Raw genomic sequence first — 72089 nt, forward strand, 5'->3', positions numbered from 1 at the left:
ACCGGTGATCATCGCCCTGGAAGCTTCTATTCTTACACTTAAGCATCAATCATTATCTTAGCTGTGTCCGGGAATTCACTGTAATCAGAATAGACAGCTGCTCTCAGGCCGAGGTGGTCAGAGACATGTGTTTGGATTTTTACAATCTTTTATAACATACATTCTTTAATAGCATGAATTATCCTTACCATATATTACAGAGGGTTTTGATCCAGAGCTTTATTCCTGGCCCACAGGCCTCTGAACCCAGCAACATTTCCAACAGAACTCCCTGAACCGGGTCTTTGCTGTTCCTTTTAACCCCAGGGAGAGAGGGAGGGAAGGGGTAGGGATCCCACCAACCAGGTAGGGGGGAAGTCTCAGGGGACAAATGGCACCTGGATGGCCCAATGTCCTCCAGGGATGAAGGCATCTTTTGATCTCTGCCAATCACTCGACGCCCTTCTGGAAATGCCAAGACAGACAGACAGCACTCAGCAGGGGGCAAGGGTGGAGCCAAGCAGAGATGATTGGCACCTGGGGAAGGACCGGGAAACTGAGGCAAGCTATGACATCACACCGCAACAATTGCCCTTCTCTGGACATGCTCCAGCACCTCAGTGTCTTTCTTGTAGTGAGGATCCCAGAAATGGACATTGAACTTGAGGTGTGGCCTCACCAGTGCTGAGCACAGGGGGACAATCACTGCCCTGGTCCTGCTGGCCGCACTATTGCTGATTCACACCAGGATGCCACTGCCTTTCTGGCCACTGGGCACACACTGTCTCATTATCAGCCACTGTCAAACAGCATCCTCAGGTCCTCTCCTGCCATCAGCTTTCCAGCCACAGCCTGCCCCAGCCCATAACAGTGCCCCAGCCTATAGCCCTCTTCTGACCCAGAGGCAGCACCCAGCACTTGACCTTATTGAATATCATGTAGTTGGCCTCAGCCTAAGTGAATGGATGAATACCATCACATTCTAATTTGTTCTCAGACATGTTTTGTTGTCTTGCAGTATTCAAGGATTGTTATGGTTTATACAAGTTTTCTTTAACTTTTCTTTTCTTAAAACTTTCAGCAAATTTTCCAATTTTTTAAAATGTGCTTTTTAGTTTTTCACATTAGTGGCATGAAAAGGTGTCCTTTTCCATTCAAGTTTTAAGCTGAGACAGTAAATGCAAGGCTGTTAAACTGTGGTGTGTTCCATGGCTGCTCCCTTCATTCATATATGTAGCTAAATTTTGTATAAATAAGAGACAACTGTGATCGTATAGTCCGATGATCTATGTAATACATACCACTAGCAACACCTGAGGCTTTGTATGTTTATTCAAATATCTCTAGGAAGACCTTGATTAATAATTCGCCAGTAGTAGAGTATTCATTATGGTCTTCAATAGGATGTGGGAAATTATTTTCATTGATAACTACCTCTCCTGGCCAAAAAAAAAAAAAAAAATAAAGGGATATTTTATTTATAATTTATAATTTATTTATAATTTGAATTTGTTCACATTGGTTTCCCAAACAAAAATATTTTTATACTGAGTAGGAAAACTCTCTATGAAAGTTGTGCTTTCACTAGTATCAAGAAGATCCCTTCACTCTCTGTTTGACAAGATAAATGGATTGTGGTTTTGGTCCTTCATGTTACAGCCTATTTTCCCAGCTTAAATGTTCCCTATGTCTTTTCCTGATTCTGTCTGATTTCAGTGTCTGTCATGGATGTTGAGAACTGAATGCCATATGCTAGAAACAATCATGGTAAAGCCAAAAGCAGAGGTTATGTAATGTCCCTATTTATGCAGCTAAAACCTGCATGTTTGCCATTTTGTTTGTACTGTTGCACCAACAGGCCATATTGCCTTATAGACCACAATAAATCCAATGTCTTATCTAGCTGCAGAATGAATACAATATACATTGGTCACTCATGAGCATACACCTTATATTTGTGTCTGTCTATGTATGCACAATTTGCTTGAGACAAAGCAGTCAAGATGTCCAGACCACAGAAGTGGATTCTATTATTTGCTACTCTTCCTATCTGTGTATTTTGCAGTGTTAGAGTGAAAATTTGTATTTTTTTTAATGGCTAGTAAGACAAATGTGGAGCACAGCATCAGTATCTCCACAATTCTAGTGGAGATACCATAATATACTTTCTCATGAATAGTGGCTAGAGGTCTGTCATTCTCATAGGAGTTAATGAGATGGTCAAAACCAGACTTTGTATGGTATCCCATCTTGTGCTATTTCTGATAAAACAGATTATTCAATGTGAAATTTTTTAAAATTTTAGGTTTTTTGGAATTTTGTCACTCCACTAAAGCAGAAAAATCTTATTTAAGACATAAAAGCACTCAAAATCATTAAAGTAAATACGTCCTGTGCTTTTTTTCTTTTCACTGTTTCTTCTAATCCTTGTGGGAAAGAGCGGTGGTATCTCTAATCCAAAGTATCTGTGTACATCACCTGGCACACATTAGTAAATCTTTGCTCTGAAATTCTTTAAAAATCATTAAATTAAAAATATGAAGCAACTAGTCAAGGTTTCCCAGATGAGACATATTGAATGACAGCTCATCAAGGATCTGGCAGCTTCGCTATGCACTTACACCCTTGCTTCCCTCAGCATTAGGCTCCCAGTTGTCAGCCTCAGACTGCAGCAGGGAGGTCACTGCTGACCCAGCATTGTCAGCCAGAATGTCTCACAGGCTCCTGCTGTGTCACCTCTGGCAGTTATGTCTCTAGTGTGGTGCTGGCTAGGAATTCTGGGCATCTCCTGGCACTCATCTTCACTCAGCTGTCTGATTTCCAGTTTCCCTTCACTTCCAGGGAGTTGTCGTTTTTTTTGTTGTTGTTACCTACTCTTTTCCAGGCTCCAGCTTTCCTAACTCGAATAGTCTGTGTGCAGAAGCAGAATATGTCATCAGTCTCTTAAGTGGTTTCTGACATCCCTTCCAGAACTGGAAAATTCCATCTGTATTTAAACTAGGTATTATTAGTATTTACAGATCCACCCTGCAACCCTTGCAACTATCAGGCTGCTTCCTGGGAATGCAGAAGTTCTGCTTCCAACATCTACTCACATACACACAGGTATTCAACTGTCTGCTGCCTGGTAGCATTCACAGTGAAGCTATTTTTTTCATCCGTGGCACAAGCACGGATTTTTGTGATTCAGATGTTCTGTCGTGACTCACAGGCTCTTTTGATATGCAAGTATGAAGCTTTAAATAGCACACCATGACAGAAAGATAGTGCAGTCAAAGTGGATTGTCTGCTTTGAGAATCTTGGTCCCTGGTAAGACACACTCATTCACACACTATCAGTGTTAAAACACAGTAATTTGGGGTTTTTTTCTATTAGATACAACAGGGAGGGGAAAAAAAAACCCACCACGACTAAGCCTTTTAAAAGGCAGTTAATTTATGCAAATCAAATAGGCTCCTTTTTCTCAGTCTTCCACACAGAGCTACAGAAAAACAGCTGGGGCCTACCACAGTTCCTCAGTGAGTCCTTCACTGTCTAGAAGAGGAGTTTTATCCCATTGCTCTGTCAAGTAAGAGAGAAATGGATGTCTGGACAACTAGGTAAGTACCAGCCAAAACTATTCTTTCTGCTCTGGATGTATCATTTGAGGAAAAGAACTTCTACTCTGTGACTCTGCACAAGTTTTGCCGTGTGCCAACCCTACAGCTTCCAAGGCAAATACAGGTAGGAACACCTGCTGCATTGAGGGAAAAGAGAAGAGAAGAGAAGAGAAGAGAAGAGAAGAGAAGAGAAGAGAAGAGAAGAGAAGAGAAGAGGAAAGATGTAATATGTAATGTAAAGCAATTAATGCTTAGATGGAAAATGTATAAAATAAAAAAATTGTTAAACAAATTCAACATCCAAGGAGCCTCTGACCACAGACACCCTGGAGACAGATTACCACACCAAAGTTGCGAAACTCCTGGTGGCAGCAGGAATGAATGCCTTATTAAAAAGTAAAAGACGTGGCTGGTATGGAGATGGGCTTCCCCTGGAACCACCCAATGCAGAAGATTTTATTTTCCATGACCAAAATACGGTCCTCAAAACCCACAGCCAAAGAGACAGCATTGAGCCTGGGATCAGTGCTGGGTGAACCTGGATCCGACCTCTATCACACCGGATCTCCCTCTGCTCACAAATGCCATTTCCAGAGGGGCTCTTTTATACCGTTTTCTATGCCTGAGGCAGAGGTGCCCCAATTTCTTTTGTAACCCTGCATATGCATGAGAGTTCCTTTCACTGTGCAGGGCTGGACAATCGCTGTTTCCTGGGTGGTGGCGGGTGCTGATCATGGCAGGGGAAGTCGTGTATTCAGATGTATGTTCCTGACGACTTTGGTTACCTAGACTGATGATACTTATCAAGTACTAATCGTCCTTGGGTGTTCCGGGGGGTTCCAGGGGAAACCCATCTCCGCACCAGCCACGTTTTTTTATTTGTAAACGAGACATTCATTCCTGCTGCCACCAGGGGTTTCGCAACTTCGGTGTGGTGATCTGTCTCCAGGTTGTCTGTGGTCAGAGGCTTGTTGGATGTTTAATTTATTCTACAATTTTTATTTTATACATTTTCCATCTAAGCATGCATTACTTTATATTACATATTGCATGTTACATAGTTGTCTATACTTTTGGCAGTATAGTACAGCAGAAATACAAGATTTTGTGTACATTAAAATCTTATTTTATTACTGGTAGGGACCCATTTCCCCATTTCTCTCTCTAGGGGGAAGGAATGTTTATATTGTACAACAAATTTGTACAGTGAAGGAGTTGATCAGAAAAGCCAGATTGTAGCTCATTTTCCGGGCAATTTAATTAAACTAGTTTTGGGAGAAGATACCTTTTCTAATACCCCATAATGGTTGAAGACTAAGCAACTGATTAGTTGAAGGTTGTATTAATACTAAAAGCAACTCAGTGTGCCTTAAACAAAAATAGCAGCACCCACCAGAATTCGTTAACTCCTCACTGCCGAATAACTTCATTCACTTCCCACATGCAAACACCCACTTTGTTCATAACTCATTCTTTTAAATCATGCTCAGATGCACCTGATTAAAGATAGTCTTGAGGGTTTTTTTAAGACTGGTTACATATTATATGCCTTTGCAGTGAAAGCATGCCTGCTAAGACAATATCTATTTCACAAGGGCTACAGATAATCTTGTATGTGCAAGTTAATCATTGCTTCTGGGCCTGCTTTTCTCCCTTTTTTCTGACTTAAGCTTCGGAATTTTTATGTTCCACTTAGCAGCAGCTCTTTTTGTTGTGACTGTCCAATCTCCATCGGGTACTTGCTTGCACAGTACCACAGTACTTGCCAAAAAAGAGATTTTTCATCACTTTCTGCTTAACAGATCTCTAACTGAGGTATAAAAAATTTCAGAGAGGCGGCTTCAATGTGGAGGATGTGAAACAGCTTATTATACTAGCCCTGAAACTTATGCCCTCAAAGTATCTTCTTAAAGGGCTTGTGAGATTTCTACTTGAAAATTTGGAAGTTAATTTTACCTCAAGAAGAGATCTCGAGGACAGTGTGAGGAGACAAAACTGAGGTCAGCCTGTCTCTTGTTATGAGGTGGCCTCCACAAGTAGTTGTTCTTTCAGATTGTTCTTACAGGTAATAAGTTGTTCTTTCATAATTATAATGGCTGCAGCTATTTCTACCATGTCAAGATCTAGCTTCAGGTTATATACCTGTTCTCTAAGCCATTTCAAAGGCCCCAGTTACAACAGACTGTGGTTGGAAGAATTTGGATGAAGAATCTGGGAATTCAGTAACAGAAGGACAAGAAAGGAAGGGAGAAAATAAAAATGTATTAACTTATTTCACATCTATTCTGGTTCCAGCCAGGACAGCGTTCATTATTTGCAGTAGCCAGGAGGAGCATGGCCAGAACCCAGAAGTCATTCTATACTACCTCAATTCATTACCAGGAGTAGGGGAAGGGAGTCTCTTCCAGGGAGGAGGGCTCCCTCCTGGTCACAGTTGTAGGTGGGCATTTTACATGTGAATCACCCTCCTTTGTACATTCTGTCATTAATACTGTGGCTGTTCCTGTTCATTTTCTTGTCTTATTGTTTTTCCAGTAAATAGTTCTTATCTCAACCTGTGGTCTTTGCCTTTTGTGCCCCCAGCTCCCCTGTCCAGCACACGCACTGGAGCGGGGAGGAGGGAGCGAGCAGTGCATGGTTTTGGTGGGAGCACCGTACTGGAGAATGCCATTCCTAAACAATAACACATCAAACTAATTTCCTTATTTCCCACTGGAAGTTCCATAAGAGGAGGTTGCAATAAGACTTCCATCTGCTATGAACTCAAATTACACATCACTGCAGCTGCAGTAGTAAGGGGAGAGTAAGACTGCATTTGTAAGATTTGTGACGAGTACTGTGAACAGCATAATAAAGAGGGGCCCAATAAACAAGCTGACGGTTTTATTCTGGAAAAAATTAGTCCATTTTTCTTAATGAGAGTGAAGGGAATTTTTCCTTTGTATTATTCCCTTCTTTATGTCTTGGGACACTGAGTAAAGCTGTTTCTTCATTATTTCTAACCTTACTTCTACAGGTGCTTTGGGAAATATTTGAGAAATTGTTTAGTTTTATATTTGAAAGACAGGTCTTGAAAGATTAGTTGCTGCTTTCTGCATTAGGGAAGCTCTGTAGAATTACTGAATGTATCCTGTATGTCCCCATACTATTCTGCTTCAGAATAACATCATTTCCAGTGTGGGTTTCTTTATTTTATTTATGAGTGAACTATTTGGGAAGTGTGTGATTAAATTTTATTTCTGTTTTTAATAATGGGGAAGTCCTTCTCTCATGTCTCATATCAGCTCATAAAAATACATAAATTTCATATCCAAACTGAATTTCTCTTTCAAGATTCTAAGTGTTGTATTTATACTGAGCCTGACAGTCAGAAGCCACCTTGCATCATAGATAGGTCCTTAATGGAGCTGAGCTGACTCCCACTAGTTGAAAATCAGGCATCATATTTCCAGTCTGTCATCCTGAAAACTCAGTGAACACTCAAGGATGAATGCATATTCAGGACTCTAAAATATTATTACAGGTCTTTCCTTTTGGATCTTTCTCTTATCAAACAAATGTGTTTTATTGAATCATGTATTTTCAGCTCTTGTGCAATAGGAGAAATAAGGGAAAGCAAATTGCATTTTATTTTCTGAATCTATTTAGAAACGAGAGTGGCTACGGCTGCTACTAGAATGGTACATATTGGCTACTCCATAAAATGATCATTCATTGTATTCAGGAAAACATATTGAGGGATAGAAAGCAGCAGAAGTGATGTTCTGCAGATTATATCCCTAAGAATTTGTTCATTATGTACATATTTCAACATCCCACACAATACAGCCACCACACAAAAGGATAAAATGCAGCAAAAGTATAATCATTTTCCTGTTGAATAAATACAATGTCAGATGATCTTCCATCTAGTCTTGGGAGTTACAAGAATTTAGCGCTGGCTCCCACTTTCCAACCTCTAAAAAAGCAATCATTTCACAGCTGAGGTAAACATCATGTAGCTCAATGTGTGTTTAGTTCAGCTGAATGTTTATTCATGCTCATTTATTTCTGCAAATGTAAATTCTTTGGATTAAGAGTTTTACTGCAGAGAATCTTTCTCCAGCAGCAGCAAATAGCCTTGGAAAATTCTCCTTGACTGCTCCCCATCACTATCTTCTCTCTCAGATGCCCAGATGCAGGCTCCAGGGTGTCTCCCTCCTTGATTTTACCCCAGACTGATGGCCAGCCAGCAGGCAAATTGATTTTACCCCACCAGATGGCCAGGTGGCTTTTGCCCATTTTGGAAGGCAGCTCTGACACTTCACTTTCTGCATTTATTGGGGCTCTCCCTGGTATCTACAGCCTGGGAGAGCTGATGGAAACTGGTTGTACAAGGACAACATCTATCTCCCTCAGCACCCTGGGCGCAGCAGGCCAGGTCCCAGGACGTGTGTGGGTGCCAAGTGCTCCTGCATGAGCCCTGACCTGACCATTAAGCTTGCAGGGAGCTCCTCTCCTCCTTTGTCGCAGACATTTCTCCACAGAAATCCTTCTTTCAGATTTCTGCATCTTCGGGAGGCCAGAGGCCCCCGAAGAGAAGGTAAACAATTATTATCAGCTGCTGTGGAATGCAATAGGATTCACCTTGATTGGCTCATTTTCTATATTTATAATTAAGGGCCAATCATCAGTGCAAGATAGGGGACTGAGTCCCTGGACACAACTTTGTTATAGATTCTTTTCTATCTCTTCCTAGCTTAGCTAGCTGCTCTGCAAACCTCTCTCTATATTCTTTTTAGTATAACTATAATGTATTATATCATATATTAATAAATTCAGCCTTCTGACTCAAGAAACAAGATTAACTGTCTCTCTCTCACCAGCCGCGCCCACTCAGGTGCGGTAATACTCCTTCACTGAGGGCAGAGGCCTGGCACACTTTGGTGGTGACAACAAGCAGGGTGGTGAGGACCTGCCTTACCCATGCCTGCTGCTGCTGAATCACCTACCCCAAACTACAATGGTCAGCCTCCTGTGACTAATGTAGTAGTAAAAACATCCACTGCCCCTGACACTTCTTGCAAGCTGGTAGAATTTTGGCTTCCCTTATTCTGCCTCTACATGCCTTGGCAGTCTTTATTTATTCCTTCTCTGCATCCTCCCCCTGTCCCCGACCTGTGTTTGCATTTTTTTGTTGAAGATGTGTCACAACTTGCTTGCTTCATCAAGCTGGCCTCCTGATATGGTGGATGGACCATTCTTGCCCATGGAGAATGTTGTTCCTGAAGGCCAAAAAGCTTTGCTGGAATTCTTTCCATTTCAGAGACATCTCCTATGAGATCCCACCTATAAGTTCTCTGAAAAAGGCAAAGTTTTTGCACTTGAAGTCCTAGGTCTGCTCTCTAATGTTCTCCGGCCACGTCTCCCAAGTCCAGAACAGAAAATTTAGGAATCAGGAGAATAAAATCCCTAGGTCCACCATAGGAGAGGATCCATTTCAAGACTAGCTAAGGAATCTGAGTGTGTACAAGTCCCTGGAACCCAATGAGATTCCTCCATAGGTCCTGAGGGAGATGGCAGATGAAGTGGCTAAGCCACTGTCCATAAATTTTGAAAATCATGGCAGTCAGGTGAAGTCCCTGATGACTGGAAAAAAGGCAATACACCATGTATTTTTTAAAATAGTAAAAAAGACACAGGGAACTAAAGATCAATCAGTCTCACTTTAGTGCCAGACAAGACCTTTAAACGAATTCTGCTGGAAACTTTGCTAAGGCACATGGAAAACAAAGAGGAGATTGGTAACAGGCAATATGCCTTTACAAAGGGGAAATCATGCCTGATGAATTTGGTGATCCATCTAGGATGAGGCTACAGCACTGGATAGAGATAGAGCAACCCCTTAACTTTCTGTGATCACCTTCCCATATATGGAAAAAGTATTGTCTTTGTGTTCAACAGGTTTGTTATCCACAAAGACCCCCTGGTCTTCTCTGCAGAGCTGCTCTCCAGCAGGTCAGCCCCTGACCTGTGCTGGTGCTTGGGGTTATTCCTCACCAGGGGCAGCACCCTACACTTGCCCTTGTTTAACCTCATCGGGGTTCCCTCCACCCAATCTGCAGCCCGAGAAGGTCCTGCTGAAGGCCAGCACAGCCCTCAGGTGGAGCAGCCACTGCCCCCAGTGTGGGACCATCAGCAAACTCGCTGAGGGTGCGTTAGGTGACAGGTGACTTCATCTAGGTGACAGAATCACAAACTATGCTCAGTTGGAAAGGACACACAAGGATCGTTGCGTCCAGTTCTTGGCCCTGCACAGCACCATTCCAAGAAACCACACCAGGAGCCTTGGAGTCCTGGCCAAATGCTTCTTCAGCTCTCTCAGACTTGCTGCTGTGATCCCTTCACTGCAGAGCCTGTTCCAGTGCCCAGCCACCCTCTGGGTGAAGAACTTTTCCTAACATCCAGCCTAAACCTTTCCTGACACAACTTCATCCCAGTCTCTTGGGTCACTGGTCGCTGCAGAGGAGAGATCAGTGTCTGCCCCTCTGCTTCCTCTCATGAAGATGGTGAAGGCAGTGATGAAGTCTCCCCTCAGTCTCCTTCTCTAGAAGCTGAATTGACCAAGGTATCTCAGCCACTCCTTACAAGGCTTCCCCTCAAGGCCCTTCACCATCTTCGTGGTCCTCCTTTGGACCCTCTCTAACAGCTTCATATATCTTTTTTACAAATTCTTATTCCATTAAATACCTTTGAGAAGTGACATCTCCCTCCGTCCTTACTGTCAAGCATTTCAGGAATAAGCATGGTCCTAAAGCACTTGGTAGTTGGCTTTTTCAGGGTAGAAATGGCAGTAATGGTATCTTTTCTGATTTCCACAGTGCCTCATAGCAACGAACAGGGGCTCAGACCTGTCACACTTACTCTTATTACTGAATTTGCAAGACCTTGGGTCTGAAGCTTGTCACTCTTGTTCTGGCTGAATTTTTGTTGATCTATAGCTTCCTTTTTATTGTCTCAGCTGTGAAAGCGAGTCCTCTAATTGAGCAAGAGCTGGTGATGAATCTGTTTTACTTGTGTATAGTACAAACCACTCTTTTTTTTTACAGATAACAGTAACAAACAGCCATTCTATGAAGAATGGGATAGTTATACCTCTGACACAATGGCATAAGGCAGAGAAACCCAGGTCTGGTGCAATAGCAGAGGCCTTGAGAAGCAGAGATGCACAGTATGGTGCAGAGGAGTACAGGCAGGGGTGGCAGAAAGTGGGGAACAAGATTGGCACTGGAGAAAGACTCTGCATCTATAAACAACCCTTCTGTGATCAGTTAAAGAAATGCAGACCCAGAGCTGGCCAGAACTGGAATAAAAGATAACCAAGAGAACCAATAAATGTGCCATATGTAGAGAGCCCCATACATAGTACATTTGGATGTAGTATGATGCTACATACCACTGAAGAAAAAGGAAGATGTAAAAGAAACATGTACAAGTGGCCTCAAGTGGGTGCTGGAGAGAGAAAGAAGAAACCAGTGATATCAGTATCTTTTTCCTCCTGAACGATTCATGAGGCTGACAGCTTCTGACACTGCCCTTTCTAGGGGCCCAAATCTGTTGACTTCAAGATGCAGGGGAGCAGTGGGAAGATGAACTCTAGGAAAGGGGGGATAAAAAGTATAGAATGAGGGTACTTCAATTTTAATTTTAATATTACCAAGACTTTGCCATATAGAAGGGATTTGACTGAAATTTTATTAGATCATATTCTGTAATGATTAGATCTAAATCACAAAATCATATAATTATTAAGATTAGAAAAGACCTTCAAGATCACTGAGCCCAGCCTTGAGTGAACACCACCATGTCAACTAGACCACAGCAGTAAGTGCCATGTCCAGTCATTTCTCAAACACTTTCACTGAGCAGCCTGTTCAGAGCTTGACAACCCCTTTAGTAAAAAAATTCTTCCTGTTGCCCAGCCTGAGCCTTCCCTGGTTCAACTTGAGGCTATTTCCTCTTGTTCTGTTGTCCAATGCCTGGGAGAAGAGACCAACCCCACCAGGCTACCTCGTTTCATGTAGCTGTAGAGAGTGATGAGGTCCCTCTGAACAGCCTTTTCTCCAGACTAAACAACCTCAGCTCTCTCAGCCACTCCTCATATGACTTACTCTCTAGACCCTTCCCCAGCCTCATTGCCCTAAAAAAATTTTATTTTTTAAAAAAGCCACTGGCAAACTGGTGCATGCAGCTTCTCATTTGGATGTGTCTTCACACACTGGGCACTTGATTACCCTACATTATCTACAAATGGACTTTGAGCTTACTTGGAGCTTCCAGCAGTGGAGCACAGCTACCACACCCCTTTGACCAATGAACAATGGTCTGTTGGGGAGGCTCTTCTGGTTAACCAAGCACACATCATTAAGAGGAACACATATGGAATGTTAGGAAGAGAGGGAGATCAGTCAGATCAATCTGTGCAATCAGTGGCATATCAGATCCCACAGCCAGGTTACCATCCCTCATATCCAGCAGACGATTAAAGATTCATGAGTTAGTCTTTTAGGATTTCCATCATCCTAACAATACACTTCTAACTTTACTTGTACATAAGCTATGATCCCTCCATCCCACAAGCAGGATTTTGGGTACAATGCTGCAAGAGCTGCCAGGCCGTAGGGAAAGCAGCCAGCCCAGAGGGACAGGGTGCTGTCTGCTGCAGGGGTGCAGAAGGGCCCAGAGACTTTGCTGAAGGCTGTGCTATGGTGGTGGTGGTGGTGTGGTCCATGCCAAGGTGACTGACAGTGGTGAGAGGGAAAAATCACCAGACATCAGCAGCCTACTCTCTGTGGTAAAGGAAATTTTGATCTTTTCTAGTCTTTGAAAGCACAGTCAGAAAAAGCTTGTCCTACTAAATCGGGTAGTTTACCATACAAGGCTGAGATATAGATACAGTCTAATTAATCTGAAAATGGTACAGTTAGACTTCATGAACAGCTTATCTGTTCTGCTAAAACCAGTTTTTGAAACTAGAGTTTTTGAAAGTCATCTGCAAGGCCAAATTGTGATAATGTAGCCATTGTTCTCACAATAGCATTTACATTCTCTGAGGTCTGTGAAGGATTTGAATATTAGCATGCATAACACTGTAAAATTGATTTATCAGGGCAGCTAACATGTGCTTGTAAAAGACATTATTTGTGAGAAAAATTTGTGCCTCAGGTGTCCCCTGAGTAGTGTCTGTCTTGTGTCCCTAGTGTATTAAAGCATAAAGGCCATTGTGAAGACATAAACAGCAGTGCATTTTGGTGGTGTTGCAGCTGTTTTTGTTAGGCATCTGCGAATTGCTGTGATGGGAGTGGGCTAACCTCAAAACTTCCATTTTAACTGTATTTACTTATGTTCAAAGAATAGGCAAATGCTTACCAACTAAAAATTAATCATCATTAGTCAGGCCTTATGTATATCATACCACATGTCTGATACACCTTTCTGGCTCTTGGTTCACAGGGCTGACTGGCTTTAGGTCTCTGAGGTCAGGATGGCCAGGCTCAGGACCGCTGTGATAAAAGAAAAGAGAAAAAAATTTGGTAGGTTTGGCCCAAACTATTATTTCCTCCTTTTGTAGATCAAAACCAGTCTATTGTGGTCCTTCCAGACTTGTGTTAGTGATTTTCTAGAAGGATGTTACCTGTTAGGTGACTGCTGTCTGATTCCTTCTAACAGTTGCACACTGGATATCACTGTCTTAGTTGTACTGTTTTTATGCAACAGTACCTAACAAACCTTACAAACAGTCTGTCTTTTGATATGTGTGGCTGCTGCACATGTGTTCTGCTGTTCCTACAGAAGAACAACTTTTGGGGGAGTAGTTGTTAGTGTGAGGATGATGGCTCACTGGTCAGGAACCGCCGTGCAGCCCCAGATGAAGGGAGGTGGTGCCCCTTGCTGGGCAGGGCCTGCTCGGGTGCTTGGTGGCGGCAGTGTTAAGGCTGGATAGGGCAAGACAAGGGACTCCCTTCACCACCAGCAGCCCCCATTCTGTCTCCCCCTGGGCACTGACTCCCTCCTGTGTCACAGACATCTTTTGTGGAAAATCCTTTCTTTAGGATTTTTCCCCCTTCTGGGAAGCTGAGGCCTCAGAAGAAGAATGTGAACAATGGTTATCTGCTGCTGTGGAATGCAACAGGTGCACCTGTGATTGGCCCATGTTCCATGTTTACAATTAAGGGCCAATCAAAGACCAAGCTCTCTCTGAGAGAATCAGAGAGAGCTCCTTTGTTGATTCATTCCTTTTTTCTATTCTTAGCTTAGCAGCTTCTGAACCTTTCTCTCTATTCCTATTAGCATAGTCATAATGGATTATATATCATAAATTAATAAATCCAGCCTTCTGATCATGGAGTCAAGATTCTCGTCTATCTCTTCACCCCTGAGGTAGCCTGGTAACACTCCTGGGCTTTCCAAGCTGGACTTCCCAGCACAGTGGTGATCCTGGAGAGGCTTCTCAGGCGGGGTACAAACCTGACCCTGTGCCACCCGTGTGAGCGGCACAGGGCACAACAGTAAATTTCCTGTGTCAAGGAGTCAGCACAGACCGGGCTCCCTGGGCACAGAGGTGTTTTTGAGTCTTATCTTTCATATGGAGAGTGTCCTTTGGACTTGTTTGGTCAGCTTTTTTTTTTTTCCACTTTGTAATCAGACCTGCATGCACATATGAGATTAGAGATTACCTGCTGTGTGGTACAAGAACAGCAGTTTGGAGTTAGGCTGAATGGCAAGAAGCTTTTCTATTGGCATCACTTTATGAAGTAATGAAGTTATTTTGGCAAGGTAATTCTTTTTGGGGGTTTAAGAAGGGAATAAAGCTGTGAAAGGTGACAATCTCAGAATATGTGCAGAAGTTAAGCTTTTCCAGTCACCATGGTTACTTGCTTCTAAGCCAGAAACAGGGAGGGAATATATAATTTATATCTTTAAACTGACCTGCCTTATTGAAACTACATTGTGTTCTGAGTTGGACCCACTTCAGTAAAAACTGTTCAAAGAAACAGGCCTGCATTTGATGTGAAATACCATGGACATTAGTCAGAGTGATTAATTACTGCACTCTGCAAATAGCAGTTGTAAAAAATTAACTGACCAAGTCAGAGTCAAAGTGGGTTTGTTGGGTCTTTTTTCAAGATTGCACAAAAATAGATTTGATATTTTTCAGAAGGTGAATTAAGACTCCAGTTGTTTGCCAGCACAAGGCCACAAGGACTATTTAAGCTCTTAAAGCAAGTGTTTTACCGTACATGGAATATTTTCTAGACCTTCTGCATTGATGTTTTTGATCTTGTAGCTGTTTTTGCATCAGGAAATAAATTGCTAGTAAGGAAGGCAGTGTCTGAAAAATATGATTAGGAAAATGTTGTTGAAAACAGTATTTCTGTTTATTAATTTCTATCTACTGGCTAAAAAAGGACAAGATTTCTCTTTTCTTGTCCATTTGGTTAAACTCTCATCCACTCACTCCTAATTAGGAGGGAAAAGATCTGGTAGTTCTGGGAGAGGAAGGTGTCCCTGCCCATGCTAGAGGGGTTGCAACTAGATGATTTTAAGGTCTTTCCAACCCAAATAATTTAAGGTTTTGATGTTACTTCATGTACAACAGAAAGAGCTTTCATAAAGATTTTTTCCAATGTAACCTCCAACTCCTAAAACATTATATTACTTCTCTTTACAAAACATATTTTGTTGCATATCCATGCTCTTCACTTTGTTCCATGTATGATTTACTTACATGATGGCCTGTGCCTTTTACTGCAGAGCCTTTTGCAATTCAGGAAACACTGTAGATCAAATTGAGATATTCCTCAGAACAAAGCTACTTTCAGCTTTTAATAGAGACCTAGTCACTACCTTATCCATTTCAAAAAGCACTAGGGATATGCCTACTTAGATTAGGTGTCAAGAACCTCTAGACTTTTTCTGTGATAACAAATACTAATTTTACCTAATTTAATTCAATATTAGTACTGTTACTAAATGAGAACAGTATTGTGAAAGCGATAGCTTTCAACTGTGTTTTCATTTCATGCTGTTGATTTGGTCTTTAATTATAAATGTTCACACTGTAAACCATGGTTAAGCCATCAGTTATGACCAGACATATGTCTGTGACCAGACATTTGATTTTGACACTTTTATGATTAAGATTATGTAAAGGAAGAGTTCTTGACACCGGAATACTGCTGGTGCAGCTAATCCAGTCACCACATTTATTTCAGCCAAGGCAAGTGATTCATAGCTGAATTGTGAACAAAAATGAACTTTTTGCCTAAAAAGTAAAACAATAAAAATACCTAATTTGTTTTAAGCAAATCTTAGACTTTGCCTATAATGGTTCAATTGCAAATATCTTTCAGCAGAGAAGAGCACTGATGCCCACCCACAATGTGATGCTATAAATTTAGAAACACTCTTCTGCTGTTACCATAGAAATCATTTAAGTTTGCAACAAAAATTATGGGGAAATTTAGGGAAGATTCAACAGATGCTGTTAAATTTCATCTATTTTGTTTTTAATGCACAAAATACCCTGAGAGTCAAAAACACAGTCAAGTTAGCAGAGAAGGGATGTTTGAAATCTTTAGCTCTACCTGAGAAAAATCTAGAAAAACAGAAGAACTCATGGTAGCTGTCTTATCCAACTCCTCTGTGTCCACTTGTCTTAGACCATTGGAAGATGAATCCTTCAGCTCCCAAGATTTGGGTCAGAAAATTCACTTTTGGGATAAACAGAAATTACACCTATTTGTTGGGCTGAAAAAAATTTTACCCCCAAATCTACCTTATCTGAGACTTAAGACCTCCTTAGGTACAATGGCCTTTCCAGCAAGAGAAATTCACATCAGAAATAAACACTGCTATAACAGCTTTTCAAAACAGCTTCTGTGTGACCAATTTGGATAAACAAGCATCTGTGGATATGCTTGTGAATCATCTCATTATAGTGAGACTCCATGTGAACCGCAAGGTCTTCTCAGCAGGAGCAAGATCTGATCTGCGTGCCTGCAATGCAGAAGGCTTCATATTCAAAGTCACCTTTAGCACAGTAGAGATTGGAAAATGCCTGATCCAGACATCATTAGGTTTAGTACTGAGATTCCCACTGACTTCTGTACAGTCTGGATTTGATGCAGTGCTTACACAGGACCAGGCTCTTTTCTGCTTCTCAGCCCACACAGCCAGAGAGGGGCTGGGGAAAGGACACTGGCAGGAGGGCTGAGCCCCACTGACCAAAGGACATTCCACACCACCAGACAGCATGCTAGGTATATGAAGGGGAGGCAGAAAGAGGAAGTGAGGGACCTTTGGAGTGGTGGCACTTGTCTTCCAAGTCACCATCAACTGTAATGGGGTCTGCTGGAGAGGAATAAACACCTGCCTGCCCATGGGAAGCAGTAAACTAATTCCTTGGTTTTCTTGTCTTTTGCTTTACCTTTCTCTTCACCTTTTTGCTGTATGTTTTACACTGTCTTTATCTCTACCCACACTCTTTCTTTTTTACTCTGATTTTCTCCCTTATCCCACCAGAAAGTGAGGAGGAAAGAGGAGAAGTGGGAAGAGCAGAATGAGCCAGTGGTTGTTTGGAGCTTAGTTACTGGTGTTAAACCCTTTAAACTCTTCTTCTTTCTTACAAAAATGTAAATCCATACCACTGCACTGTACCAACTACTAGGAAGAAAACTGACATCAATCCAGCCAAAAAACCAGGACACCTGAGATAAATTAACAACTTGCTATGTCTCAGAAAGTCCTCCAGTACTTCAGAAAGATACCTGGTGCAGTACTGTTCTGTAAAGCTGCTCTATTGTAATGTAGACCTTAATACTAAATAAAGCAACATGTTGGCATGGATTTGAATGGTCTCATGCACATAATTGTCTGCTAGAGATCACCAGTCAAAGTCTGAAATTAATTGTGGAAGAAATAAGAAGGAGCTCTGAAAACCTCTGAGGAGGAGTGGCCCATAAATAGTTTTCAGGTCTCTATTCCCAAGCACTTATGATTGTACTTTGTCCCTCTCATGACCACTCTTCTCCAGGACACACACACACACACACACATACACACACACTCAAGAAGTGAAGGGATTGAGGAACCTCCAAAAGAGAAAAAGACAAACCACAAATTCAAATGCTGCTGCTGCTCTCAAACTCAAGTGATTCCAAATAACCGTATCCTAAATATTTAGCACTTTTTTGTATACTTTGTTGACAGTCTTCAGTTGCTGACTGATGAAGAAGACATTAATTCTTTTTAAAGTACAGATTCAGATCTTTCTTTCAAGGAAAGAACTGCTTATCATGCATTATACTCCATAGTGAACACTGTAACTTATTTTAGTGAGAGGCAAACATTTTATTATATTGATATGTATGGATCCCCAGGTGTATGCTGATCTAGCTTCTTACAAATTTGTTCAGTGTGTGTCAGCAAAGGTCAGCACTGAATGTTTTACAATAATTTATGGTTTTAGTGCTCACAGCTGAGTTTGCTGTGACACTGAAACAATTCAGAAAGCACATGCAGTACACAAATGTATTGGGTCTGGCTGACATGGAGCTGACTTTCTACAGCAGCCCACAAATGTTACTCATGGGAAAGCCCTGCTCTTCTGGTAGCAACTCAACAGCTCCTAGAAGTGGAAAGTATATTTCTCTTTTTGATTTGCAGTGCCCCAACACCCATTGTTTACTTTATATTTTACTTTCAGGATTATGATCAGGATTAGGGTTGGGTCTCAAGTTGTAATTATCTCACAACTCTCCTTAGATTTCTTCTACCTTTTCCCATGCTGCAGAGAACAAAGCTAAGAAGCAACAGTGTGAGCATTTGGGTCTCAGTTATGGCTAGCCCACCATGGTGAATGAGCAGGTGATTTTTGAGAAGGAATTCATAACAGGAAGGCAGACTAACTCTTTTCCTTTTCTACCTACACTTTTTTTTCCCCCTAACTAAAGAGAAAATGAAAAATTGTGTTGGTTCTGACGCACACCTTCATGTCCTCTCAATGAGCAACTCAGGGTTGCTCCTGAGAAGCTGCTGTGGAAAATGAGAGTTTTTGGTTAAATGTGATGTGCTGGCAGTACGTTTTCATTTTTAGGTTTCTTTCTCTCTCAACAACTCTACACCAGGTTCTCCAAGATTTCTGGGGAAATTAATGAGCTGAGCTTAATCTTACTATGTGTAATCCTTTGATTTGTGTAATTTATTGTGTTTATGCAGTGTTCACTTGTTTGGTTGGTTGGTGTGGATTTTATTTTTATTTGCATGTGTATGTTCTAATTAATTAAATATTCACATTATAAGAGGCCAACATACAGTATGAGGTCGCCAGCTCTGACTTTTGGAAACTCAGCACTTGCCTACTTGTGCTACTGCAGCTGCATGTGGGTTAACCAGGCTGCCAGGCTGGGAAGTATACCCTTTTAAGCTTTCCCTACAAACAAACGCCACATTAAAAGCAGGATTTCCGGCTCAGGTGTCTGCCCTTGGTCCCGAGCTCCTCCCCTCAAAGCTTGCTGGAAGTGTGGATGGTCTGGGTCGCAGCTCAGCGCGCAGACCGAGGCGGGCCGCATCCCTGTGAGATAACATCCCTGTGAGATAACAGATAAGAGGAATGGAAACAAGGCTCCCCGAGATGCCCAGCCTGGCGCACCACCGAGCAGTGCCAAGCTAACTTGCGAGCAAACTTTTTCACTTTGTTACAGTGACACCTGGTGTTGCAAGGTAGCTTATTCGAGGGAGAAGCGTGAGGACGTCGGTAAAAGCAGCAACACAAAGCTTGTATTTTGGCACTGACAAACAAATGTTCCAATTTGCAAACACAGGGTTTTTTCAGCTCCGCTTTCTTCCTTCCGCATTTACTAATGGGGAAAACAATAAAAAAAGGAGTCACTGTGACTTCATGCATCTACTTTAGATGATTTATGTATGCATTATACTCTGGAGCAACAACTGTCACACAGTTTTGGGAACCTTCTCTTTGGGAACAACGAGACAGCAAAGTAGTAATATAAATATAAATATAAATATAAATATAAATATAAATATAAATATAAATATAAATATAAATATAAATATAAATATAAATATAACTCGAACCCAATTCTTCATTGAAGTATGTCAAACATGAAGCCCACAGGGCTATCTTGATGTCAAAGCAATTAGGAAGGCCTACTTAACTACCAGTATAGTTTACTCAAGGTCAGTAAATCAAGCTCCCTTCTAACATAATTTACCTTCGAGAAGGAGTACAACATTCTGTCCTAGTTAGGCAGGATGGGGTAACCAGGTAGAGTTACCCTCTACCTGGGGTAGAGTTAATTTTCTTTACTCTGGCTGTCATGGGGCTGTTTTGGGCCTGTGCTGAACAGAGGGTTCATTGTACAGAGATGGTTGTTATTTCTGAGCACAGGTTACACACAGCCAAGGCCTTTTCTGCTCTTTGTGCTGCCACAATGGTAGGGTAGGAGTGCAAGGGAGAATTGGACGAAACAGAGCCAGAACAGGTGACCCAAACTGACAAAAGGGACATTCCAGATCATCATCCTCAGTATATAAAGTGGAGGGAAGAAGGAGAAAGGGGGGACATTTGGAGTGATGGTGTTCTTCTTCCCAAGTCACCATCATGTGTCATGGGGCCCTGCTCTCTGGAGATGGCTGAACGCCTGCCTGCCTGTGCAAAGCAATCAATTAATTCCTTACTTGGCTTTGCTTGTATGTGTGAGTTTTGCTTTCCCATCAAACTGCCTGTATCTCAGCCCACGAAAGAGTTCTCTAGCCTTTCCCCCTTTGATTCTCTCCCCTGTCCTGCAGGTGGGGCAGTGAGTAAGCACTAGCTGGGGCTTGACTGCTGGCTCGGGTTGAGCCACAACACATTCCCCAGGTGCAGACTAACAAAACTCAGAGCTACTAAAGCAGTAGCACTGTGAAGAAAAGATCTATACTCAACAGAGTCACTAATGGTGAAAGCACCTGAACTCCTCAAAAAAACCCAAACATAAAACCCAAACAAAAGCTCACTAAAAAGTGTATCAAATTACAAAGGTAAAGTAGTGATAACTGTGTTTTGTCACTGTGAAGGTCTAGTGTTCAGTTCTATGAGTGGGATTCTTAATCCAAATCAGTCTTTTAAAGGCAAGTACAGGCTGTGTGAACTTCTGTACTTCCATACTCACAAGTTGCTTCCTGGCACACCTTCTTCCCCTTCTTCCTACCTTCCCTCCACCCTCTGCCTCTAAATGGCATTTTGGACAAACTTGGCTGAACAACCCTGCTTGGCACTGTCAGATATTTGACAGAGGCCCTTCTCTCCATTTAAAGACTAAAGCATGTGCATTACCCTTCCTTTAGAACCACATACTCTGTTCTCATTAATGGCACACTTTAGTGGCAAGGGACAAGAATGCCCAACAGGACTCATTCTGAGTGTCCTGGGTAAGTGCTCCAGCATGGAACAGGTGATATTGTTGTTATTGTTTTGTTCATTTTTGTTTTGATTTTTTTGTTTTATTTTTGAGTTTCATTTCACTTGGGGGAGGACTCTTTGGTGTTTTTTTTTTTTTGCTTTGTTTTGGTTCTTTTGTGAGGGGGGTGTAGGGGTGTTCACAAGCTGCTAATGCAATTTTTTGAAGTAACATGGCCAGCCAGTACCTGTACTTGGTCTCCGTAGACCTTAGGTGCAGTCATGAGATGAGGATGAGAAAGAAGCAACTAGTTAGGTGTGGTGATCCAAAATGCAATTCTTTCTTGAAGGGAGAGTTCATAATGCCAGAATTACTAATACCCAAATGCTCCTCAAGCACAGGAAATAAAGAAAAACGTCCTGCTGAACCACAGTGGAAACCATAGCTCTGAGGTTCTGGTCCCTGCATAGTTTTGGGATGGCTTAAACCTTGGGATGGCTTAAATTTCCTAAAATGGAAAGATTATAGCAATACAGCTTCAGTCTTTCTAGCTATTTTCTAGGCAAATTCCTTGTGATCTTTTAAAAGCATAAGATCAGTTTTATAACATAACAATTGCATTATGACTTTTCTCTGAGTAATGCAGGTACAACCTTGCTTCATTCTGGAAGGTTGCATCACTAACTTAATGTTAGAAAGAGTAAGCTGCTACTGAAGAGTTATTTTCTGTGGAGAATGAGATATTAGCCATTTCCAGAGAGACTTTTAAAATCTTTGTCATGTAGGTAATAGTAAATCTGCTGTTGCTTAAAAGAATAGAAGTTGTCTTCTTTATGGGTCCTATTTTTCCTTGGATACGGAAGCTTTGGGATTATTCTGCATTTCTCTAATACTATAAAAATATTGTAGCACTTTTTAATCTTTTCCCCCCAAGACCCATGGCTTTATTTCACTTCACATTCACCTCATAAGTGTATTTTTTATTGGGTTTGCATGACATGGTTTGGGTAGTGTGGGTGCAACAGGGTTGGTCTTTCTGAGAAGCTGATCTACCATCTTCCCTTGTGTCTGATGAAGCCCACACAGTCCATCTCCAAGGTGGACCCATAAGGTAGACCAGTTTGTTTTACAGTTGTGGCATCAATCCTGTTCCTTCTACTTACTGGGAATAACCTGGAGTAATACATTGTTGCTGACAGTCAGAGGCTGTACAGCTCGGATGCAGCTAGAAACTTCCACAGTGCAGCGGCTCTGGAAAAAGTATACTAAATAACCCTAAAAGGAACATAATAGTCAGGAGGAAAAAAACATCTAGCTGTTACACATGTAGCTTTAAAACTACATATTATTCAACAAATGTTACAAGTTTCACTGCTGATACATTTAGTAATAATTACCCCATGGATACTTTTCATAGATAGTTTTGACACACTGTGTCACATTTGCTCACATAAGATCAGGGAAACTGCAAGTCAAGTGCAAGAGGAAGAAGAGATATTACTATCTTGAGGCCCAAAAATGCAAAATGTCCTTAAAAGAGAGACTTCAAGTGAGTGCTGTCATTCAGTAACAGGCATAAACCTTTTATTGTTTTTTTGTATAAAGACATGGTATTCTCTGTTGCAGTTTAAAAGCAATTATTAAACTATTAAGTGCTGTTTTCAAAGCACTTATAAGAATATGTCTGATCCCTTCAATTTAAGTTTCTGAAGTTATGACAGAGGCAAATGTAAGAAGAGATTCTTCAGATAAAATCTCTCCTTGCAGGAGCCTTTGGCTCTTGTTTTCATGTCCTCAAATTATTATTGATGACTGAATTATGAGTATTACCCCCATTATTACAAATAGATGTTTTCTTATTGGCTTAAGAAAAAAAGAGATAATTTTAATGTGACTTCATCTTAACTATTTTTAGGGGCTCCAGCAGGAAAGTTTGCTATTTGAAATAAGCCAAATATTTTATTTTTAGTCTGTTACGGATAATTTGTCTGCAAATGTGTTATCAAGCCACGGAAAGATCTCACTTCAACAGTTTCAAATTTTAGGAATCTACTTTACAAACTCACTGTATGTTATGGGTATGTATACAGAGTTCATGGATTGTTTTTCACCAAGAGTTTTGAATTGTATTAGTTTTCAGATGAAATGTAGGCAGGAAATTAATGCAGCAGTTTGCGTGAGCAGCTCCCTAAACATCTGATAAAAAAAAACATCTCTCCCTGCCACTTACAAAGCTTTCCTCATTAACTCTGTAAGTCAGGCTGATGCTTCCAATAATCACTTAGTTTTGCATTTTCTACCAGCATACATTTACTTATGAGAACTCCTAAACAAAGAAAACATACATAATTATAGGGCTAGAGGTTTACAAGGTTGCTCACATTTGATGACCTGCAATATTTTCTTCTATTTTCCTTGCTAATGCTGTGATTTACATCTCCACATCCAAGTACATGCCCATTACAGGGAGAAAGCAAGCTGTACTTTTCTTAATTAACCGGTAGTTCCATAAACCTTCAGAGGCTGGTATTATTACAGTATTTTGGAGGAATACAGATTAACAAGTAGCCAAGACAAGAATAGAAGAGCTCAGCCCATGCAAAACTGGAAGTAAAATCATGGGGCAATGTTTTTTGCATTACCTGATCCTGCAAAACATTTGATGATAGGATGTCTCAGAGATGCCTGTGAACTTTGACAAAGAAGATTGTTAAGGAATTATTCTAGAATGTAGCATTGTGTCCACATCAGATTCTCAGCATTCTGCAATAAATCCAGGTTGTCTCAAGAAGTCCTTATACATAGGAATTTGGTTCCCAGAAATGTGTGCAAGTCAAGCATGTTGAATTCTGGCAGCTCCAGCTATGATGAGCATTTCCCCTTGTGGAGTAAGAATCATCTGGCTTGCCTGCCTCACACATACCGGCAGTCCACAACCTCATTAATTACTTCAGTGTTGAGTCATGGCAAATGACACTCCTAAGGGCAACCTGGTAACAGGAACTCGGCTGTCAGCGACATCACTGCATCACTAGTGATGCATCAAGTATTCTTCAGATGACTAATTAACATCTATCATTTTCTTCTTCAGTAATGTACTTGGTGAGGCACTGCAAGGTCCACACAAATCCTGGAGCCTCTGATCAGTCACACTGTTTAAACTGCATCTCAGTATCCTGCAGGCACTGAGGTATTTTTCATTTCCTCTCATGTTTATAGAAACAAATTCATTATTATTTGTGAAAGAATAGGCAGAAAGGTTTCAAAATCTCATTTAAAAACTAAAAATCATTCCATCTAGATGACTACCCCAAAGATATAAAAAATCTTTGATGACTTTTGATCACCTTTTAAAAAATATTCTCATTCCTATATGATTATACTGAAGATCAGTATTTAAAGGGGCCCACTCCCACATTATCCTCTGTTCAATAAGTTCCTCAAAAAGAGACAAAACCAAACTCCTGATACCCAGAACTCTTATAGCATGAGTTATAATAGTTTAATGCAGTTCCAAATATATCCTAATCTTCAGTAAAATGCAAACTCCTTTTCCCTTGCAAAGCTGCCATTTTACAAGCTGACTCACCACCATGACAACCACCATGTTAAATGGTGTGCAGAAATTATTTCCAGCAGTATATCCTTCAGCCACAGCTACAACCAAAGACAGAAGGCTTGCCAGAACCAAAACTGTCTGCAGACAGGCTGGACTAAGACCAGCCAGCCAACACTGCAGCTGTGCTCACCCACAGCACAGTTTCATCAGCTATAGTACCAGCTCTGAACAGAGCATCAGGAATGTGACATGAAGACTTCACAGGACTTTCCCATTGTACAAACATTTTTGCACTGTGTTGCAACACATTGTTTATCTCTGTCACTCTGCTCGCTCCTGGTACTGACAGGTTTTGTCACCACTATGAGAAGAGAATTCTTCCCCTTATTTTCTCATTATACAGCTTCTGCCAGTTCCATCACATGCTTTCCTATCATTCCAGGATTTCCTCTCACCTTTAACAAAGAACACGACCATTATGAATTTTTCCAACTGGATGAACATTTCCCACATGTATGGCACTTTCTAAAGCCAAATTCACTTTTGGTTCTCCCTTCAGAGAGACCCTTTCTGAAGCTAAATCCAGATTACTTATTAACTTCCTTCCATGCACCCTCCTATCTGGTCATCTGCAGTGTGTGCATGGGATATTCCTTGTTTACTCTGCCATTGTTGACGTCAATGGGCAGGACAACAGATGTGACACTAAGTCAGATGTCATTGCTGTGCTGCTGGGAGGACTTATCTGTCAGTGAAACCTCTAGATAACCTTTAGATCCAACACTTCTGAACACACCTGACAACTCCTTTTCTGCCACTGAACACTTGGTGTTTTCCAGCTTGACAGGAAAGACATCGGGTGCTTATCTGCACCCAAAGAATCAAGTTTCAGTATTTCCTTCATTCCAAGGCAGGGATGGGCAACAACCTCAGAGTTGAACTTCCTCACAGAGCATTTGAAAAATGTAGTTTGAGAATCAAATTTTTCCATGCTCACTACAGCAAATCAGGCAAAGCAGCAAAGCAATGTGGCATAGCATATTGTCTTAGGTTAATGTGTATATATACTGTTAGTTAAATGTAAAGAGTAGGAAGACAAAAGAAATCAAGCCATCCTAAATCCTGTAAAGACAGTTACTGCAACTTCAGTTAAGTTCTTTGTACAGCTTAATCAACACTGGAATAGAAACTGGGAAGGGAGTAACTTTATATGCATCACTCCACTATGCAAGTCTTTTCATATCAGAGAAAACAACATCAGATCCAGATGAATCTCTGAATTCTGAAAATGAAATGAAAGTGTGATGAGAAATTCTAAAGCCTTCAGGTTTCTTCTTTACAAAATATTGGTAGCAAAAAGGTCAGAAATCTGTAATGCACACTTACACATGGTAAATAAGCTTTAACTGTTCAGGCACTGTACTGGTGATGGCATTTATAAACTTGTTTCTTTTTTGTGGGGAAAAAAAAAAATGAACAAAATTTTTGGCCTAGGGTAAGACCCCATTTGGAAACTCATTGACAGCATGCTGCAAGTTCTGCCTTCAGAAAACCACTACAGCTGCTTTAGGTCTTCCTATCTGTGTTTACTCTAGACTTTCAGGCAGGTTTCCAGGTGGCAATAACACTTCTGATGGTCACATAATACTGAATTTCAAACAATTACAAAGAGACTTTATTCCATAAAAACAGGAAGTTGTTATATGTATGAAATAAATAACTATGCTTACAGATAGAAAATGGAATATTTTCTGAATATTTTCAAAGAAATTCTGTTCCTAATACATAAAAATGTGTATTAATACAAATCCCCACATGCATCATCATCATACACAATGCCAAAATTAACATACAAGGACCTTAGATGTCTAATCAGGGTTTGGAGCAGTTTAAGGGCAAGCACTGATTTACCACATTTGATGGCATATAAACTCTTGCATAAACACAGCCTTTTAGCTCTCTGTTTTTTCAAAATTCATACTTTTAAATTGTTCTTCAAGCGCATCAGAATCATCACTGTCTGCACTACTGAAATTTGTACCAAAATCCAGCTCATCCTTCAATTTAGTGCTCTCTTGGCCATCTTTTGAAGTCTCACTCTCAGTTCTGTCTTGTCCTTTATCAATCCTGTAGAAAGCAAGAGGGATATTATCAGCACCCACTTCTGGAATTTCAACAAGAATGGGATGGAGGACAGAATATCTTCCTGGCATTCCATCCCAATGTAGGATGGAAGATGGCAGGAGATGGGAAGAAGGAGGAGGGGCAACAAAAGTCCCTAAAGTTACTTCACACTAAATAGGACGGATATAAAACACAGTAAAGTATGCATAAAATAGTATTTAGTACAGAGGAGACTGCAAAGAAAGAAAAGTAAATATTTGAACAGCTTGACCAAGCAAGCAACTGCTGGATTGTTGTCACAAACTACTAAATTAATGTTTCATGTGTCATGCTCAATAGAGAGCACCAGTAAAAAAAGCTGAAAGACTGCTAAATGTACTGTGGTAACTGTGCTTAATATCAGTCCTTGTTTAGTTCTTCTGTTCACTAGTAACTGAATCATCAAGTGGCAGACAAAATGCAAACAGTAAAGCGGCTTGTGCATATTTTATGATGCTCTACACCAAAACCCATTTTGAAGTGCTTTGTTAAGAAGAAATACAATTTACCCATTGGTGCTAAAATGTCTTATCCAACTAGGACTTTTGTTGTCTCAGCCTCACTAACATCAATAAGCATTTTACCTGCAGTTGCATCTGAAGAAAGTGAGTAAAATGACTCCTACTGATTCATGTTGGGATAATTGAGAATATGGCATAAATTACGACAGCTTCTTGGCAGTTTCCAAACTAGGCTTATTACAAGGGGAATTATCAGAACAGGACTGAAACTATGTACTCTATGAGCTACTTACGGAATCACTATTTCTTCTTGTTTCCCACACTTAGCACAAATTTCTAGTTTACCAGCACATGGTCGACAAATAATATGATAAGGATCTTTTACAGTCTTCTGGAGGCATTTCACACTGTGAAGAGAAAGGAAATATGATTAAAAAAATAGTTTGGACATTTACTAAACATTCTGTGTTCAAATACAATATACAAAAGAGGAACAAACACTCACAAAAGAGGAACAACACATCTTCGGCTGAATTCAAATTAAACACTCAATGTTTTATCAAGTAGCATAATCAAAATCATTGCCATTCACCCCTCTCCCTTACTTTCCTCAGGAAGAATTAATAAAACAAGTATTGAGAAAGAAACATTAAATAAAGAATTTTATATTTAAGTTGACAGAATAAACATTTCCATTCATTTCAGTAGGCAGTTTTTACTTTAAAATTGCAGAACTTCCAGTTTAAGGATAAAAGCAGCATATGGCATAAAAAGTACATGGACTTTACAAATAAAAAGCTTCCCAGACATGTCTTACTAAACAGAGGCAATACCAATGCAAGGCAGATCTATATATTTTTTTGAAAATAGTTTGACTTCTAATAATTAAACACTCAGAAGTAAAGTAGGGAATACTCGTGGTTATACTAAGACTCATAATTTTAAAGATGTTACAAAACTAAAAATAATTGAGGTATTAATTGAGGTACAGGGAAGTCCTCCGTCCCCATCTTTTGCAATATAAAGATTCTTTTTTTTTTTAATTGTCACATTTTTAATGTCTATTATGCTTTCACTTCACCCAGAAGCTTCATATGTTGAAAAGTTTCCTAGTCTTGTCCTTTCAGAACAATGGCTCACCCAGCCATTGTGCTGCTGGCATAGAAATCATGACCTGTAAAATCAGAATGCTCTGAGAAACAACTTCTTCATTCAAAAATATGAGAGAGAACATCACATATTCTTTTATAAGCTGCTGTTCTAAAATGTCACTTCAGAACATTTAGAACAGTTCTTCAAAACAGTTGTTTAAACAGTTCTTTAAACAGTTGTTTAGAACAATTAAGAAGCTGTTCAATGCTTCCCTAATTTACAGGGGGTTTTTGCCTCCTCTCTTCCCTTTGGGAAAAAAAAAACCAAAACAGGATGCACAAATAACATAGTTATTTGAGAAAAAAGTGGAAAACCCAACTTCATCTGTGGTGCACAGAACATAGAATTCTTACTTTTTATTCAGCAAGCCTTCTACCTAATCATTTATTCTTTACATGAAAGGGTGAAACTGGTTAGTAATACCAAAATACAAGCTACTGTGACAAACCTGGCTGTACTGTGTGCACAGCCCAGCTGTGGTTTCTCTGAGTTCTGTGTTTCATTGCTGAAACACTGGCTGTGTCTGCTACTGCAGGAGGTAAGGACTTCTGCAACAGAGCAAATAAGAAGGAAGCAGAGAGCATCTCCTTCAGAAAACTAAAATAATTATGTGTTTGTGATAGGTTAAAGTATTTATCATCTTTGCCATGGAGTTACACAAAAACAAGCAATACAGAACTCTATGCAAACAATGCCAACATTTGCTACTTAGGATTATAGTTTCTTACAGAAAAGGAGAAAACATGCTAAGAGGTAATGAAATGCATGTATTGCAAACATTAGCAAAGTACAGAAGTCAAGAGATGTGCAGATCCCTCTAATAGAGATGTGAAACAAGACCTTAGAAAATTGTGTTACAACATGGTCAGTAAGACTTTTTGTTCAGGAAGACACTGACAGTCTTGGAAACCTACAGGTCCACAGTTCAACCAGTTTTAACAGCAAAGAGGGAAGCAGTTGCTCTTCCTCTGTGTCTCCTTTTCAGAAGTTTGCAACAAAAGACTTAAGAATTAGAAAATTAACATTGTATAATACCAGCTTCTTCTTCTGAGTTTCCAAAGCCAGAATATTTTCCAAAAGCTCACAAACTACATGACCAACGATTAACAAAAAAATATATTTACTCACCATTTTTTAGGTTTTGTCAGTAGCTTGTACTTTCTGAATTTTACTCGCCACTCCAAGATACCTTTGCAATGCTGACACACTCCATCATGAAGCTTAGCATTTATTTTCTGAATAAGTAAAAAAAAATACATTGATGACTTCCTGCTGTAAAGAGTAAAATCTTGCTTAGAAAGCATTTTACCCATCTTATAATTGATACAGTACTATAAACATGTTTGCTTGGTATTAACATTAAGCTTTTCATATACATTTGTCTACAGATTTTCTTCAACGGAAAGGATACCTTGAAATTAAAGAATAGATGATGATGATGATGATTATTTTAATTATCTTAATACTCGTACTTCTTTCTGTTATTGTAGTGCTGAGAATTGATTACTGTAGGTATTTAATTCTTTTCATCTCTAGAAATTTTACAAAATGGATAAAAGAAGAAATAAGCCCTGAAATACACAGCTTTTGTCCAAAGAAGACAACTTACAAGATGTAGCATTTAACTTATAGCTCAAGCTATCAATATACTACATAGTTTAAATAGTCTCAGGATTTTTCCTCAGATAACAACAAAGTGGAATCCACACACTACTTGCAGTCAAATTATTCAATCTCTCTCTAATCCTAGCCTTCCTTTATGAAAAATATTTTTGCTTTCTGCATCTAAGATAATGTTTTTTTAAATGGTAACTTAAACCATGGTATATTTTCAAGACAATGAAAAATTTACCTTAATATCTCCTACAACATTTTGTGTTTAGCTTTCTCAGAAATATAAAATGTCAACTGGCTAGTAGTATTTGCACAAGAGAAGTTATTCTGAGATGGGAAATGGTACCAAATCACACTTTTACCTTAAATAACAAGCTATGTCGTTGTAAGCTCAATCCAATTTTATTTCTTCTCTATTTAAGAATGCCAGCACTAATGTTGTCTATCATATGGGTGTTCAAGATTTATGAGAAATTCAAAACTAGAAATTTCAGGGTTAAAAATCTCATATAATAAAAATTGTATTTTTTAAGATAGTTTAAAAATGGCTACCACATCAACATTGCATTATTAAAATTGTTTAAACCACATCTACTTCTTAGCGTACCTAAAAGGAGCAATTCTGCATTAATCTGGACTTCAATTGATGTTACTCTTTCACAAATAAACTGAAAAAAAAATATTCTATGAATACAGCATCTTCTGAAGTAACTTCCTGCTTTTATGACTCACAAGAGTTTCTTACTACTCCACAAAGCTCTACTTCAATACATAAGACCAAAAAAACAAGGCAAGCTTTAAAAACTCAGTATCTTATTCTATTAAAAAAAATTTATATGGCAGAGGAGACGCTACTTTCAAGTGAAACTATACTCTGCGACTTATGTTCCATTGTCTCCTTTTTCATTAAACTTGCTCATTCGATATGAGTTTTCCTGTGGTGTGGTTAACTGAATGTGTGGTGCTTTCTGGCTGCTTCAGTTAAAAGAAAATTATTTTCTAAATGATCAAATACAGACTTGGCATATTAAGAAAATAATCAAACAAGGTTTTGCATACTGCTTGAATTTTGAATACAGAAAGTTGTGGTTCTGCTGCATTATGGATATACTTTCCAAAAAATACCAACAAACACTTAATGTGCAAAATTTCTGAGAGAAGAAAATCATCATTAAGTTCCCAGTAGATAATTGTTAAAGGCAATTTAATATCTCACAATTTAGTATCTTGCAATTCAAACTGCTGTGAGCAGTGCCTGTGTTCAGTCTTTCAAAATTCATGCAGTTCAAAGACAAGCCTTGTTTTCAGCACTTGACCAGCATGAAGCAAGGCTCCAGGCACCATGGCCCACAAGGTGCAAACTAGCATGAACTTCCCAGTGCTCCCCCTCACTCCCCGGACTTGCATTGACTGCAGGAGGCCAGTAAGATACACTGTAATTTGTTTTTCCAGGTAGGGATACATTTATTGTTACCAGCTGGTTTTAGTTTTGCTAAGGCAGAATCCAGTGAAAGTCAAAAGACTGCATAAGCTTAAGCTGAAGGGAGATGGCTGTTCTTCCAAAGAAGCAGTTAGCTTCCTGGATGAAAATGATGTATATTCCCTTAACACATCCTGACATCACAGCTGGGGCTGGGGTTGGGAGCTGTGCCATGGAGTGATCCAGGGGCAGGCTCAGCAAAGCCTAAAGCTCCTGGAACGCAAGAGCCTGTGTTCAGGACTGCACACCCTGAAGAATGATCAGAAACTACTTCAGAAACCTCTCATCTGAAGCAAATCCAAAGTTCATCAAACAGGCAGCCTATTAAAAACTCTGCTTAATATCTGCTATGGAACAAGGAAATACACAGTCATTGTTCATGGAGCTTTATAAAGCTCTTCCCCACCCCAACACTCTCATCATCTGGCTCCAGAATACACAACAACCACATAGGGATGAGTTTCTTTTTTCTTCTTTTTCCAATCAAACTGAAACACAGACCATCCCAAAAGCTGAAGATGCCAAAGATGAAGGGACACTACAACAGGGCACAGGCAATCCAAGAGGTTCCTCACGTACACTGATGACAACTGCCTTCTCCAAGTGAGAGAGGAGCCAACAAGCAGAGGTGCTGTGCTGGACCCTGTTCTCACCAACGAGGAGGAGCTGGTGAATGTGAAGCTGGAGGGCAGCCTGGGCTGCAGCGACCATGAAGCAGTGGATTTTAAGGACCTTGGGGCAGCGAGGAGCTCAGGAAGAAGATCACTACCCTGTACCACAAGAGAACAGACTTTGGCATCTTCAAGGATCTCCTTAGTAGAATGCCATGGGATAGAACTGTGGAGGGAAGAGTGGCTCAAAAGAGCTAGATGATACTGAACAGTTGTCTCCTTCAGGTTCAATTGCAATGCATCCCGACAAAGAGCAAATCAAGACAGAAAACTGAGATGCCTGCATGGGTGGACAAAGAGCTCCTAGAGAAACTTAAACAGCTAGCTCACAGAGGGTGCAAGCAAGGGAAAGTAGGCTGGGAGGAATACACACAAATCGAGCCAAGAAGCCAAGGAGATGGTTAGGAAAGCTAAAGTACAGGCAGAAATAAATCTAGTAAAGGATGTCAAGGATAAGAAAAAAAAGGTTCTTTAAGTATGTCAGTAATCAAAGATAGACTTGGGAAAATGTGGGTCCTCTCAGGAGGGATACAGGAGGCAGAAAACCTGTTTTCCCCGGACATGTAGAAGGCATTAGCACAGTCGAACTGAGTGTACCCTCAGCAAGTTTGCCAATGACACCAACCTGTATGATGTGATCAGCACACTGGAGGGAAGAGATGCCATACAGAGGGACCTAGACAGGTCTGAGAGGTGAACCTGTACAAATCTCATGATGTTCAACAAGGCCAAGTGCAAGGTCCTGCACATGGACTGTGGCAATCTCAAGCACAAATACAAGGTGGGTGGAGAATGGACAGGAGTACTCTGAGGAAAAGGGCTTTGTGAGTGTTGGTGGATGAGAAGCTCAACATGAGTTGGCAGCTTGAAGCCCATAAATCTGGCCAGTAGTGCAAGGGAGGGGATTCTGCCCCTTCACACTGCTCTTGTGAGACACCACAGAAGCATTCAGATCTGGATGATGAGATAACATAAGAAAGACATGGACTTATCAGAGCAAGTTCAAAGGAGGGCCACTAAGTAGACCACCCTTGCTAGCAGAAGGACTAGAGGGGGTTTGCAACTAGATGATCTTTAAGGCCCCTTTCAACCCAAACCATTACATGATTCTGTCATCACATTTATGTGCATCAAAAATCACTTTAACTATCCTGATCCAGGCATAAAGATGCCTGGAAGCTTCAGCGTGGTAATAGCACAAATTTTACGCAGCTATTCAAGTTGCATCTGCTCAGAAGGTCACCAATTGGAAGAAAGACAACAGCTTTAAGTTCTAACTTCCTCCTTCTGAGGGGCACACATAGAGCATCTTCCCCTTCTTCAGCAATTTCCTGTATTTTTTACTCAATTTTGATGCCTCAAGTATGAGGCGTTGTAATTAATCATTGGCTCAGTACATCTGAATACAAGAGCCACTAAGACTTTACAACTCCACCAGGCAGTTGGTTTAGAAAGTCAATAGAGAATGATGGATTGATGTAAAGAAAGCAGTTAGAGAGTTTAACTTGTGTTTGTCTTTTAGATTTATTTTGCTCAGAAAAAAAGGCCTGGTATTTATGTGCAACCATTACTAAAATAAATTGTTAATTTACTGTGGTTTTTTACACTTCATTCAGCATCTCCCCTGACCAAAACAACCCATAACACACCACTTTCAAAAGCAATGCTGACTTGAAGAAGTAAAGAAAGATGTCCCTAATTAAAAATTTGAATAGTCTGTTTTTTCAGATTTTTGAAAATGTTAAAAAAGCATGTGAGAGAAGTTCTCATAATAAACCTGAAGACAAATTTTCTTGTTTCTCAGTTCCCGGTCAGAATGGGGAAGTCAAATAAACTCCTCTGGTGCTTACTTTTCCTATTAATATTTACTTTTAAAATATATTTTGTATATTGTTTCAACTTTCACAAACACACATTTTTTTCCTTTTGCCCATTTAATAGCTTGCTTTTCCTTGAGGGTATTAAAAAACCCAACAGACCACACAAAACCCTGAAAAAAGCTAGTAAATTTCATTATTCTTTTCAAACTTTTCTACCCAGCTTTTATGCAGGTAGTCAGGCCTCACACACAAATAGGAGGTAGCACTTGAAATTAATTTCTTGGTGTAAAATTAATTTATTGGTGTGAAAACTACTCCAACATGTTAGATTATGTTTATGTTGCAGCAGTTTCTCTGGGGTTTTCTTTATGCTTATTTCCTTGTTTTAGTCAATAGCTCTCTCTTTTCTTTAGCACAGTTTGCTCCAAGGAAAAGTGCAACTCATCCAGTGCTTGTGGTACATCTATGCATTCCCCAGGGAAATTACAGTCATGCAATACAGACATACCTGAGCAGCCTTAAGGTATGATGCCACAAAATGCTCCATGTGCACACTATAAGCACATTCAGTTGTATATTAACGAATCAACATCCTCCGATCACATAACCTAACATTAAATCACCTAACAACCTGCCAAAAGCAGTTCAGAACGTATTAAAGTAAACGAATGCACCTACACCTACTAACACAAAATAATCCCTAGCTAAAACTAGCATTAAAGCGCTCCCAGGTAGGATGTAATGACAGGGCTTCAAAGAAGCTTCACCATCTGTTTGTAAGCTTCTAATTATGTGTGAACCTATGGGTATTTTGATTTCCTCTACTGAAAGCAGATTCCTTCTACTGAGCACATATCAGTGGTCCATTCTGCTGTAACTGAGTGTAATGTTAATGCCACCCATAAACTTCTTTGTAAGAAAGACAGGTGGCACTGCTTCAACCAGCAAGGCTGAATGCAGCACAAGGGTGAATGCAGGATTTCTGAACAAATGAACTTATAAAAAAAAAAAAAAAACACAACAAAACTCCACAGGACCTCCAGCGCATGACTACTAAGCAGTTAAAGTAGGTCACTGCAGACAGACAAATGTGAAACTGAGCCACCAGATGCCAGTTTTCATGGTTCCAGTACACATTACACAGGCTAAAATTGTCCCCCACAGAGCTTCAGTTGCTCCCATATTGTATCAGCATTACTTGAAAATCCTTTTTCTACAGATGTTTTCTCATCAAGTATTTCAAAACTTAAGGAACATACGCATATAGCATTTAAGAGAGCACTGGAAGGACTCTCATCATCTCCCCCAGAAAGAATGGAAAATACACAAAGACACATACATACACACCAGACACACCTCCAGCACCTACCCACACATTCTGTCTCTCACTCTCAGCCCCACCTCCAGAGTTGGGTTAGAGTCCAAAACAGATATTATATTTGCTCCTATTCTCCCTACATGAAAGGCTACAACCCAAGACGGAATGTACTTCTGAACCCAGAGTAAAAGGAGTGGCCAGACAGTAGACTTCAGCATGCCAAGCTACTCTATGCTGCAGCAAGAACATTATCTAAAAAACTGCAATATGGTTATCTAACAACTCCAGTCAGCCACTGGTTTATCTCTATCTCCCTTCTGTGTTTCAAAATAAGATTACTGACTCAGCATTTAAGCTCTACATTCAGCTGTTCTCTACCTAGTCCTTTCCCACAGTCTAAACCAGTGTTTCAACTAAAACAAGTGATTTATCCATGCACCTGGCTGAAAAAGTAACTGACATTAATACTGTGGTAAAGCTGAGGTTCAAAGGTAATAAACCCTGAAATTTAGGGAAATATGAATTATCATCTTAATTAAAAGAATGAAATGGAGAAACAAATCAGTCGTTTGAGTGTAAATAGGAATCACTTTGTGGTTTACCATCTTACTACAATGGAATTCTAAATGTTCTCATTAAATGATATTTGCTTTCATTTCTAGAACTACTGCAGTTTTCATTATGACTTTTGTAATATACTTTACATAAAACGTATATTCATATAACATAATGTATATTCCTCAGCTTGGTGCTGCAAAGAGCTATTCTGGAATATACCATGTAATGCAAACGCCAATAAACAAATTCCAAGATCCAGTAACTAACAAGACAGTGTCTTACCCTGTCCTGGCTATTCCTTCTTCAGGTCATCCTAAGATGCACACTTTTCCAGCACTGTTGTAGCTGTTTCCCAAATACAGTAGAGAGGCAGTGCACTTTGTTGCAAGGATGTTTCACCTCAACAAGCCTCAAGAGCAATTCTGTAGTAATGCTGCAGTAAAGACTCATCATTAGAGGAAAGACAGGTGGATCTTCTAGCATGTTCTCAAGTAATCAGGTCTGTGGCCTCTAAGATTAGAAAATGGATGACACAGTCAGTGTCGGACAAAAAGCACAAAACATTTCAAAACACCAAAACAAAACAACTGGATAATGACTGCCAGCAGAGAAAAGTCAAAATCCTATTAGATCAATTTCCTCTACAGATCCTGCTTCACTGAAAGAAATAGCAATAACACCATAATTAACTACAACTCCACCCACTGTACAACCTGAAGGTATTCTAGTAAATATTCAACATTGCTAATGCAGTGTACAATTGCAGCAGGATCCAAATTTTAAGCTGATAAGCATTTTGCAGCCTTTCAAGATAGCATTGCATTGGACAGAAGACAGAAGAAGCCTGTACAACAGAAGACAGGCTAAGCACAACCCCCCCCCCCCACATTATGTTTAACAGTGATTTTCAGGAGATCCATTTTCTTTGAGAAGCTTTAAGCATTCTTTTGATCGACTGAATAGAAAGAAGTATGCTCCACTCCTTTATCAGTCCCTATGACAGACTTTCTATGATTTCTTCCTTTTTCCTCATCACACCTTGAATATCCATGACATATCTGATCATCCTGGACTGCAAAAGACAGAGATGCAAAACCGTCATCATTCAGCATAGTCCATATCTAAACTATGACATTAATCACCACTTAATCTTTGCTAGTCTAACTTCTTTAAAACAGCAAAATGGGGCTAGCATGATTATACTGACCCCTGTGTATCCCTGTCCTGGTTCTGGCCAAGTCAGGGTTAATTTTTCTAGGACACTAAGGTTATTCCATAGCACCTCACATTATTTTGCAGGGGGCACATAGCATGGTGTGGTCTGGTACTGCAAGGGGTCCCACATAGTGAATGCCTGTGTGTGAATCATCTCTTCTACACTTGCCTACAGTGACAACTGTCTGAAATGTCTTGTGACTGTTTTCTTATTTCATTTGCTGTTTCCAGTAAATTGTCCTTATCTGAACCTGTGATCCCTGCCTTTTGTGCCTCCAATTCTCTTCTCCAGGGCTATGCAGGGAGATAGGTAGGGGGAGAGGTGAGTGGGTGGTGCATGGTTTAGAGTGTTTCAGTTACAACACTAAACTGGGGAATATAATTCCTAAAACACAGCAGTACCTTAGGACTTGAATTTGCACATGACAGGATGCCCTAAGAAAAATAAACGTATCCTTTCCCCTTACCAAACATTACCTAACCCCAGAATATGATGCACATTCTTCAGGATGCTACTTCCACACACTCAGCCCTCTCCATGAACCAGCACGAACAGAGAGAAAATAAATAATTTGCTTTAAATGGAAAGAAAAAAAAAAGACAAGTAGATGTCCACATCTAACCTTGGCCACATTAAAAAAAAAATATTTTCTTGAGTGCATGACATTGTGTAGCCAGTTCTATAGGATATCAATTATTTTCAAAGGGAAGAAAAACAGTCATGTGTGTATTAAAGTGATTACTTCAGTTACAAAACAGATACCAGAATTCAGTTTCTCTTGGAAAACTTTTTTGATAGACCGGCTCTCTACAACATTTCTGTGTGTGTGTGTGTGTTTGTACCAGACAGAAAATACTCTCCTATCAGAGGTCATGCACTGACTCATACAATAAATAATACTGTCACTGCTTAGAATCCCAGGAAAGCAGCCTGCAAGTTCAACTTGCAGAACTGGTCCTAAAAAAAACTATCTCAAAAACCAACCAAAACAAACTCACAAAAAACCCAAATCTCCCTCTTTGGCATCAGGGCTTTAACTTACTGCTTTGTTTCCCTCCTCCTAGCTCTTTTTAACAACCCAGGCAGGGTCAGTTAAAGGGATATTGATATGACAGCAATAGCACCAGATAAACTCTCCTAGATTGTTCATCCTCCATGTTCTTCAGCCCCTTCCACATATTATGTTACCAAAACTAAAAGCACAGAGTGCATTTCAAGAATATATTGTAGACCGTTTCCCTTTCCCTGCTTAGTACCAAAAAAAGACAAAACAGTCTTCTGGAACAACAGCGTGAAGATGATACTTTTGTAGCAAAAGTGCTGACAAGACAAGCTGAACACACCTTTCTATCTAACTTCTTTTAAACAAAGAAATTAAAGCACACATGAAAGTTATCTCAAACCGAAGCTGAGTATTTATGTGGGATGGGGGAAAGTTGTCCAAACGCAGCTCTCAAAACATTAAGATTTCTGAGTTATGACCACATAGTCACACACTTTGAGAAAACAAAAAAAAAAGAAGTCATATGGAAAACGCCTTTCAAGAAGTCATATGGATAACACGCCATTGAACATTTAATTGCTGCACTCACTGCACAAATCTATGCGCTTTATTTCAGTCTTCCTCTTATAATTCTTTGGCTTAAGAAGGTCCTTTCATGTCATAAGTATGATTCAAGTCTCACACTACCCATTTGCCTACAGTGACAACTGTCTGAAACGTCTTGTTACGATTCTCTCCTAGCAGCACTGTGCCTGGTGCGGGCGGAGCCGGGCCAGAGGTATCTCCATCCCTGAAACGGTCCCTCGGCATCCAGCGCCTCGTGACTTCCTCTGCGATCCCGAAGCCCATCAGGACCTGGCACCAGACCTCACAGGGACAGGGCATGGCTTCAGAGGCCGTGCGGGGACCTGCCCACGCTTTCGGCAAGACGCCCTTCCCAGCGCTCCGGCCTCAAGGGCTGCATCGCCTGCAGAGGGGCGGCTTCTGGAGCCGGGACGGGCCCGTGTGTCCCGGCCTGGCCCCGGCCCGGCCCCGTCCCCGCCTGCCTTGCACCAGGCCCGCCCCCGCCTACCTTGCACCGGGCGCTGGTGTCGTACTTGTCGTTCTTGAAGGCGCGCGCGTTCTGGTGGCGCTGGGGCCGCGTGCGGGACACGTTCCCCCGCTCCGAGCTCATCGCGGGCCGGCGCCGCGTGCCCCGGAACCGCTCCCCGGCCCGCCCGCACTGGGCGGCGTCGCCGCGGCTGCGCCCCCATTGGCGCTGCGGCCCGCGAGGTCCCGCCCCGGCCACCCCCGCGCCGGTGCAGTGTGCGGGCGAGGCGAGGCCGGCGCCGCTCCGGAGGCTCCGCGGGGCGGGCTCGGCGCTGCCAGGGCCGCGCGTTCTCCAGCCGGGGCCGGGGCGCTGACGGCCGCCTCCCGCCGCGCCGTTACTCAGCACAGTCGGTGTCCCCACGGCCCGCCGACCCGGCAGTCGGGAGAGAGCGGGGCCGCCGAGCGGAGCGCCAGGTGCAGGTAGGGACTGTCCTCCCCCGGCGTTGGGGGGGATGGACGGTGTGCGGGTGACCCGCTGCCGCGGCGTGAGGGCGAGTTGTTTCCCCCTCGCGGCTCCGTCCGTGTCTCTTGCCCGGCTCGGACCCGCGGCCCGTCCGCGCCGCCTGGCGCAGGCGTGTGGCGGCCCCTGGGGCGAGCGGAAGGGCCCGCGGCCGCCACCGGCGTTTCCTCGGAGAGGCGGGCGGCGCGGCTTCGGTCTGCGGCACGAACCGGGCGGAGTGCTGCCGACCCCGCGTGCCTCCTGCCCGCGTCCCTGTGTCGCTGGGCTCGGGGGTCTCTGGGGGTGTCGCCTGCCTCGGGGTGCCCGGGTGCTGTCCGGTGCTCCCGTCTCCGTGGTCTTGCCCTGGACTCCGTTGTAGGAAACGGGCGCCCTGACTTGTGACGCGCGTGTTGAAGTCTGGCTTTTCGGGCTCTGAACTTTGAGTCACTGCTTTGAGTCACTGCTGAGGACTTCGGCGGAGCCCTTTTCAGATTCGGACACCTGAGGAGTTAATTTAGTTCCCGCCAGCCTGGTTAAATTTATTCCTTCAGCTTCTGCTGTAGAGGGTGGAAGTGACGCTGGCCTCAACATTGCTCTCAGGTATTATTAATATAAAAATTTAAAGTATTTGGTCAGCAATTAACTAGGAAAGTTCATGGTTGCGGAAATCAGAGTAGAAGTACCTGGGCGCAGAGCGGCGGTGAGGGCGGAGCTCGGTGCTGGTGGCCGGCCGGCCTGAGCCGGGACACCGGGCCGGGACACCGCGGGTCTTCAGCGCCAGCCGCCGGCGGGTGCCTTCAGCAGGGCAGCTCCGGGGGCAGAGGCTTGCTTAGAGCATGCAAGGCATTATGTAATCGGCTTAATCCCGCAGTTGTCTATCTGGAGCCTTTAGAGGTTTCGTTTGTTCTTCGGTTGATGAAGAATGTCTGGATTTTTCAGTTAATGTTTCCTGGATTCCCTTTCTTTTTTCAGCTGAGGCCTTAGGTTTTGATATACACAAAGTAACCAGCAGAGGATAAATAAATGATATGTGTTAAAATAGATAGAATTTGTAAGACTAGAAGGAGTGTTTATTTGTTTAGAATCAAATTAACCAAAGTAAAGTTTCGGTTTGATCAGGCTTCTCTGTTTTCATGTAGCCTACTTTGTCCTTTGAAAATTATCTTAAACACTTACTTCACAGTATTTCTTAATATAGCTTTTTCATAATTGAACATACTTTGTGTTGTTTTCTGGACTTACTGCATATTCTTTCTTAATATTCTCTTAATCCTTTTATGTGGTACTGAATCAGACACTAATGATTTCTTTTTCTCTGAACATTTTGTTGCTTTAACTGTTGGACTAGTTAAAGGATGTTCATATCGTTCTGTTCCATTTCTAATATTACACAGGTGTTGAAATAAATGTCGGTACTTCAGTAGTAGCTTGAACTCAAGTTCTTATTGCATTGTGCTCGATGGAAGTGTGAGGAAAAATGCTTTAGAATTTCTTGTTTCAGCAGTAGATAATGAACAATAAAGATGAAAAAAACCCCTAATCAAACAACAAACCCTCAACCAAAATACACACATATACAAAAAAAAAACAAACAACCAAACCAAAACAAACCACCAAACAAAAAAACCAGACAAATAAAAAAAGCCCCCAACAATTTGAATATCTTGCCCGTTATGGTTTGAACAACACTTAAAGTTCCAAACCAGCAGCTATATTTATGAGTTTGACTTTGTTCTTGTGAATAGTACCCATGAAGTCGGCAATTTAATTTAAATAAACAGTTAGAATAATTTCTATTTAATGTAAATATAAGATTTCTAGATAAGTGTTTGCAAGGTTGGACTGGTTTTGAGACTAATACATAGCGAAGTATTCAAAGATGTGAATAATAGGTTCCACTGTCTTGTTATTATGTACAAAGAGATAGGAGGACAGGAATAAATTCTCATGTGAAAAAATTACATTTGTGTTATCCTAGGAAGCACAAGATAAATACTTGAGGTGTTCTTTAAGATTAAATAGACATTTTCCCACTTCTGTCAGCCTTTATGAAAAGGCTAATTGCCACAGAATGAATTGAAATCACTGCCTGTGGGCAATTTTACATTTGCAATTTTATATGTTAAATCTTTATTCATAAGAGAGTTAAAGAAATAAAATTGATAAAATGCTCTTGCTTTCTTTTTAAAAGCTATCCCAGAAGGGATAAGTAATATAGTTTGGGTCTGTTTTATTTCTTAGCCTCTATTGCTGCAATAGAAAAGCTTTTTGCAGTTTCTTCTATAGAATTTTCATACTTACTTACTAAAAATGCAGTATAATTTTAAAGGGGGTGTATATTTCTTTATTGATTCTTTTTGTTGTTAGTATATTTTACCAGCTGTAGGAACTGTGTTTGCAGAACAGCCCTGGCATTTTTATTACTACTGAAATGTCAAGTAGAAGGTGAGATAGTTGTGTTGTTGGGGTGTGTTGCTCTCAGCATCTGATTATGCTGTAATGAGCACAGAGATTTACATCATACATGCTCAGAAGGTGTTAGACTATACCTTAGGTATTCACAGCATATCTTAGTCAAATGAGTCCCATTAAAGTTACTCATCTGTACTTGTGGAACCATATGCTTAAATTAATCTAGTCAGAGTAGGTTTTGCCTCAGCTTCACTAAGAATCTAGATAAAGCACACATCCAGCTTATTCACACTCTCATGTGAATACAATCCATCACAGTGAAAGACAAACCAGTTCCAGTATAATAGAAACATTGTTTGTATTTAGTTGGAGCTATTCTCCTGTGGAAGTTCAGTAGGTGTTTTGTATCAAATTGGTTCAGTTAGTGACCTGCTGGTTGTCTTGGGTCTTCTGAATGAAGAAAGTAGCATGTGTTTGTTTTAAAGAAGAGAGTTGTTATTAGCCATGATTTAGTTGGAGAATGAATCAGAATCTTTTGTTTCAGTTGGCATATTTTCCATTGGATTAAAAGATCAATACATAAAGCCTGCATTAGTCTAGCACAGGGGAGGAATAATGCTTCATCTGCTGTCTTCAGCATGTCATTTGCCATATCTGGTGACAACCCATTTTCTGCACATTTACACTATGTTGGGGACATTACCACCACATCAGCTAATTCACTGTGGTTTACTGCTGTACTGCCCTGTGTGTGAATCCTGCAGGCCAGTTTCCAGTCTTCTGAAATTACTTGGGTAAATAGCAAATATTTTATGAGTGAGATCACATTTGTAGTGTTTCTGGGCTGTTTATACTTTCAAATAATGTAAACTCCTGTTCTAATTCTTTCTGACAAGGGGATTTGGAAGAAATAAGAAATTCTGTAGTTCTCATTACATGCTGGTAAGAGTGCAGTCTGCTGTTCCTGGGCAAAACAAACTATTTGTATCTCACTTTTGGAGGTACAAATTCTTTTAAATTTTTCCCAAAAAATAATAGTCATCCCCTTAGAATAAAATATAATATCTAACTTCACCTTCAACGTTTCTGTACAGGTGGGAAAACTCACTCAGAATAGATCCATTTAATAGTTTCTGATAGAAATACAAGTGATTTTGAGTATTGTGTTATAAGTACTTGGAAAAAAAGCATGTTGAGACTGGACTGTGAAGATGAACTCCTTAAGTCGAGGTGAAAGAAGTTGCTTCTTTGGTGCTCATAATTACAAAAGAAGTGAGGAAGGAACAAATAGACACCACCACCACCCCACAAAACAGTAGGATTTTTACTTTGCATAAGACAATCTAAACATTTTGCTAATAGTTTGACTTCCTCCATAGACTCCTTCCACTTATCCTGACTTGTGGGTATAACTGAAACTTAATGTTCACATTATCTCATCTGACAGAGGTGAGTTATTCCATATTTGAGTGACTAATTGTTCTGAAACACAATATTATTGTTACTTCAGCTATCAGGAATATGATCCTTTATCCAGGATCTTCTTTAAGAGCCTATCTGCCTTCTTAAGGGAGCTGATCAGTACTTCCTGCCATGTCCTCTAAATTGGAAGTGTTGATCTCCCATGTCTAAACCTCTGTGGTTTCCCTCTGTTTTGAAGAAAACTAGAGACCTGGGTGAAAAACCTTAGCTGCGGCAGCCTCTTTTTTTTGTGATATTCCATGAATGCTTGTGTGTTTGTCAGACTGTCTCACTGTGCCTGGTTTTGCTGCTCTAAAAGTATGCTCCATGTAACATTGTTTGCAGTATGCTTTCATACTGTACCACCAGGAAGAGACCATTCACGCATCCAAAAATACAGATAGTTGTTCTGTGACACATGTTAAAGTGTTTTTGCAGCACTGTCCTTGAAGTTTCTTTAAAAAGAAATTTATACATGAAAACTATACTTCTGTACAAATTTAAGGACTAAATTTGAAATAGCTAAATATTGTTAGGTGTCACAGTTAGCAGTAAGATTTTAGTGTTGGATGACCCAAATACTTCTGGATCAGCATGGTACTGTAGACAACTGAAATCTGCTTGTTTTGTAGCTTGAGTCAAAGTCAATATGTGAAATTGTAAGTGTTCATGTTCACAGGGAACTGTCAGGACATGAACTTGGGACATGTAGGTAGATTTGGTATGAAAAAGTTGTTTAAGTTAAGATAAAATGTCAGATGCCTTAACTCAAGGAAAGTAGAGTAAATGGTTATCTTTGGTGTGCTGGTTTCCAGCGCAGTACTTGTCAAATTTCATTGCTCTTCTTATCTCTGAGAAAAAGTATTGCTGCAACAGAAGATTTCCCCCCACTCCCTTAACACTGGTATAAATTAAGAGAGACACAAGGTCTATTTTAAGGGCAACTCTATCTTTACCTATCTTGCTTTAGGTATAGGTGTGTTTATCTTCTTTTCCCCTCCCCCTCACCACTATTAAAACTAATGCTTTGAATTGGTGCTATAGATTATGCTGGTTTAACAAATATTTGTGATAGAGGATTTAGTTAGGGAGATGTTTCTTGAAGCATGACAAAAAAACCCCACCAATTGTGTCATTTATACAGTCCCAATTCCTATGGGCAATACAGCTAAGAACTTCTTTGAAGGTTTTCAAAATATTTATGTCGGCAAGTATGAGGAGGGAAGATGAGTTTATGGCTACTTTTTTGTGTACCAAAGCTCTAGAGTGTTTGCTAACCCAGAAGCATCATCTTGTTTTGTCTTCTACGTTTTGACCTTCATGCACCCTTCATATTTCTGATAGTGCTTGCAGGAGCCCATAGCCAGTGATTGCAATATATTTTCTTTGTATTTAGGAGATGCTGTAGTGACTTTTAGCTGCAGAAATCTGCATAACCTTAGTATGCTGCAACTCTGCAACATACTTTAATTATTCTTTTATCACGTATGTATTTGTCAATGGGAAGAACGTTTTTCTTAATGTCTTAAGATGAGGAACTTCATTTCCGCCAAAGAAAGTCGAAAACAAATGCTTGTTCCTTCTCTGGGTAATGATGTTTTACTTTTGATATCTGGCAGTGCTTTAGAGTTATCACTCCCCTTTACTAATATACCCATTGTGAAATAACTAATAATATAAAATTGAATATTATACAGAAATATACATATATGGATTTAAGTCTTTGTTGTGTTAAATGTTCAGAAGTTATGCATTATTTCCTAGAGATATTGTGTTCACTTTTTTTTTTGTAAGTTGGGTTTTTTAATGTCAGATTGTACCTGGAAACTGATACTATTCTCTCTTCCCATTTCAGACTAGAAGATGAATAATCTTTCCTTTAGTGAACTGTGTTGCCTGTTCTGTTGTCCACCATGCCCAGGGAAAATTGCCTCTAAGCTGGCATTCTTACCTCCTGATCCCACATACACACTGATGTGTGATGAGAGTGGCAGTCGCTGGACTTTGCATCTCTCAGAGCGAGCAGACTGGCAATATTCTTCCAGGGAAAAAGATGCCATTGAGTGCTTCATGACTAGAACATGTAAAGGCAACAGGATTGCCTGTATGTTCGTGCGTTGCTCACCTAATGCCAAGTACACTTTGCTCTTCTCACATGGAAATGCTGTTGACCTGGGTCAGATGAGCAGCTTTTATATAGGACTGGGTTCACGGATTAATTGCAACATATTCTCCTATGATTATTCTGGATATGGCGCAAGTTCTGGGAAGCCTACGGAGAAGAATCTCTATGCTGACATTGATGCTGCTTGGGTGGCTCTTAGAACAAGGTAAGACATTAGTTGCCATTTTTCTTTTACAGCATTCTTGTCAAATGGTTTTATTTCACATGCATTGGTAGTTGAAACAGCAGTGGTGTGATTTAGAATTAGTGGATTCATATCCAGGCTGACTGGTGGTGCCTGATGTTGAAGGCATTGTCAGTATTAAGCAGGATCAGTATATATTACATACCTACTGGAAAAATTGAAATGGAATTAAATTTAATAAGCTGTGGTCTAGTCTTGAACAAGTAGAGTATCTTCCTTTTTGTCATAGTTTGGAATCTTCTCAGCTGCAAAATTTAAAAAATTGAGAAAAGCCTATAATAATTGATACCCCAGTGATTAACCCACTATTGTGAGAAAAAATGCAGGTTGTTTCTTCAGATAATTTCCATCACCTACTTTTTCTGTAGGGAGGGGCAGAGTAAAAGCTGGTACAAGAGAACTTGGTGAGACTCTTATTTCTGTGTGGTGTTGATATCACCTTTGTTTCAGCGTTCTGACTAGCAGCTACAGCATTTCCAAAGAGACAAAACATCTTTTTGCTTCATATAGAAAGCTAGCTTCACAAAACATAATGTGTGAGAGAGTTTGTAACAGACCTGTGTAAATACCTTATGGTGGGAACAAAAAAAGAGGAATTTTGAGCAGTGATGTTAACTCAAGCAGAATAAAAATGGACAAGAAAAAAATACAAATGGAAAGATGTTATTTCAGTGATTTCTGTGTTCTAAGCCTCTGGTTTTGTGGGACATAAAATAGCAAAATGAAAGACTGTGAATGTATTCACTGATATAAGTGAGAATCCTACAGAATCCTGCACCAAATATGTGCAGCTTCTCTAATTTGAGAGCAGTTTTCACTATAATTTTTTCCATTTAGCTCAATAGTCTTCTCATGGTTACAAATACCCATACAAATGGGTACAAATTTACAAATAAATACTACTTTTAAAATAGTATTCTATCATAAGAATAACTGCCCACCAGAAAATCCCAGTACACTGTGTATTTCATATCAAAAAGGTATAAAAACCTGAAATGTGTTGTTGCAGCTCAGTCATTGCAACTTGAGCATCCTGTTTAATAATTATAGTATCAGGGATTTGACTTAGTGTAAGGGCATGTGGTCTTTAAATCCTGGATCCTGGTTATTGTCACAGTGAGTTTAGAACTTCATCAATGTAGTATTAATGAGCAGATTACCCCTCTTCAGTGCTTTAAATACACATTTAGTCTTGCACTCATTTTACGTTACAACAATAGTATGATTTCAAAGAAGCATATGTTATCCATGTATTAAATAGGGAAAAAGCTTATTATCATAAACCTCATTCAACTGCAGGAGACAGGTTTTCAGCTTCTTCTATTCAAAAACATGCATACTAGGTTGTTGGATTACCTTTTGGTGTTTATTTTTATTGCAATGGAAAGTTGAGATATGGCTGTTCCATAAGCCAAAAGCTGCAACAGGTGCACTGTTGACCATGGTTTGTAGCTGGTAGGTGATTAGCTGTAACATTTACCAAAAACATAATGTGGTTTGTGAGCAATTTGGAAGACAGTCTGAACTATTTAAATGTGAGAGAAAATGGAAGAGAACTAGATGGTGAAACATAATACTTTATGTCAGTTTACAGGCTCTGTTTTATAAACTAATTTGTAATTATTGTTTCTTCTTCCTCATAATGAATGTCTGAATATAAAATCTGCAAAGAAATGTGATTACAATTTGAATTCTCGCCACTATTCTTAAGCAATGAAGTGTATTTTCTCTAAACAAATAAGATTGTTCATAATTGATAGGACACAGGCTAATGGCTTTAAAGTGAAAGAAGGTAGATTGAGATTAGATATAAGAAATAAATTCTTTTCTGTGAGGGTGATAAAGCACGGGAACAAATTGCCAGAGAAGTTATCACAAGAAGAACCAGTTGTCCAGAGAAATTTTGGTCAACTTCCCCATCCCAGGAAGTGTTCAAGTCGTGGTTGAATGGAACTTTCAGCAGATTGATCTAGTGGAAAGTATCCCTGCCCATGGCAGGGAAAGTGGAATTAAAGGGTGTTTAAAGGTCCCTTACCCCAACTATTCTGTGATTGTAATGTTTTATATAAGTATGCTCATTTGTCAGCAGACATTGTTGGGGAGACCTCTAAATATATCTTTTATAAGATATTCTTATGTTTAAGAATGACCTCACCTTGGTCCCTTTTTTTTGTCTGCCTTTTTTTTATTATTGTTTCACGTCCTGTAGCAATTAGGCAATTCTGTAGAGTGTATGAAGTTTCAGTTGGTTTACTCAACTTCATGTGTGTGAATTTCACACACATGAACTGAATTTGGTCTACTGCTGAAAAAGAGGTTGGTATTACCAGTTACACCTGTAGTACTTAAAATAGCTTTCCAATTGGCTGACGTGGTCTCATCCTTGTATCTGAATGCTGGATGTATCAGGGGGAAGTTCAGCACTTGACTCTGGATATACTAGCTCACAGTTTGGTTATCTAGCTATGGTGTTCTCTTGAGCCCTGAGACAGTGCTCAGCTGTGTTAAAATACTCAATGTATATCTGAAGCTACTTTCATAGCGTAGCTTCTTCTGTCAGTTTCACATTGGTACAGTCTTTAACGTTTATAACTAATTCTGCAAAAACAAAGTAATTCAATGGTTTGTTTGCAGGATAAATGTGAGTATAGCTGTGACTCCTTGGAAATTCTTGTTGATGAAATGAGATAAGAAAGGATCAGAAAGTTTTAAACTCTGTCTCCCAGTTTGTGATGTGATGAAGAAAAGAATGGAGAAGTTACCTTCAGAGATTGATCACAGCCATAGCTCCCTGCACTCCCTGTTCTGAGAAATGAAATCATAGAACCCAACACAAAAGGGTGTTTCTGGGGTAATTGAAATTCTGATGCAGACTTAATTCTACAGTCAACAAAACCACTTGTGGTAAAGACTTGCTAGTCTTTATTTAAGATACTAGTGAGAAAACTTAAGATACAAATCTTGTGTCTTGGGAAGGCAATCCACATACTCACCTGTAAATCAGCTCAGCTGTCCAGTGGGGACTGGACACCTGGGGTGAAATAGTCTGGAACTCATGCTGAGGGTGATGATGAGATTTTGCTGCGAATATTAATATTCGTGGAAGTGAATACACAAAACTAGTTTGGCAGCCTATCAGAACAGGTAAACAGCAGATGTAGATGCTGAGTTGTGTCCCTATTCTTTACCTCCTTTGAAGATGTTAATAGGAAGCAGTCACTACCTATGTGGATGATGGCCATGAGAGAAGGTGGTGTGATTCACTGCCTTCATCAATTTTGGAAAAGTTGTACATTGTTGCATATTCATGTGCATGGGACTGTATAAAAGCTGCAAGTAAGGAGATTCTTTTTCCAGCTGTCATAACTACCAAGTGTTGAAATGCCAAGAGTCACTTTGTGATACGCCTATTTTCTGCTGTTCTGGTCTCTGAAGGCCTTTGATGACACCCTAGCAAGGGTGGAAAGGTTTAACCAGCCCCAGGCAAATGCAGGGCAAGTGGCACTCATTCAGAAACCTCTGAAGATGTGCCAGGTTGCCTCATGACCAGATTTACCTGTAAGAAGCAAAACAGCCCTTTCATTGTTGCTTATCATGGACTGCATAATAATTGAAAAATTAAAGGGTAAATCTCACCATCAGACAATGTGTCAAAGTGGACAGAATGTCCATAAATTGAACAGCCAGATATAGGAATAATACTGTCTCTTCAGATGTTGACCAAAATTGTTCATTTCACAATTCATAAACTACTTTTTTTGGTTTTTTTCATTCAGAAGTAGAAGGGGGGGGAGTTCAGCTAGAAGTTGAGGTACTCTAGTTTTATACATTTGGAGGGAAATTGAGGGTATCTTTAAATTGATAGGGAAAAATAGCTCAATTATTGTGGAAGAGAAATCTTGACAAATCTTGATGTATTGGTAGCATTTTAAAGTTTAGAAAGGCCAAACTGTGAGAGAGGCAAAGAAGGTGCAGTTTGTTGATATAATGTGGACAATGGGTTTGCCTCTCATAAAACTTAGTTCCTTTTTTCTTCTTCCTTTGTAAAATACTGTATGCGCAAGGAAGGGGATGCCTGCATCATTTGAGGAAGCGCTGTGTGCTCCTGAATTTTATATGTGGCCTAAAATGTTGAGAGTTACAGGTGTGGATGAGGTTCATGCCCTTCGTGTTCTGCAACTTGCAGCTGTAATTTCATGTGTTATGTCCATGATGACAGAAGATTCTGAATGTACATTGAAAATTCCCTCAGTATGTTCCCCCTTGTTCCATGTGCCCCAAGTGCTGTGTCAGGTTTCTAAATGTATGTGTTGCAATAGCTTTGCAAACTGTAGCTTCTGTAGAGCATCTAGTGTAAGCCTAAAGAGGTACTATGGAAAATTTACTCTTCTAAGCTTGATCTTATCAATACTTATTTCATTATTGTAAAGCAATCAAGTCTTCTAGATTAAGAGCAGTAGTTCAGAAGTAAATATAAATTACTTTGTCTCCCTTATGTATATCTGGAACAAAATGGCAGGTATTTTTAAGAGCCTGACACTGCAGCATGGTAATTTCTGCTAGTATTTGTTTCTTAAAGGTAACTGAAATTAAAATCCAAAAACAAAGGATAAAACCCAAAGAAACAAAAAAATTCTACCTACATTGTCACAGCTAGACATGCATTTTGTAGTTTTCTTATTGCATCATGATAATATGGTAAATATCCAGTGAAAATATAAAATAAGGTTAATATCCAATGTTATTGATGTACATCCAATTGAAGTGTTTAGGGGTTGGACAGAACTTTGAGCAACTTGATTCAGTGAAATATTAATATTACCTCCGTATGGCAAGGGTGTGGACTATACTACATTCCAACCTAAACTGCTCTGTGATTCCATGAAGAGAAAAAGAGAATGGAGAGGCAGAGAAAAGGTGGACCACCAGTAAGATAAGTGTTTAGTAAAGTGCAGGAAAGGTCTTGCTACAAATACAGAAATATCAAAGAAATGGTGAAAAGAGTTTCTGCTAAATCACATGAAGTTCATCACCAAGGGGAAAAAAGAATATTTCATTATTGTTTAGCAGTTCTTTTCCTACCAGAAGCTGAAAAGATCAGGCCAAAAGTGTTCAGGATTGCCTCTTTTACAGAGACCATCTACATCTGGTCAGCATATATAGGGCCACAGAAAAGAATACTGGCTTCATTAGTGTTATCTTGGGCCCTGGTTCCAGGCACTGGAACAGTCTGGCACAGTTACAACTCCTTATTGGCTTGCACCTTCCTCACCCAGCAGTGGCATGCTGTTTCCTGCCTGTCCCTGAACACAGGCAGCACAAAGGAGCACTAAAGCTATTGCTCTACTACTCCCAGACAAGGTTTATTTAGTTCCTTTTATTAACTGTTAAAGCCTAATGAGGGGGAATGCATTGCTGAAGCTGCAAATAGGAAAGTGGTTCGTTCTGTTCAGCTATAGTTTAGCTTTGTAGTGACATTAACCTGTGCCTTCAGTGTGGTGACGAGGCCGAAATTCGTAAATGCTCAGACACTGTGAGGATGTCAGGAAGCTTACATGAACACAGGTTCTGTGTCAAAACCGCTCTTTAGATTCCATCTGCTTTCCAGGCAGGTAACCTTTAACTGTGTGAGCATAAAGGATGAATTGGATGTTGAAAGGAATTGAAATTTCAGCTGCTCTGGGAAAGAGAAAGATGTTGCAGTTAGCCTATAAACTGCAGAAAATATCAAGTTTTGTACCAGGTTCTGCCCAGAATGCCTTGTCCATGAAGAATAGTGCTTTCTTGGCAAAACCAGCATGCTGGTACATCTGTGCATAGCTACTTTTAAGGTTTTCTTCCAAGGTCCTTTTTGGTGATTATGGCTTTAAAAAAGCCTAAAAACACCCTTCATTACCTTCACCCCCACACTGAAGGTCTGTCTATGCTGACACAGGTTATCTAAGATTACTTGAGTCAACAACAGTGTTTACATTAGTCCTATTATCAACATAATGAGCTTTCAAAGACAGCAAGTCTTTACAGCATGTCTTTGACCTCTTGTAACCAGAGGAACCAGTTGAAGCATATGGCTCTGTAAATGTCATGTTCACCTTCCTCAGGATGGCCTGTACTTACAAGGCACTGATTAAGAGAACAGTGTTACTGCGACTTTTTCTCTTGATCTGACACTCCTCTTTTGGGAGACCAGGTATGGTCATCTGATTATTTGACACAAAACTTCTTGGAGTTTAACAGACTATGAGTCTGTCAAAAGTAAATTTTATGAGTAGGAAACTTAGAAACATTTACCTTTTCAATATTTTTTCTGTTGTAGATTGTAAAGTGATACTTTTGAGAAATAGCAACAGAGGGACAGTTCATCTCTTTGTTTTTTCTAAATATTTCAGAAGCCTATTACATTGGGTTTGCATGGTCAAGCTTTGGTAGCAGGGGCCTACAGGGATGCCTTCTCTGAGAAGCTGCCAGAGGCTTCCTCCATTTCTGGCAGAGCCAAGCTCTGTTGGCTCCAAAGATGGCTGTGCCGCTGGCCAAGGCTGGGCCGATTAGAAGTTATGGTAGTGCCTCTGGGATAGCATATTTAAGAAGAAGAGGAGAAAAAGAAATCCTTGCACAGTTGTAATTTCAGCCAGAGAAGAGCAAAAGGAGAACATGTGATGGGAACAGTACTGCAGACACCAGGGTCAGTGGGAAGGACGGGCAGGAGGTGCTCCAGGCACCAGAGGAGCCCCACACCAGAGCAGGGGATGCCTGAAGGGAGGCTGTGACCCCATGGGAGACGTGTGGAGAGAGGAGCACGCGCTGGAGCAGCCTGTCCCTGAGGGACTGCACCCCAGGGGTGCATGGGTGAAGGGAGGTTGTGACCCCATGGAAGAGGGACCCACCCTGCAGCAGTTTGAGGGGAACTGTTGCCTGTGGGACAGACATCAGACAACAGAGAAGTTTGTGGAGAACCTATGAGGGGGATGCTGTGGTGAACTGGGGAAGGACTCCTCACCCTGAACAGTGAGAGAAACAACATGGGATGAACTGAGCCTAACTCCCATTCCCTGTGTCCCTGTGCTGCTGGGGGAGAGGGAGAGCTGGGAAGGAGGGAGGCATGAGGGGAAGGTATTTTTAAAGTCTGTTTTACTTCTCATTATCCTGCTATGATTTTGTTAGTAATAAGTTCAATTAATATCTCTACATCTAGAGATGACATTTGATGAACCATCTCTCCCAGTCCTTACCTCAGCCCATGATCTCGTCATTAAATTTTCTCTCCCTGTCCAGCTGTGAAGCGGAGAGAAAGAGCTGCTTTGGTGGGTGCCTGGCACCTAGCCAGGATCAGCCCGCTAAACCTTTTCAAGAGGAAAGGGAAGACTGGAATGAGCAGATGTAATCTGTTTTCCAAGCTGCTTGGAGTTTTTTATTTGAGAGGGAGGGTTTGATTATTTAGGTTTCCATCCTACTCAAGCCATAATACTCAGAAGTGTACTTTGAACTACCACTTTGGGTTACTGACTTCTTTAGTTTACTGATTGCAAAGCATGTATTTTCTGGTGGGCACTGTGACGCAAACTATTTGACTGTGATGGAGTAAGGATTACTTTAATCCAGATAGTGTAAATGCTTTTCTTGTCTTATTTGTTGTAGCTGTCATTTATCTATCTTGAGGCTGAAGGAGTTTGATCAAAAAATAGGGGAAAGAATAATGAGAAAGAGGAGAATATATGTTCTGAAATAGAGTTTTTAAGTTGTGCTTTGAATTCCTGTGTAATGGCCTGTATCTTGTAAAACTCAACATTCAAGGAAACCCAAGTGTGGTAATTGGCAAGGTTTATTATTTGAATACTGTTTTATCATAATGTGCTGTGCAAACTACATGCCATACTGGTGATGCAACATATTAATGCAAGTTTTGTTCAGATTATGTTGGAAGGAGGGAAGGCTGTCCTGTACTTTCATAAGGGACAAATGTGATGTGAATTGAGAGATGAATTGTAAAAGGATAGCACCTATGTTCTCGGGTGTTTCAGAAGAGATGCAGAAATAATGATGACCTTAGATTTGTCTTTTGTTTCAAAGCTTTAATTTATTTTATTTATGTGTGTTGGAATTTTCAGAAAATCCTGTTAACGCTTGAAATTGCTTTTTCTTTGAGAACTGTTGTGAAGGGGCTGTTAATAGTTCCAGGCTGATGATGAAGACTTAGAGTTTTAGAAGTGTTAATTTGATCATGATCTGATTATGACTAAAAACTCTTTCTAGGAAACACTGATAGTGATTTAGTAGTCATGATGTAGCAAGATTCCTGTGTCAGGCGGAGTCTGCCTCTGTGCTAATACTTGGAAACCTTTTACATTTCACTTTATCAGAACTCAAATTAAATAAACAGACAAATATTAAATTGATAATTTTAGATGTGAATAGTGGGTTTTATACCAAATTTAGCAAGTTAATGGCATGCCTAATGAGTTCTGCTGCTGATAACATGTAGGTAATACTACAATCTTGAAATCTCCCTAGATGCATTTTTTAATTAATTGTTTATTATATATTAATGCATTTTTTTATTAATTGTTTATTATATATGAATGCAACTTAGAAAACATTTTTTATGGCATATTAAGAAGTACTTGTGGATTTGGAGGGAACTGTTTTGTTGGTTGGTAATTTGAATGTCTTGATACACATGAAACACTTTTTTTCCTAATGTTTCTGATCTTTAGTCTCTTAGACTTTACTGATTTTAGTGTTTGGTTACCCATACAGTTATTTACCCGTGTTTATAAGATACTTGTGAATTTCTTCCAATCTTCTGCTCCCCTGATTTTACTGGAGATATGCAAAATATAGAAATTTGATAACTTCTTTGTGGCTATGTGTGTTGTTATATAATGTTGACAGAAAATATGCATGCCTTTATTGTAGACAAGGTAGCAGGTGCTATTTCCTATACTTGATTTTCATTCCTTTTAAAGTGGCAAGTGTCAAACCTACCTCCTGCTGTTCCACAGTGACGTTAGGCTAGGCTGCTCTTACTTAAAAAGTTGAACAAGTTTTTAATAATGCATGAGAACAATGATTTGGGTTTGGGTTTTTTGGTTTAATTTGGGGGCTTTGGACTTTTTTTAGAGATGATTGGGAGGAGTTTGATTTTTTGGTGTATTTTGTGGGGTTTTGGGAAGGGTAGTTGTTGGTTTTGGGGTTTTTTGTGTATGGCGTTTTCTTGAGTGCAATGTGGTATCCCTTCCTATTCAAGGTACTTCCTTTCCCAGACTGCTGCAGTCTGACCTGTGCTAAGAGTCCCTGGTTAGGGGTACAGGGCAGTGGATCAGCTTACTTTTTTTGCAGGCACTGTTCTTAGCCACATTATCGTTCTCTTCAGAGACTTTTCCCGTGTAACTTGGGCAGCAATTGCTTTTTGCGTTCACACTAATGCTGAAAAATATATTAAAATTATTTGTATGAGTGTTAACTAGATGTTTCTTTTGTTTGCCCCTGTTAATTGCATCTTACTAGGAGGAAGGCTTTGATTTCGATTCTGTATTCCCTGCTGGGCTGTCTTGCTTGTGGATTAGTTTGATAAGAACAAGCTTCTTGGCTATTATGTGGAATGATCAATATCATTATACTGCTCATTGTCAGTATGGGCAAGCTTTAAGTCTCTCTAAATTTATAAGCAATGTACCAGCTTGCAGGTTTTATCAGATAGCAGAAGAGTAAAGCTGACCAAATTTTTGCAGGCTGGATTATGCTTTATGTGATGATAACCGAAGATCTATTAAGGCTCTAATCAGTTTTCTGTTGTAAGTCCACTGGAGTTAAAAGTAAAGACTTTAACAAGCCACACTGCATTCACAAATCTGTATTTAAAAATTTAAATCATTATTCCAATATCATTCAAGCATAGGGAAAAAAATTACTGCAAATAGAGAGTAAATAAATAATTGTGTGTTTTAGTCAGGAATGTCATAAACAAAGTTGCTTGTTCTTCTAGCAGCTCCTGTTTCATAGTTGATAGCATTGTGAAAATTTTCATCTTCAGAAATGCTTTTGTTGCCTTGCTCTGTAGGTTGCGTCTGTTTCACTTCATATGCCACTTTTTAAACATTTCTAATTTTCTAGGTATGGAATTCGCCCTGAAAATGTGATTATATATGGCCAGAGTATAGGAACGGTACCATCTGTGGATCTTGCTGCTAGATATGAAAGTGCTGCTGTAATTCTTCATTCTCCACTGACCTCAGGAATGCGAGTAGCTTTTCCTGATACAAAGAAGACTTACTGCTTTGATGCATTCCCAAAGTAAGTTGTAGGATATTTTTTTTTCAGCATGTATTTTCTCTATAACAGAAGTTCTCAACTAGAGAAACAAGTAGTCTGGCATATTATCTGAAATTCTTTTCAAAAGTTTAGTAAAAGAATTGGAGAAAAATCAGTGAATAACATTGAAGAGGAGCATTTGATTTGAAGAAGTTTTCAAAACTTTGTAAACCTTCTAGGCGCTTTGCATCTCTAGTCATTTTAGTGGATATCTGTAAAGTAATTCATTTTCCTGTATATAACATGTAAATCCCTAGTTTTAACAAGTAGTTCCGTCCAGTAAATTGTTAGTCTGGGTAACTGTGAGCAAAGTCATTTGCAATATGTTTCTATAAGACTAAAAAACTAAGTAAGTCTTAACTGAAGAAAATTTTTGTTGTATTTCAGAACTATGCCATTGTTTTCATAGATATAATCTTTTTCTTTACAGCATTGACAAAATTTCTAAAATAACATCTCCTGTCTTAATAATCCATGGAACTGAAGATGAAGTAATTGACTTTTCACATGGCCTGGCATTATTTGAGCGTTGCCAGAGACCTGTAGAACCACTGTGGGTAGAAGGAGCAGGCCATAATGATGTGGAACTCTATGGACAGTACCTTGAAAGATTAAAACATTTTGTGTCACAGGAGCTGGTGAACTTGTAACTTACATTGTGTATTTACATGTTTTTTTTCATTTCACTGCAGAACTGCACACTTTGATAAATATATAACTTAAAACCTGAATGTTGTGTTTTCAAATCATCTTGGTTGCCTTCATTAAATCTACAGGTAATGATTTGTCAACATAATTAATGAAGGTTTTAATGTCAGCATTATAAACTGGAATAACATGATCATGCAGTCAGACTGGCAGTTTGTATTTCTTTGTGTGAGGTTTTTTCTTCTTAGATGTAAAGAAAAAAATCACAAGGAGTACTGTAAGAAAATTTAATTATATAAAACCAAATGCTGTAAAAGTGTTGCCAAGTGCTTTAGCATATCAAAACCAAGTTTATAAATATTTTTTAAACATCTCAAAGTGTACTGTGACTTACTCTGTTGCACAGGTGTAATTAAAAAACTGACTTCTAAACTGTTGTTCTGTAAAAATGTAATAGCCATGAAATTTGAGCAAATACTAATGTATGTAATGAGAATAAACAGTCACTGGAAATTACTCATGCCCTGTTACAGGGAGAGAGGGGAAAAATAGATATCTTTTCCCATATTTTTTATTTCTTTTGTGCTTAGTTTTCCTTTAGTTATTTTGTACTCGTATTGTCTATTAGCTTTCAGGATAATAAAATGTATCCACTCATGTTCTCAGGAGTCCTAATCTTGCCAGAGTAATTCTACAAATTATCATTGTTGTAATGCAGGTATCATTCACATGATTGCTACTGAGGCCACAAAATACCTCTTTGAAACCAGACTTAAAACCTAGAAGACTTCTTGAACCATGTAGTTTTAAACACTGATTTTCTAGAGCCACAACGTGGCATTAAGAAGAACCTTGAAGTTTATCCAACATTGTAATAAAGAGTTTGCAACATAGCAGTTTTCTGATCAGGCTAATTTTGGATGTTTAGTGTAAAAGCTTATTGTTTTTGAGTATTGTATGGAAATTTTACTAATTGGGCCTCTGTGGGGTGGGAGGAGTGACAAGAAGAGAGTATTGACATTTTTCTATTAACTCATTATAAAATAAACTTAAGTTGCCTTTCCCTTGAATGCATTTTACATGAATAAAACTATGAAAAATAAACTTAATTATATGTGGCCTAATTGTGAACAAAATAATATTCCTACAATACACACTGTGCTTTTCAGGCCTTACGTAATTTAATTGTTGTGCTTGTTTTTTGTGATTGAGTCTATTGTGTACTTAAATGTAGTTTTGAGTATTGTGAACACTTTGGTTAAGATGTGTTGATTAACAGTAAACAATATTCCACAAACTTGCAGTTTTTTCTTTTTATTCAAAGTAATAGCAGCAGTTGCTTGCAGTATCAAAATACTTAGCAGCTCCTCATTTATTCAAGGAAATCTGACATCAAAAGCAATAACTTATTGTTTGGAACTGCCAGCACATTTCTTTATCAGCAGCTACTGTTCTGGATCACCCTTCTATCCTCATGCCTCACCTTACTACAATTTGCCATTCAGGACATAGGCTTTCTGCTGCAAAGCTGCTTGTAAACTTTTTTTTCTGTAACAAATTCTAGTATCTCCTTCTTTGAAATTAAAATGAATTATTGTCTTGTGCACTTTGAGTTAATTGAGTAGAAAGAAATTTGTTCACAAGGAACTAGATTTCTGTGTGATTTTTTTGATCAAGGATGTTTCAGTGAGTTCTGAAATTCAGAGTATATTCAGAAACAGCAGCATTAGACTTAAGGATGTTCATCCTAGTTCAAGGCTTTTGGATACAGGTGCGTTACTCAGCTTTATTAACATCATATTTAATACATAGTTTGATTTCCTTTTCTTACTACCTTAGTAAGGAGGTAGCCACTAGCCACTGTCTCCAAAGGAAGTCTGTGCCATTAAATTTTAAGTGCTTTCTTTGTAATGAATGGAGCTTGTTTTGAGATTCACCTTCAGGAATTCAGAAATAAAGAGTGTAGAAGTGCAATATTAAGTGATATATATTGGCTGCAGTTTGGTTGCCTGCCCCTTGCAGTCAAATGATCAACTGTCACCACAAGAACTATCTGATTGTGCCAGGGGATATTGTGGCACCCTGTAATTGAAAAAGGCAGAAAAGGTGTCATAGTAGTTTTGCTGCTTTTGTTTCTGTATTTTGTTGAAGCAGAACAAAAGACCTGACTAATAGTGTTTTGACTTCAGTATGTGCAGCTGTGCTGGATTGCGCTGGTGAGTAGAGATTCTGGTCTCTTGCATCGTTTATGCATGGTTAATTATTGCCATTTTGTGCTGATTTATGTTTTATACTAATATTTTTTCAGAGGAGTTGTATATGTGAAAGAATTTAAATAGCTTAGCCTGTGGTGCAGATCGTGTTATGGCAGCAAACTTGTTAGTGACAGAAAGCAACTCTGAGCTATTGCAACGATGAGGAAAACATTTGACATCCTGATTGTCTTATCCTTATACCATCATTTTGGTCAAATTGACAATGAGCTGTTGTTTAATGTTACAGATGCAATTGTCTCCTGATAAACAAAGTTGATTCAGCATTCATTGAAAAGACAATGCCTGTATTTTAGGGAAAAAGAAAAGAGCGTTTTGTAAGCTTCATGGTGTCATTCCTGGTTTGGTTTTTTTTAAAGAGATGTATTTGACAGTAAGCTGTCGTTTTCAGTTCTGCAAACCTTGGCAAATCAGCTTTCAAAACAACTTCGTATATGTAAAATATGTGATTACCTTCTAAAGGTGGGGTCTATTTAGGACATGTTTTGCTTTTACATTCACAACTCCATAACCCCCCTCTCTTAACTGTCCACTTCTGGCACCAAAGAATTCTAGTGTATGTTCAGTTAGGTACTCTTATTGATTGATTCTAAACTTACTTTCCTTTTCAAGTGTTTTTTTTACTGGGGAAAAATATTGCATGTTTATTTTTGGGCTCCTTTAACTGGGTGGCATTGGACAACAAGGTACTGCTCATTTGGAATATGCCAGGTCCTACAGGTCCTAATTTTTCTCACTACTCTGTAGGCATTGTTAATATCTTAAAGTCACAAATAAGGAAAATAGTATGTAAGTAGGAGGCTGATAGGTTGAAAACTTTGCAGAAAAGGAGTTGGGGACCCTGCTGCAACAGGCTGCACATGAACCAGCATTGCACCCTTACGCCAAAGGCAAACGAGACCATTCCAGGCCTGATAGGTAGAGGTTTGCCAGCAGATGATGGGAAGTGATCCTACCTCTCCTCTCTGCTCTGAGTGCAGATGTGTGTGAAATGCTGAATATAACTCTGGGCTTTTGCATGAGGAAGGTAGGCATGTACAGAAGGAAGTCCAGTGGAGGGCCACATCTACAACTGAATGACTGGAGCATCCAGCATAGGAAGAGATGCTGAGAGAGCTGGGGCTGTTCATCCTGGGGAAGAAAAACTTTGAAGTTTGGCAGGATATTAACTATTATGTGTGAATATCTGAGGGAGGGAGTGAAGAGAGCTGAACATTTCCCTGTACTGCCCTCTGAGAGGGCAAGAGCCTATGATGACACACTAAAAAGCAGAAACTGTAATCTGAAATTAGAAAGCGAACAGGGTTTTTTGAGGTGTTTTTTTGTTTGTTTGGTTTGGTTTGGTTGGTTTTTTTGTTTGCTTGTTTGTGGGGTTTTTTGTTGGGTTTGTTTTTTTTTGTTTTTTTGTTTTTTTTTTTTTTGTCAGGCAGATCAAACACTGGGACTGACTGTGTAGTTCTTATCTTTTCACATAGTCAGAATTCAGCTGAACACAGCTTTAGGTAACCTGCTGTAGCTGAGCCTGCTCTGAGCACACAAGTAGATGTTCCCAAGTGGTTCCTTTCAGCATCTGTCATTGTGTGTACACCAGCTCAGAAGTGGAGAGTGTTTATTTAAAAGAATTGTCTTCATTTGGTGTTCCCTACTTTTGATGCTTTATTTTAAAGCAGGAGAAAGCCCTTTTTCTCTTGGTCCTGAGACCATCATTGTTTGACACACTGCTGCTGAGTCAGACTAAAGCCAACTTTTATACCATAGACAGTGTCATCAAAGATCACAGATTGCTACAGTGTACTACAAATGGTTGAAAAGCTAGAAGTATAAGTATGCTATCCTGAAAAAAGTGCTTGAAAGATATATTAAACATTGTCAAAGATGGAAATGTTGCATTCACAGCTACTATTAAGTTATGAGATACAGTTGTTTTCAGTTGTTTCGATAAAATTGGGTAATAAAGTTGGTTTTACTTCACCTGATTAATGAAATGAAAAATTGTTTGTGGGCAAGCTTGTCATGAGCTAGTAACTGTCAGACTTGCTCACCATCACTGATACAGTACAGATAACTCTGATTGTTACAAGTTAGTGTGAAAACCCATTCAGCTTGAGTACCACCAGATTGAAATGTCATCATGACATTACCTTAGAGCTCTTGACATATTGAACTTCATAATTATTGTAAAATAGCCATAAAAAGAAACAATGATTCGCCAATAAATTCTATTGTATGATAATTTCTGTACTGTATCTGCTTCCCTTTTTTATTTATTTCTCTATTAAGGGGTCTTCTTTCTGTGAAAGGGAGTAAAATCTTTGCAGACTTCTGGTAGAATGCCAAGGAAAATGTTTCAAGAAAGACAACTTTGTAAAACGCATGATCTTAACAACAGATTACTCTTCCAGTGGGGAAGGGCCAGCCATAAAAAATTATGTCAGCATTAACTTTTTCCCAGGGGCATTAGTAGGTTGTCTTAGTCTAATAACATCTTTCTAAATTATGAGGAAACCTTGAAATGGTCTTGTTGCTTAGAAGAGGTTTTGTGGTTGGTCAAGGAGGCCATCATACAAATGTTTGTCATTTTAATGTTTAATTTTCAAATTTTTTGGCTTAAAGTGGGCAAATAGCTTTCTAACTTTCATTGAGCACTGCAGAGAAGACATGGGAGTGACATTGATGAGACAGTCCATATAGCTTCATATTAGGCTAGAAGCTGTGTGCACCTCAAGTAGGTAACTGTGCCTTGTCTCCTAGAGCTTTGGGTGAATGTAATATGGATGTAATCAGGCTGTCATAATGGGACATTTTTAATTTTCCAAAGCCACAAAATTTTTTGCCAGATGTGTTTTTCTGGAGTCAGGTAAATGGTAGATTGACTAAAATTCTAAAACTGAACTGTGCTGGCTAAAATTCTAAAACTGAACTGTACCAAAGATCTGAATAAATTGTAAACTAGAACAGCATTTTAAATCATTTAATCAGTAACTCATCTAGTAGCTCAAGGGCACATAATGGCACTGCAACTCTTTATCCAGCACCTGAAGTATTGCAAAGGTGCTTGATTGGCCAACTCATGTTTTTAAAGGTATAAGTATAATACACTTTCAACATGAATGTATATTTATGTAAGTCATTCTAAGGAGAGCAAGGAATGTGTGTATAAAAATCAGCAGCAGCTTTGCAAGAGCATTACTGATTTGGAGACACATATGATGCATTCTGATTTTGCCCCAGATATTTCCTAAAAAAAGTTTGCTAGGTCCATTTGGTAGATGCTGCACACTTTTCAAAACAGGAACAGAAATATCTGATCTCTGGTTTAAAACAACCTCCCAGGATGTTTTGTTACGTTCATGGCAACACTTTAATCCATTAGAAAAATGTTCACAAAAGATTTGGGTGGTAAAATCTAAGTGCTGATGAGGCATTTCAGTTTTCAGACATCTCTGCTTCTCAAGAAGTTACTAGTTAAATATATACTTTACTTCGTTTTCATGTATTTGGCCAAGTGTATCATAGTGCGCTGCATAGAGAAAAGCAAAGGGATGTATGCCTTACTTATCAGAATTCTGTTTGTGTTGTATCTATCAGAATTCTTTTTGTGTTGTAGTATCATTTCTAGTTGGCAACAAGATTTTATGTAAGTTTCTTCCTGTCAGAGATTTTGTGTCCTCTGATGTGCTGGAACACAAACCCCATGCTTGGAGCCAGAACAGGAAGACAGACAAAAAATTCTGACTTGAAAAAATGTATGAGTTCCTGTTCTGCTGTATTTGTAGAGCCCAGCACTGTCTCAGTTTGCCCATCATAGCAGGTGTGTAATAGATAACCTGTCATTATGTTACTTAGGGTCTCAAAACAAACAAAAAGAATTTGTGTCTTGGTTTAAAACAACTTGAAGGAACATACTCTGGAATGAGCTGCCTCCCTTTATAGGTTCAACCAATCCCTTTCCACCAATAAGTGATGAATACAAGTAGAAGTGAAAAGGGTGCAGCAACGGGTGCAGCAACAGTCAGGAAATAACAGCAAATACCCATCAGATAGAAAACTGCTTAACCTTGCAGACTCCACAAAACAGAGAGACCCAAATGCCGGGGACAGCCCCCAGGATGACGCTCCACAGCCGAGTGCGCGGTTCGAGGGACAAAGGGAGAGGTGGTGCCAGTCTTCCCCCACCATCCCCCTGTGCTCTGCTCATCTCCATCTGGAGCTCCGGCTGGTGCTCCACGGATCAAGGGCTGGAAACTTGCGGGAGGAGTTCCCCTTTCTCTCGGCAGGAGCAGTAAAGGCAAGGTGTCCACGCTGGGGTGACTCCGTAGTCTTCTCTCCTGGAGCAGGGACCGATGGAGCTGGACCAGATTGCTGGAGAGCAGCCACCCTACTCGATGCGGCAGTACAGGCGACATGTGTGGAATTCTCTTCCATGGAGCCAACTGCAAATTCTCCAACACGAGAGAAAAAAAACCGAACACAAATCCCAAAAGGAAACGGCTCTGCCTGGGCAAAGACCAGGAAGTCAGCGAGCCAAAACTCACACGGGCAAGAGGGGATGAGCTGCTTGTGACAGCCGACTTAAAAAGCGCCCAATAGCACCTCACACCGCAGCTTCCCGGCTGCAGGTCAGAAAGAGACAGGAACAAATAGGTCTGGAATACGACAACATTTTGCTTTACAGATGACAACTTGAGTAATCTAGAAGTTAGGATGTAGGTTGTATTGTATGTGTTTCTTGGTAGTCACAAAATCTTGAGGGTTCTGTTTCAAGGAGAGATTCACTCATCAGTAACTAGAGTTCTTCAGAGGCATATTACATCACAAGGCATGATAAAACCACAAGGACTGGCAAATCTGAATATGCAGTCCTGGAGGCAACTCCAGAATAATGCAGATAAGGTAACCATTAACTTTAATAGAGATAAGGTAAACATTAAATTTAAATTTTTCAGACTACTCATACAATGCATTATTGTCCTGCCATATTTTGTCTTTCTAATGTAAGGAAATGGATTTTATGCAAGGCACTGTTCATGCATTGTAAAATCACATTGTGTTTTCCCATATGTGTCTGATTTGTGACATTTATGCTTGCTCTCCACAGAAGTTGGCACAACAGGTTTTTTTACATGGTTCAGTCTCTCCTTCCAGGCTGCAAGTGATGATAGGAAAAGTGAAAATGGCCTCATATTGCACCAGGGTTGGTATGGATTGGATATTAGCAAAAATATTGTCACCAAAGAGAGTGACAGGGATTGGAAGAGGCTGCTCAGGAAAGTGGTTGAGTCACCTTCCTGTGGGTATTTAAAAGACAAGTAGACGCACAGCACTTGGGACGTGGGTTAGCAGGAAACCTAGTGGTGTTGCATTAGTGATTGGACTTGTTGACCTTGAAAGTCTTTTGCATCTTTAACAATTTGGTTAATTCTTTGGGGAGTAACTATTTTACAAAAATAATCATATGTGAACAATAGCGTTCATATGTGACCAAAACATTATTACTTCTGATTATTACTTTGTCAGTGTTCAGCAGCTGTTCTGAGTCAAATTGTCTCTGTGATATGTGAGGACATAGCCATAAGAATGTGTGAGTTTAATGGTAATTTGTCTTTTTATTTATTTATTCTATCTCTTGTTCTGAATTGTAATTAGTACTGTATGACTTCAGTAGACAATTGGATTTTATAAGTAACAAGGAATCATTAAGGTGTGTTTAAGAAATAATGTTTTGAAATATTCACATTTCCATGTCTCATGACTGATACACATACAGCTATTGAATAATTGTATAGTTTCATTGTAGTCAATCATGTGATCATTTATTATTGCCAAAAATTGGATTCTTTTTATTAGTGAATCATTCAGCTGGCTGCAGTGCTTTTCCATGCTTCCCCTTCATGGTTCATATGAGTTTTTTCCTGTTACAAAGGAATTAAAGAACCAATTTGGTAATGTTGGTGGGAGCTGATCCACTGCATTGAGCTTAGGAAGCATGGGGACATCTGTTTCCACATCTAAGTTTTACACTGTTGCAGATTTCTGCACTGTGTAGAGTGCATGTGGAACATGGATAGGGTCTGCAATAAAGTTTTTATTTAGGTAAACTTATGAATTTCTTATATGCCAATTTTTCTGCACTAACCATGTGACTCACTATAAATGCATGATTACTTATGCTTTCCTTTAATTGTATCACATTTTCACATGGCTTAGAACCTGCAAACAGATTAGCAACTAATGCACAGAAAATGCTGTTCTTGTTGCAAATTCACTTGAAAAGTGCTGTAATATGTCAAGTTGTCCATCTGTCCCACTGCTCTGTAAGCAACATTGCTAGTCAGAGGTGTGATTTAGAAAGAGCTTTTCGACTGTGTATTTTCTGTTGTCAGATCTTCTCATGCTCTGCTGACATCCTTAATTAGAGAACTAGAAATGTTAAAAGACTATATCCAAACCTATGCCCTTTAAAATCTTTAGTGTAAGATTGTATTTATTGCCTTTTTGAACTTCTTGATACTGTTATTTCATGGCTACAAATCCAACAATTTCATCACTCTGAAAGATGTACTTCCTTTTCTCTGTTTTCAAATCCATCTCATTAAATTTTCACTCATAATGAATGTCCTCCCTTTTGTTTTTTCAGGGTTTGGTGAACAGTTCTGCTGCCACCTTACCCAACTATTCTCTAGTAGATATCACAATTTTTCTTGTGAAGGTAAAGGAAGTGCTTCTTCTCATTAGTCATTTAGTTGTGCTTGTTTGAAATATAATACACACTTAGGGTGCACTAAGAAACTGTATTATTGACAATATATGCTCATGCTTTCAAATAATCTTATAAAAAGAGATATAATATGTATTATCTATAGAAAAATACAGTGTATAATCTAGCCATTGCTGTATTTTATGGAGCAGTATTTCTATGGATATTTCTATTGATGTTTTGAGAGCATTAGCATGGAATAGGATATCTTATCTATAGGATGTAGGTGCAGATACTATTTCTGTCATAGAATATTTTAAAAAATATATTATTAGAAGAAACTATATCTCCAAGCTTAGTTTTTTTAGCATAGTTAAAGCAGTGAAACTAGGAACTAGAAAATACTTTGAGAAATAATTTAAGTGGCATCTGTAACATGTTAATAAAGTTTTCTGATATGTACGATAATACTTTGATGTGATATTTTTGACAAAAAACCAGTGCATATACATTGATAATTCCTGTACTAATCCTTTATTTTAATTCTAGTAAATTTCTAGAGAGGAAAAAACCCATTAATTGTCATAAGTATCTACAGTGCTTTTTTTGGATTGTACTTCACTGTGACTGATAATTTCTTATGCCATTGTGCATCTTGAAACACTTAGGTTAATGATTTTTTGAAAAGTGCAGCAGCAGAGAAGCAGCTAAATTAATAATGTCAGACTTCAAAGGCTCTCGATCATTAAGTCACGGGGATTGTTTATTGTGACATTTTCTGCTGTGACAATACTCAAATCACAGCAACTGCCACCTGCTGATGTAGCCAGTCTTCCCTTGAGTTTAGATTGTCCCTCAGCTTCACACAAAGTTCCATTTCTTCCTGCAGGCTCTTTGTTGTCCCTTGCACCTCTTGTCTCGCTGCCCCTGTCTTAATCTCAGTGCGGCCCAAGCCCGTCTCAGAAAGCTTCCAAGCAGCAGCCAGAAGCGGATGAGGCTCCAAGGACTCTACAAATCCATTCTGCATTTCAGTGGCACAGAGAAGCACAGACAGGAAGGGACTTGCTGCAACAAATGTTCAGCTATTCCTGCTTTCATAAAGACGTTGGTTTCCAAGTAGCCTGAGGGCCGGAGGAAACAAACCCACTTATCTGCTCCTAAATACTTCTCTTCCATCTTATTGTGGGAAAAGAAAATAACAGGAAAGGAAGGATGTGGAAAATAGGACGTTCCACTGGGGAAAAAGAAAAAGGGTTAAGGTAAATGTTTGGCCTGGTGAAGGCCTAAAGAAGTATCTGCAGATCAGATGCAAGGAGTTTGTGGTTAGGTAGTGGAAAGCAGAACCAGCAGAATGAGACAGAAAAAGGGAGATGCTGGGAGAAGCAAGAGATTTTGGCAGAACTAGGCAAAATGAGGAAAAGGAAAAAATGAAAAGAAAAATGCAAAAGGAGCTTAAGGCTTTAGTCTTTTCAAAATAAAACCTTTTTGAAAGAAAAATGTAACTAATCCAAATGGGAGTGGAGCAATTAGTAGATGGAGAAATGCCAAATACAATGAAAAAAAGAGAGGAAGACGGGAAATGTAAAAATGAAAGGAAGTGGAAAAGGGGAGGGGGAACACCCTACATTACTTCTATTTTCCAATTCCTTTGTTTTGTCATATGTCCTTGGGAAATTAGTTTATTGTGATAAAAGAATTTATGTCTAACAATGGCATCTCCTATGTGTTTACGCACTGATACTGTTACTGTGCTAGGGCCAGACCAGTGACCTCCAAAAGTTTTTGATCATGCACCTCTATTAGTAAGACCTTTTTAAGCATGCACCCATAATCAAGGCATATATATTTATTTATAAATTGTACACATGATCTATTCCATTAATGTATTATGTACATTTAAAAACATTTACCAAAATAGGAACTAAGATAATGTGAGATAAAGATGAAAAAAACAAACAGTATTTTGAAGATTTGCTTTTTTAAATTTTTTTTTTTTAGTTTTTAATGCTAGAACCCATTATTTCTTCACTGCAGTGTATTGTCTGGCATACATCCTGGGTTGTACATTTCCCTGCCACACACATAATTTCGAGAGCACTAGACTAGACACTAATGCAATGTCTAAAGCCTTGTGATGAGCTCTCTCCAAGCTATTGCTTACATTTCTGATGGCCTTGGTGAGGAAGATGAGGAGGTGGCCTCCTTATCACATGATGCCGAGCTGCCTCAGCTCTTCATAAGTGTTTTACAGTACTGCACAGAAATGGATTTAGAAATAGCTGGTTAGGACCAGTCAAAATCATTGACAAAAATAGTCATTCAGCCTAATGGTACCCGAATTTTCTATGTTGTATTCTCTTACATTTACCAGCTACAAGAAAAAAAATCATGGTTTCCAAAAATAAAAGCACAACTTACTGAAAGCAATGGCCATGACTTTAGAAGATTCTAGTCCAGTTACAGCCAAAGTAGACCTACAGCTATTTGATAAAGACATTAAGAATTCAATTTAGTTTTTTATATTTTCCTAAGTTTCTTCTCAAAGTAGGATCAGCAAATTGAGTTGTGGACATCCTTTGAATTAGACCTGCAATCATGCTTTGAGTTGCAAGATAAGATCAGACCCACTCATTCAAGCATAATTGATTTATATATGTTGACTCTTAGTTTTCAAATGTGTCTGACAGAACACATTTGAAAGTAGTGTGACATTCAAAACTTCAATAATAAATTATACTGGACTTTCTTGCAAAGGGTAAGCCCCAAAAAACTTTCACTTTGCTGTTTTCTCATGTGCTTTCCTGTGGAAATTCATATAACAAAGGTTTTGGGAAGGTAAGAGCTGTAAAAATATAAGCATAGGCTTGTATTTAAAGAATATTTCTTTATATTTGTTTAACAACATTTATACTTAATGTTTGTATAATTCTTTTACTTATGTCTAGAAGCAGCAATTTGAAGCAGTAACAAAACGCAAATACCAATAGTGAAACGAAACTATGATAAAACTATGAATCGTTTATAGATATTTTCAGGCTAGTTTATATTTAAATGCTTTCTGACCTTCTTTGTGCCCTATGCTGACATAGACTTGAATTACCAAACATTATGTTTAACATCCTAGCCTAATAAGTCTTTGTTGCCAGCAGATTATCTAATGCAGTCTGCAGTTCAGTCAAAAGGCTGGGTTTAAATGCTCTAGAAATGCAGGAACTTATGCCAGCACAAAACCTGGCAAATTATATTAACCCCTTTAGTCAAATTCACACTTGTATTTCAAATATGTAATTGGATTCTGGCATTGGGGGGGGAGGTTTAAATGAGCTTTGCTTGGTCTTATTTTATGCAAGCTATTACAGTTCTAGAGCTCAGTCTTCAAGGGGACTGGGTGCTAGAAGCCAGCTCACTCTCAGATTAAGGCTGCAGGACAGCTTTAGCAAGCAGGGAATATTCAGCTCTTAGTGATTAGGCAGCTCTTATGATTTCAAGCTCTTTGTTAGGTAGCTTTTTCTCTTGGCTTAAGGCTCCAGCAGAGGGTAGAGAGAGGAGAAGCAGAAGACACTGGCTGTTCCACGTGTATGGCTTTATTGGAGGGTCTGTGAAGCGTCTCAGCTCTTCTTCTTCCGAGTTAGTAGGGGTACAGTATGCTACTTTTATACCCTTGGCAAGGATCTAATCTTGACTAATGGTAAAGGTGTTAGAGTGACCATAAGTGACTAATAGTAGGGTGAACACAATATTGCTTTACATGGTATAGGGATAGGGTACAAGGCGGATGTCTCTGGAGACAGGAAACTTCTTTGCCACTGTGTCAGCATTCTATTCTCTAAGGGGCCCTGGCTAAACTTGAGGAGTTTACTACAAAGGTTTCTGACTTTATTTGTTTCCTTGTAAGAGTCCATCAGTGCTATCGACTGGTCATGTCAATGGCTTAAGGACCCGAATGGAGAGATCCCAAAAAGGGGTGTTTAATCTCCCTATGCCTGACCTTTCTGCTGAGAATATTGGAAAAGTCAGTAATGGTTACAAAACAGACAACGGTTTGCATTGACTTGGACTGAGAAGATTGGTTGTCTTTAGTATGCTTCCCCATGGTGGTATCAGGCAATTCCTCTGTACTTTGTTTTCAACTCACTTCATAAACACAAATCCATCATTCGTTTAATCTGCTGGAGTGCTGGTTGAAGTTGTCTCAAACATAAAAGGGTCTGTATCCTGTTGGGCCTCTGCTATCCTTTAAGTAGTATTTAATGACTGTACTCTTTGTGAGACAATACTGGCAGAGTAGTAGGAAGACTCTACTGCATTGTGACTTAGATCATTATCAATCAGATAAACTTTGGAAAGAAAAAGAGCCCTACAGAGCTGGTTTTTAGATTTAGTTGTAAATAGAATGCATTCTATAAAGTTTTGTATGACATCTGTTTTACAGAGCATTTTTATGAGTATTTTCAAAGAGGAAGAAACAGTAAACTCTTTAATATACTAATTAATATATTGAAAACATATGTTGGGACACAAAAAGTCTTGAGTTTATCCTTCTTCCATAATACAAACTAACCCAAGACTGGTCTTTTTAATTGACCTCCTGTGTTTTGAACTGTCAATGGACACAAAAGTTATATTTCCAAGCTCCAACTTCAAAACAGAATCTAAAGTACTTCATTTTTAAAAGAAAGCTTAATTTCTGATGTAACCATAGCATTCTAAAGAGAATAAGAGGGTATAGAGACTATGAGGCAGATGTTATTAAACTTCAAGATAATGAAAGGGTCATGAGAGCTGACAACACCAGATAAGCTTGAGTTTCCCCATTGATTTATGGTGCTGCTCCTTGCAGAACCAATTTGAGATTCTGCAGGCTGGGCCTTGAGGATGTCAAGGACAGGTGCATGAGGTTGTAACCAGTGGGTACCTTGGTGTATATAACATGGGAGATCACAGCTTTGGCTTCTATCTCAGTTTAACTCATTTGTATTTCAGGGGAGATTAAAAAGAAAGATTAAAAATGTTTGTGTCGGCCAGATATCAAATGTAGCAGTCTGCTTCTTTAGATTTACCCAGTCCATAGTAAGATGAAGCTTTGTCATTGCTAGTGTTGAGAAGATCCTTAAACCACAGACGACTTTGTTCTAAAAGTTCTGTTTCTTCTAGTTACTGTGGAAAGTCTAGGAATCATCTTTTTCAGTGCAATCTTATTCCCTAGCCATGCTCTTATCCAAGAAAGCTGCATTCACCTAACAGATCTATTCAGATCTTAAATACTTCTCTAACTTGAGTTCTAGCTCAAGACTAGTCCAAAGAAAAGAACAAGCCTCCTGTCAAATTTCGGGTGTTGTCAACTGCATATGAAAAAGTCAGCATTTTATTCACAAAAAAAGAAAGAGAAGGTTGTAACTGTCTGCTGTCCTCTTTGGGGGAACATTTGAAAATATGGCTAGTGAAAAGGACAGCATGTATGCCAGGATAAAAATTAAATTCCTTAAAAGGGAGGAAGAAATTCCATTTAACTGGCAAGCAATTCCAGTTAGCAATGAAGTATGTGTTCCACTCCAAGTTTGAATTGGAATATAGCATTAACCAATAGTTGTGAGGAGTTATTAGCCACACTAACATTTCTTTTTCCAATTAGTAATAAAATTTTTACTAATATTTCCCTTTAAAATGTGGTTACTCAGTTTCAGGATTAACATCCATGAGACATGCAGGAGCCATTCACATCTCATGTCTTTCGTTATACCAGTCAGCAATCCGTTATTAAGTTGATATGCATATTTTGAAACTTAATTGTACCGCTGCAGGCATTCCAAGAGAGATATTAAGATTCTTTGAATATATTTTTATAGTATCTTGCAAGAAACTAGGACACTGGATCATAAATACATCAGATAAAATAGGATTCTGTTTTGGGGATATGAGAGATAAATAGTAAATCAAAGTTTAAACTCTGAAGACCAAATAAAGCCATGTACTTATAAAAAGTAGAGTCATTACTACTGAATAATCCTTTAGATATGTATATAGCAACATATTCATGAGTACTTGCTACCCAAGATAGATGGATCAGGTAATACTGCTTCAAATTCAAAAGAAATTCTATGAGAAGAGGTCCTAAATAACAGCATGTAAAGATTTTTGTGTCTATTTATGTCTGATTTTAATTCATTATCTGCACATGAAGTCAACACTTTGAAAAGTGGAATAAGTTTTAAAAATTAATGTGATTTCTGTACACTCTGGCCTTCAGGAAATTTATGATTTATTGTCACATTTCTCTGATTCCAAAAAAGTGTCTTCTTTCCCTGGTTTCATGTGAGAAACTTATGAAGCTGACCAAAGGTAAGCTGTTATCAAAAAA

At 39.4% G+C, this 72089-nt stretch overlaps 2 protein-coding genes across 5 annotated transcripts; one reads left to right on the plus strand and one right to left on the minus strand.

Annotated features, from left to right (window-relative positions):
• Positions 1-26253: 26253 nt before the first annotated feature.
• Positions 26254-39235, minus strand: CZH9orf85 (chromosome Z C9orf85 homolog). 2 transcript variants are annotated; one of them, XM_058823749.1, is made up of 4 exons: positions 39108-39235; positions 29484-29590; positions 27497-27610; positions 26254-26706 (listed from the first exon to the last, which is right to left on the minus strand). In XM_058823749.1, exons 1-4 carry the CDS (start codon positions 39207-39209, stop codon positions 26532-26534), a joined length of 498 nt encoding a protein of 165 aa, XP_058679732.1. In that variant the 5' UTR covers positions 39210-39235; the 3' UTR covers positions 26254-26531. The 2 variants fall into 2 exon arrangements, with proteins under 2 accessions (XP_058679732.1, XP_058679733.1); XM_058823750.1 differs by lacking the exon at positions 39108-39235 and adding an exon at positions 35310-35353 and having other exon boundaries at positions 29484-29627.
• A 105-nt stretch (positions 39236-39340) lies between these two features.
• On the plus strand, positions 39341-58254 carry ABHD17B (abhydrolase domain containing 17B, depalmitoylase). 3 transcript variants are annotated; one of them, XM_058823704.1, is made up of 4 exons: positions 39341-39544; positions 45292-45766; positions 55916-56095; positions 56544-58254. In XM_058823704.1, the coding sequence occupies exons 2-4, from the start codon at positions 45300-45302 to the stop codon at positions 56761-56763; spliced, it is 867 nt and encodes a 288-aa protein (XP_058679687.1). In that variant the 5' UTR covers positions 39341-39544; positions 45292-45299; the 3' UTR covers positions 56764-58254. The 3 variants fall into 3 exon arrangements, with proteins under 3 accessions (XP_058679687.1, XP_058679688.1, XP_058679689.1); XM_058823705.1 differs by lacking the exon at positions 39341-39544 and adding an exon at positions 39942-40163; XM_058823706.1 differs by lacking the exon at positions 39341-39544 and adding an exon at positions 43394-43424.
• Positions 58255-72089: the final 13835 nt, after the last annotated feature.

The sequence above is a fragment of the Ammospiza caudacuta genome, chromosome Z (genome assembly GCF_027887145.1).
Source record: "Ammospiza caudacuta isolate bAmmCau1 chromosome Z, bAmmCau1.pri, whole genome shotgun sequence".
In the NCBI taxonomy this organism is placed as follows: domain Eukaryota; kingdom Metazoa; phylum Chordata; class Aves; order Passeriformes; family Passerellidae; genus Ammospiza; species Ammospiza caudacuta.

What these genes read in the sequence shown, in the direction of transcription:
- ABHD17B (XM_058823704.1), top strand. Translation starts at nt 45,300, where the DNA reads ATGAATAATCTTTCCTTTAGTGAACTGTGTTGCCTGTTCTGTTGTCCA. An exon ending in TGGGTGGCTCTTAGAACAAG is followed by an intron (nt 45,767 to 55,915) that starts GTAAGACATTAG and finishes CTAATTTTCTAG; the next exon opens with GTATGGAATTCGCCCTGAAA. An exon ending in TGCTTTGATGCATTCCCAAA is followed by an intron (nt 56,096 to 56,543) that starts GTAAGTTGTAGG and finishes TTTTCTTTACAG; the next exon opens with CATTGACAAAATTTCTAAAA.
- CZH9orf85 (XM_058823749.1), bottom strand. Translation starts at nt 39,209, where the DNA reads ATGAGCTCGGAGCGGGGGAACGTGTCCCGCACGCGGCCCCAGCGCCAC. An exon ending in CTGACAAAACCTAAAAAATG is followed by an intron (nt 27,611 to 29,483) that starts GTGAGTAAATAT and finishes TTCTCTTCACAG; the next exon opens with TGTGAAATGCCTCCAGAAGA. An exon ending in CAAGAAGAAATAGTGATTCC is followed by an intron (nt 26,707 to 27,496) that starts GTAAGTAGCTCA and finishes TGCTTTCTACAG; the next exon opens with GATTGATAAAGGACAAGACA.